The 64,139-nt window shown below is 35.6% G+C and overlaps 4 protein-coding genes and 1 long non-coding RNA gene across 6 annotated transcripts in view; 3 read left to right on the forward strand and 2 right to left on the reverse strand.

The window, feature by feature from the left end:
• Positions 1–496: 496 nt before the first annotated feature.
• On the reverse strand, positions 497–23,117 carry LOC128210719 (uncharacterized). Its single transcript, XM_052915073.1, has 13 exons — positions 22,919–23,117; positions 20,572–20,993; positions 18,592–18,720; positions 18,227–18,271; positions 17,416–17,764; positions 16,274–16,419; positions 14,751–14,913; positions 13,126–13,262; positions 10,135–10,270; positions 7,604–7,783; positions 6,962–7,075; positions 5,556–5,728; positions 497–3,712 (listed from the first exon to the last, which is right to left on the reverse strand). The coding sequence occupies exons 2-13, from the start codon at positions 20,789–20,791 to the stop codon at positions 3,678–3,680; spliced, it is 1,827 nt and encodes a 608-aa protein (XP_052771033.1). The 5' UTR covers positions 20,792–20,993; positions 22,919–23,117; the 3' UTR covers positions 497–3,677.
• Positions 23,118–25,350: 2,233 nt separating this feature from the next.
• On the forward strand, positions 25,351–30,678 carry LOC128212317 (uncharacterized). The gene is made up of 4 exons (XR_008257431.1): positions 25,351–25,596; positions 27,241–27,443; positions 28,602–28,808; positions 30,146–30,678. It is a non-coding gene; the product is annotated as an uncharacterized LOC128212317 (long non-coding RNA).
• Positions 30,679–38,907: 8,229 nt separating this feature from the next.
• Positions 38,908–39,555, forward strand: LOC128210720 (uncharacterized). The gene has a single exon (XM_052915074.1). It carries the CDS (start codon positions 38,908–38,910, stop codon positions 39,553–39,555), a length of 648 nt encoding a protein of 215 aa, XP_052771034.1.
• Positions 39,556–49,387: 9,832 nt separating this feature from the next.
• Positions 49,388–50,389, forward strand: LOC128210721 (uncharacterized). The gene has a single exon (XM_052915075.1). It carries the CDS (start codon positions 49,388–49,390, stop codon positions 50,099–50,101), a length of 714 nt encoding a protein of 237 aa, XP_052771035.1. The 3' UTR covers positions 50,102–50,389.
• An 8,936-nt stretch (positions 50,390–59,325) lies between these two features.
• The window catches only part of LOC128210177 (uncharacterized), a 15,028-nt gene continuing 10,214 nt past the window's right edge, over positions 59,326–64,139 (reverse strand). For both annotated transcript variants that reach the window (XM_052914354.1, XM_052914355.1), the window contains exon 2: positions 59,326–61,550. In XM_052914354.1, the coding sequence (XP_052770314.1) occupies positions 60,149–61,550 (1,402 nt within the window). In that variant the 3' untranslated portion in view covers positions 59,326–60,148. The remainder of the gene's footprint in view (positions 61,551–64,139) is intronic.

Genomic DNA, 64,139 nt, shown 5'->3' on the forward strand with positions numbered 1-64,139 from the left:
TGGTTTAAGATGGATTAACCATGCTTTGATTCACTGTCATATGTTTATTAACGGAAACAAGGTATGTATCAATGAGGTGGCACTTCCGAATCGGTGTAATTTGCCCTATACATACGAGGATGTTCTCGATGGAAAATGGCCGAGGAGTTCCGATAGTTGAATGTGTTGACTTTGCCAGAGTTTACGCCATCTTCTGACGGCACTCAATCACAATCACTGTCAGAGATCAGTCAAATTTCACTTAAATGGTAAGATGTGTTTATCTTATAATAAATAAGAATGTATTCTGAAGTTTTTAAATAAATTTTGACAAAACGTTGCTGTTTCGAGAGTGACTTATTCAGTTTTTGAATTAAGGGAAGTAACTACAATTACTTTTAAAAGTAGTCCATATTCTCACTGGTTTGTTAACATGAAAATATCACTGTTGTTATTTCACTGATTCAACTTGATATTAAACCGAAAAGCAGGAAAGAAAAACAGTTTCGAGCAGGGTTTTTTTATTAAAATCCATACATGTTGACGAATCTTTTATGCGTAATAAATCATCAATGATGTTTATTTCAGCCTCATGTTTAATGAGGGAATAGATAGTATTTAATTTACAATAATTTATTTATAACAATAAAAATACTGTAAATAATTGTAAATCTGTATATAGAAAATAATATAAAATACGAGAGTCATAATACAATGTATAACAATACAATACAATACAATAAGAGAAATGTACTAGCAGAACAAAGAAACTCTTAACACGAAATTTGACTAAAATAACGTTAAGTTTTTCGATGCATGATGTTTACCTGAATGTTTTGAGACATAAATTAATATGTAATACAGAGAGGTTCTACCTCAAAGCTTATAACAATTTCCAGAATTATGTTATCTGCAATTGCTGTTGCTGGGGTCATTTCAGAACAGGTACATTTTGGCATACTCAGTTTTTTGTATTCAATTAGAAATATATGTTACATGGTTTGTAGGTTTATAGACTTGTATGAGCATTCCATTCAACACTTAAAGGGGCACATTATAGGTTGATGCAACACCAGTAATATGTTTAGTTGAATGTAACCTATGCAATTATCTGATGATACGTAACCTGATATAATTTCTCGCTGTTATTTAAGCTTTGTCAATAAAGTTACTTTGTTGAATTTCTCTTGTTTAATCAATCAGTGGCGCAAAACAATTTTTTTTTTAATTTTTATGCATTTAATATGTTTAAAGCTGCAGTTTCACAGATCTACCGTTTTGCACTCTCACAGACTGACCGTTCTGATATAATATTCTTGGAATGAGCCAATAATTGCGTAAAGGTCAGGAAACCAGTGATATAAGACTGCTCACAAAAGATCAGATAGCAGTTTTCATATTTACCATCGAAACCTAATGTTTTATGGCTTTTAGCTTTGCTAACGTTTAAGAAAAAATGAAATATTTAGCATTTACCAAACAATGTGATATGTTTTATTGTAAGTTATCTTATATGACTGAATTGAATGGATTGCTGCCCAAATCAGCTGATTCTGAGACACAAAAAAGTCGAATCGGTCAATTTGTGAGACTGCATCTATAACTCATTTAACCTAAACAATCAAAACAACAACATACGAGTTGTGTACAGATTAAAAGTACAAGTCTTTAAAAAAAAAATAACAATTAATAGCTACGTGGTCACTAGACAATGAAACGCCAAAATATCGCTAATATTTTGATATTTGTACACTTATCACACACTTTGTTTTATTTTAATCATTAAAGTTAAAGGAGATAAACAATATAATACATTAAAACTGAAAAAGTGCACCAACCTATAGTGTGCCCCTGTAAATCTTAGTGTACAACGAACATATTGTTGTGTCGACACGGTAAACAGTACGGCATGCAAACTTTAAAAGAAGACAACTTGTATTTAGCTACAAGCTTACATGAGTTTCATATGGTTTAAATATGTACATTTTCAAAAATACAATTCGGTAAGACAATTTGCAAGAATGGTTATTATGAGAACATGTATACGAAAAACACACATTCGAATCCGTTTAAGTATGAAGCATAATTTAAACATTCTAGACATAAATATATTACAAATGCAACGATACTATGAACAATATTATTATATAGTATACAGTCAGTATACAACTAAGGCGTAAAGAAATAATATGTTTGTTTCCGGTTTCCCGACCTACCCTATTTTTGCCCCGACCCTGGACGTTTTTATTAGTTTGTCAATGAGAAGTCTTTTTTTCATTTGGTTGATTTTAATCAATTACAATTTAATAATGAAGTATTTTCGGGGTTTAATAATACCAGCGATGCCAATACTGAATGATCTATCGCATCTATATCTTTAGTTTTGGTAACAGAAAAACATCCCGAAAAAAAATGGCTTATAAAAAAATGTTCAAAAAAGAAAAGATTTTCCGACTTATATAATAATCCTTTTTGGGGGATTGAAACCGGAAACAAACATATTATTTTAGGCCAAACGGTTTTTAAAAAAGTTTTAACTTTATAGCACTTAATGAGTATTCCATATAGAGAGACGGAGACAATTAATTATTATATACCGATACAGGCACACTGTGAGAATTAAACTCCCTCCTTTTGCTACGCGGCTTTCTAAAGAGAACTCGGCACTTAAAGAGGGCGGTATGGAATATGTAAATACACAAATGCAGGTCAGTATAATGTGTTTATACGTCAATTAAAGAAGTATTTGTTAAGCATGGTGGAGTAAGATCCTCACAATAACACGAGAGAATAACAATCACCATCTAGTCCGTGTCCTGTGTTGGATGAAACAAATGGTGACTATTTCGGGAGGATATGAAAATGAAGTGTTTGAGCCCATGACCGATTGCCACGAGTAAAATTCGGACATCTTTAACGCTTATGTACGAACCGCCTGGACGTACACTTCATACATTTAAATACTCATGCGTTTCGTTTAAGCTAAATGCTACACCATGCTTATAACGAATCGTAAATTACGAATAACCAATGCCTATAATAAGTTAATTGGGTGGTGTTTTATAGTTAAATATTTATACATAATCCCCCTTATCGGAACGGTAACCAAGTAGGCGGAGCTTAACCGTGCAATAACTAACGTGCGGAAAACCCCAACGCTATTCACTTATACGCACACTACTTACTAAATGCTGTCCATAAACATATGGAACAAAATAATTACAACTCCATCAACAACCCTCGTGATTAAGAGTTCACCTTCCCGCTTCGCGCTCGTGTATCATTTGAATAACACGAGCAGTGTTTGCGGTAACTATTTCTTATAACATGCTATATATAGGACATTACGACAAGGATAAATAACATTGATATGGTCTAATGCTGATACACTTCCAACAGTGTCACAGAGGTACATCTCAATACAGTCGAACACCGTTGGCTCGAACTCGCTTGGCTCGAATTCCTTGTTGGCTCGAACTTTATGTAAAGGACCGATTTCTTTATACTAAATGTAAGCATTCCCGCTTGGCACGATTTTTCCGAGGCTCGAAGTATTATCGCCGATCCCTGGGAGTTCGAGCCAACGGGGTTTGAATGTAGTTATAGTATGAACACGTCGATACATGGAGTAGATGGGCACTATTTTTGAGCAAATGTAAATGCTTCATGCTTCTAGCAAGTCACAGTATGTCATCCGTTCACAACGTTCCTGCCTGCTGCAATCGTGATTTATCTGAAAATGAATTAAAGCTGGCGTCAATATACTGTAAGAGTTGGTATTAAATGTTTTAAATACGTACGTAGTTCAAGGGTCAAACATGTTTGTATAACGTCAAAAGTAGTGAATTAAAGCTGGCGTCAATATACCGTAAAAGTATGTTTTAAATGTTTTAAATACGTACGTAGTTCAAGGGTCAAACATGTTTGTACAACGTCAAAAGTAGTGAATTAAAGCTGGCGTCAATATACCGTAAAAGTTTATTTTAAATGTTTTAAATACGTACGTAGTTCAAGGGTCAAACATGTTTGTTCAACGTCAAAAGTAGTGAATTAAAGCTGGCGTCAATATACCGTAAAAGTTTATTTTAAATGTTTTAAATACGTACGTAGTTCAAGGGTCAAACATGTTTGTACAACGTCAAAAGTAGTGAATTAAAGCTGGCGTCAATATACCGTAAAAGTATGTTTTAAATGTTTTAAATACGTACGTAGTTCAAGGGTCAAACATGTTGTTCAACGTCAAAAGTAGTGAATTAAAGCTGGCGTCAATATACCGTCAAAGTATGTTTTGAATGTTTTAAATACGTACGTAGTTCAAGGGTCAAACATGTTTGTACAACGTCAAAAGTAGTGAATTAAAGCTGGCGTCAATATACCGTAAAAGTATGTTTTAAATGTTTTAAATACGTACGTAGTTCAAGGGTCAAACATGTTTGTACAACGTCAAAAGTAGTGAATTAAAGCTGGCGTCAATATACCGTAAAAGTATGTTTTAAATGTTTTAAATACGTACGTAATTCAAGGGTCAAACATGTTTGTACAACGTCAAAAGTAGTGAATTAAAGCTGGCGTTAATATGCTGTAAAAGTATGTTTTAAATGTTTTAAATACGTACGTAGTTCAAGGGTCAAACATGTTTGTATAACGTCAAAAGTAGTGAATTAAAGCTGGCGTCAATATACCGTAAAAGTATGTTTTAAATGTTTTAAATACGTACGTAATTCAAGAGTCAAACATGTTGTACAACGTCAAAAGTAGTGAATTAAAGCTGGCGTCAATATACCGTAAAAGTATGTTTTAAATGTTTTAAATACGTACGTAGTTCAAGGGTCAAACATGTTTGTACAACGTCAAAAGTAGTGAATTAAAGCTGGCGTCAATATACCGTAAAAGTATGTTTTTAAATGTTTTAAATACGTACGTAGTTCAAGAGTCAAACATGTTGTACAACGTCATAAGTAGTGAATTAAAGCTGGCGTCAATACCGTAAAAGTTTATTTTAAATGTTTTAAATACGTACGTAGTTCAAGGGTCAAACATGTGTGTATAACGTCAAAAAACCATCATTACTCCTAAACCAACCAAATGTCAATTATCAGCTTAAATGTAATCAAATATATATCAGGTTTCATTTCTTTTTCGAAAAACACTTGCAAACATAAAAGTTAGAAATAAATGAAATTTAATACATAAAATTCAGAAAGAAATATAATAATAAGGAAGAATTTAATAAGATCGAAAGCAGGATCCGATTCCGGGCCCTCTGGATTGTTGGACGAGGTCTTAACAGTTGGACCATTGAGGCGTCGATATGTTACCGGTGTTATAAAAATTAATTATTACATCGGTTTTTGTTCAACTCTACAACGCATAGTTTGAATGTTTGTTAATGTTCACAGGTGCTGATATGAATTTGTTTTTAAACAAAGTAATGCACCAGTCAATTGTAACAACGGCCCCCAAAGGTCCGGGTAATAGCGGGGACTTTGACTTTCGGTCCAGCCAAGCCCGGGTAAAATCCCCGCCCTGCGGGGACGAACTGCTGGTAAAATCCCCGCCAAAGTCAGTTTTATTACCTATACATTTCCCTTCGTTCTCTGCTTGCAACTTTCCAACATCCAAGTAGTATGCTTGTTTGATGACGTCAGAGAGCGTTGTCAGTGCGTGCATAACACTGTCGTCTGCGCATGTAATTCCTAGCTGGCCGAGAACCAACGGACTGCACTCGTATACAAACTCACTGAGAATTCTGCAGAAAAAAATATGTATATAATTATAAATTTGACACTCAGAAGTAATCATCACCTTGTTTGTTTTTTTTCAAACTTCGTACGTTTTGACGTCGACGTCGAGATACGCAGTAACGTTAGAAACAAATGCGATAATATTCGGCATTCTACTAGAAGTGCTCCAGCTCGGCCTATATAGCAGAGGGAGCACACTGCTTCCCTTTTCCGGCATCCTGCTGCCTTTTTACTATGCCCTGCTGTGCCCTTTTGTTTGACAGAGCCCTCTTTGATTATTATTAACTATATTTGATATTAATTCGACATATTGTCAAGTCAATTTTACAGAAATAAGTATAAAAATAAATATATACATAATTTTGACACTTAGGTAAAGATAACAGCTCAGGTATTTATACAAACTATTAGTATTTAAAGTAATTACAACACATACACACTACGTATGAAATGAACATTGGCCCTTGCAAGTGCCCCATTATGGCTCATTCAATGCGCATCAAAAGTGCCCTTTCTGACCTAGTACCCTGCCCTTTTCAAATCCCGTCTAGAGCACTAGACTAGTACATGTGTACATATTTAAAATGATCGTAAAAACATCACAGCGCAGGCTTCCAGTAACTTACTACTTCTCAAAGACCATTCGGAACACCTCGGCCATTTTCTATCGATATCAACCTCGGATGTTTATAGACGGTTTTTAATGTCAGAAATCTTTATATTTAAGTACGCTGCAAGTAGATGGCGTAGTAATTTCAATTTAGCAGTTAAAACTTCATGATTTTACTCTTGGGAATCTTAATTATTTATTGAACTACTACACTGCACTGGCAATCGTTTAAAACTAAGTAGTATAAAACTCACTTTAACACACAATAATTATTAATAATTATATTTAAAATTTTACGAACTTCTTCTACTGATGTACCGGCATAAATCATCGGTTGTTTTCGATGGGAAATGGCCGAGGTAATCCAAATGCTCACACACACCCATTCTCGTTCACCAGAGTGATGGTGCTATCCGTGACACATATTTATCATAATCAAACCTCTGATGAATGGGAATGACACACGCCATGGTGCATCGTAGGGTAAAAATATTAAATTGACCAAATATGAAAATAAACCTTATATAAAGCTTTGATAGTAGATGAAATACTATTGTGGATGTAATATGTCCCATATAAACCTCTAAGGATGAGCCAACGTTGGAATCCCCTATGCGAGACTACTTACTGACAGACGTTGGAATCAGTAAGGAGACGGAACTTCCGGTAGCAGCGCGTGTCCACGATAGCCAGCAGCTTATCGGGGCTGTTACAAACGTCACCAGGAGTCACACCGGCCGATCTAAACATACACAAAGCCAAATAAGTTTTGGTGGACCGAATCGCGAATACACAATCTATTCACTGTTTTGGTTATTGGTGGCAATCAACAATTTGATTTAAACATTTACAGATATATATTTGTAAAATACTTTTTTTATAATCAAACATCATTTTCAGCGTCATCTTGCAGATTCATTCTTAAAATCAACAAACTTGTATATTTAAAACTTAGCAAGAGCACCGCTAACGAATAAAACACTCGCCCATTATTCAAGCTGGTCAAGACCGAGGCATAGCAACGACACTTCTTAAAGTCAGGTTTATTGGCTGTGTTGTACATATGTTGAAATACACTAGTACTAAGAACACTATGCCGATTTTACGATTTTAGTTACGATCAATGTCTTGCTGTTTGCATCACCGACGATGACGTCATATGACAAACCTCGAAAATTAAACAAAACAACAACAACAGGCGATCTAAAATCATGGCAAAACCCCCAGATACAGATATCTTCTTATTTCTACAAATTAAAGAATGAAAAACTCCTTACCCACGCAGTCTGTGAAGTCTGACAGTAAGGGGACGTTGTTGACGTTGCTCGCCACGTTCGCGACGTTATTGTACGCTACTTTACGTAATTCCGTGTGTTGACGTTCACACTCAGTATACCGCAAACTTGATGGTATATAGTTATAGCTGCACTGGTAAAACACTTCAAACATGCTGAAAAAAACATATTATAGCAGGTGTCAAATGACCGTAAAAGTTTTATTGATATGTTATGGGTTAACAAAACTGTGTCTCTTAATTTCATTTCCTTCTATACGAATACGAAACAAATGTTTATTTGTAATGAAAGGCCGCCAGCCAAAAATACAGACAGATTTGTGTTAAAAATACATAATAATAACATGTTTATCCATGATAATAACAAATCACATCACAAAGAAAATTACACTTACAATGTAATTTCAAGAGTAAAATATATGAAATTATTGAAGCGTTTAAACTATTATCATGAGATTAATATTTTACATGGCATTAACAATAATTGATCAAACGTATGTGAAAAGTGGTAAATATAATACAATGGCAAATAATACACAAAAATATGATATTGTATAAATCTTATGGTATATACAACAGTTATAGAACACAAACTGGAAGTACAATTTTAGGAAATCAACCCCTTCATGAACTCTTCTCGTACTTTGCTGCATTCATATACAAATTTTGCTACAATGAAAATCTCTCTATCATTTTCAGTAGCCATAATTCTGGTGAATAAATGTACAGTTTCTGAATGATTTAGCCAATAAGGAAGGAGGAAACATATTTATTCTTATTGTATCATACAAAGGACATATCAAAAACATGTGGAACTCATCTTCTACTGAATAAACATGTCGCATGTTTAAACAAAATTGACAATATCTATATTCACGGCTAATATCCATATGACGCCCTTTTTCAATCATAAGTTGATGCCAGAACAGCGAAAATTAGAGAAACATCGTTTATACATACTTGGCATATCAAAAACAAATAACGTTCGCCATTTAAAAGCGTTTTTAATTCACGGTAGTAAAATACCTTTGGCGAATTGTTTATTTGTGCTTGAAGTTTTTGTAACGCACAGTCTTTAATCCGGGTTTTGAATGTTTGCAAGAACAACTTTGTATTCCCAATGTCATTTGCCAGCCATGCATATCCAAAACCATTTTCAAACAACAGTCTTTTTACGTGGGAGTCCAAATTTGTTCTGCCGTTCGAGTCTTGACTTCGTAACAGAAGGTACATCTGTCTTGGATATCTGTTTGGAAGCATTTGAACAAGTTTTTCCCAATACGATATGCATCTAAGGTTATAAGTAATTGAAATGGGTAATCGTCCACTTTCGCTCAGTGCAAAGAAGTTTGACACATTTTTATTAAGCCCACATACATCTTTACAAAACTTAAAATGAACACGTTCGATGTTCTCTGCGTATTGGAATCCCCAAATTTCTGCAGAATAACACAAGATTGGCAATATCATGCTATTAAAGAGCTTAAATGCCTGTTTTGGCATAAAAAAAATCCGAAGTGCTTCTGACATGAAAAGATGCTCATTAAAGCTTTTGTTGCCTGCTTCGCCATCGTGTCCTTTGTCATCGACCACGATATCTTCGGTGTAAATATGCCCCAAGGTATTTGTAAAGGAGACCACTTTTATTCTATCACCTTTGTATGTCCAATGTTCATACTGCCTTAAAGGCCCACCATTTCTAAAAAACCATAATTTTAGATTTTTCAAGGTTCACTTTCATACCAACATATCACAAAAAGACTCAATATTATTTATCAACCCCTATATCCATTTGTATATACCTGATAAAAAAATCACTTGCTGTTTACAGGATGGTAAATATGGTAACTAGAGCTATAAAAGAATGGTTACTACCCCATAAGAGGCTTTGACACGGGATAAAGGTATTTAAAGTTTCAATTTACAATCGCAAAAAATAAACAATAGCGTCCCATTTGGGTAAACAAACGGGGCACTGTGAGCAAGTGTATTGGAGTCCAAAGTTTAATCTCTTGAATATCTTGATCGTTTTTAAGGTATACCCAAATTAAAGGTTCTGCTCGACACCAACAAGGACACCAAGGCTTTTACAATAGCTCAATAGTTTTCTCTAAAAAAACAACAACAGACGAATTAACAAGTATTAGAGCAATCCCTCTTGAACATGCACACAAAGTGTATCATAGCCGTACATACAAACATAATACATACACGCACGGTAACTCTTTGAAACGATGACAATCGATCAGGAAAAAAATGGCTAAGTTCTAATTCAATTTATAGTCATATGTACCTCGCACCAAAGCAATGTGGAAGTAGTTTGCTCCACGACCGACTGACCAACTGCCCGACCCATCAACCAACCAACCAACCCGAAGACCGACTCATCAACCAATCTTATAATGACTCCAATATACCCCATTCTAACTTCGTTTGAAAATTAATTCGAGATACAACTTGTTATACATATACTGAATAAAAATAACAAATCCGAAAGATTAACGTACGTGCACTTATTTCCGGTTAAATTGGCAAGGGTGCCGGGAGACTCGAGGACCACCGAGCACTGGTTGCTGATGGAGAACAACTTCCGGTCGAGCGCCGCTGCGCACGGTGATGTCTCCTGTCGCTCCTTCCACAGGGCTACATGAGTACACAAATGAAATAAAACTTTTGACAGGGACCATAAGACGTTGGCTTGAAGCGCAATTACATGCAAAAGTCAACTGGGCACCAGAATGATCACGTAACACCTAGTATCGACATTTTGTGTGTCCACTAAACGGCTGCATACCACTCACACGATGCGGGGGTTAGTCCAGGATTTGACGTGAGAGAAAACAAAGTAGGTGAGTATCCTTTCGACTTGCACCCCTCCCTCAGAACCAAATTTATATGGTTTAAAAGGTTGGCAAGAGGGTTTGGGGGTACTCCCCTAAGAAATTATTAGCCATTTCAAACTCGAAATGGTGGGGGGAGGCTAGATCCGCAAATGCGATAGGATGTCTTCGAGAAAAACAAGTTAGTGTTATGACAGAAACATGTGATTGATTACATGAGAATTCATGAACATAAGGGTAACTGCGACCTTCTGCATCAAACTGTTCTAAAGTTACTGTTTGAATAAAATTGTGAAAAGCAACAGTGGCTTTGACTTTGACCTTTAACCCTCTGACATTGGAAATGATAGATGCCATCTACTGATCCATTTCATCAAACATATGAAGTGAAAATATATTATACAAGCAGAGTTTTCAAAGCATTATTGGCTGTGATCTACTGATCCAGACAAAATACCTGTGAAGTTTCAAGGTCCTAGTTCAAGTGGTTATCTAATGATTGTACAATCAAAGTTGTCAAAACAGCATTGACTGTGGCCTTGACCTATAATAATTTGACAGTGAAAAATATGTGTCATCTACTGATCCAGTATAACATACTTGTGAAGTTTCAAGGTCCTAGTTCAAGGAATTATAATGTTATTATAGTAGCAAAGTTGTCAAAATAGCAATGGTTACTGATACCTATATGGGTCATGGCAACCTACTATTCAAGTGTCAAGGTCCTACGTCAGCCGTTCTTAAGTTGTTGTGCGGGCAAATAGTTCATAACACTGTTGACTGTGAGCTTGAACTTTGACCTACTGACCCAAAAACCAAAAATAGGGCAAATAGCAAACTATCACTGAAGTTTCATAGTTTTAAGTCAAATTTTTCTCGAGTTATTGTGCGGAAAAGACCGACAGAACGACCTGCCGATATTTGCAAACCTATTTGCCCATTTTTCTTCGCATGTGGCATGAAAGGACTGAAATATGCATCTCCTAAATATAATTGTCGCCAATAATCGTGCAAGTCATTGGCATGAAACATGATTTTAGCAAAACAAACAATCAAATAAATAAATAAAAATCCTTCCTGAGTTCAGTATGTATGTATAAAATAGTAAAATAAATTAGTAAACACGTTTAACGACATTATTTGAACATTTGGGTGCCCACTTCACGTTTCAATATAATAATAATTAAGTGTTTTTTAAAGAGATTATACAATAACTCCATGCTAAGTAAAAAGATAACAAGAGCTGTCACAGAGACAGCGCGCTCGACTATTCCGCCGCTTTTCAGTGTAAGAATTGAAAAGTTTTGGGGAAACATGGATCACTGTAAAATTAGGTTTCAATGCAATACATGATGTATTATTAAGATATTAACATAAATGATGTTACATGCAAAATTTTAACCAGAAATAAAGGGCCATTATTTGCAAAATACAGTTATCTAACTTGGTTATTCAAGTAGGTTGGATGGTTGAGTACCATTGTATCAAATCTCAATGCAATACATCACGTAGTTGCTGAGATATTAACCTATGTGTGCTTACATGCAAAACCTTAACCAGAACTTCCAAGTCAAATAATAAAGGCCCCTAATTTGCATTATATTCACAAAGGGTTATGTTACTTCATTAATTTAGTAGGTTAGATAGTTGGGAATACATATCTAAAGTTTCAATGCAATACGTGATGTATTTGCTGGGATATTGACTTAAATGTGGTTACATGCAAAACCTTAACCAGAATGTTGAATAATAAAGGGCAATTGTTTGCATTAAATGCAAACTATCGTTATCTTACTTCGTTAATTAAGTAAATTGGATGGTTGAGTACCATTGTATAAAGTCTTAATGCAATACATCAACTAGTTGCTGAGATATTAACCTATGTGTGCTTACATTCAAAACCTAAACAAGAATTTCTAAGTAAAAAAAGGCCCATTATTTGCATTAAGGTACATGATCACGTTCCTCCGAAAATATGAATGTTGGCCGATTTTAATGAAACTTGGAACAAACAATCGTCAATGATTCTACTTTAACGAGGTGTATTTATTTATTTTTAAATTCCGTTGTTTGTTGATTTACAGCGCCACCTAGCGGACACGTGCTATTTGGCGCAAACGTTCCTGAAACCGTAAAAAATATAATTTTTCGGCTTTTTTTATAAAAAAAAATAATCGGAATATACTTTATTGTATGCTGAATAAATAATCCTATAATTTTAGTACTAGTATTTAAGAAGAAAATTACTTTATGACGAGATGTCTTTTATAAGTAATCGCCAAAAATAGATACCCATCGGTGAATGTGACGTATTTATTTCGAAAACGAACTCGGGTAGGGTATGTTTTTAATATTTCATAGGAAATGGAATTGAATAATGAATATAATTATGTAAAAACAAAACAAAAATGACGGTGAGGTAAATTGCTGAAAGATATAAGTATTATAAGAAAATCGATAGAGTTAGCGTGATTTCTACGCCACCGTCAACGTCAATATAAAACACGTCAAGTAATAATTTTCTTAACCAAGGTATGACGCCGACGCCGACGACGACGCCGCCGCCGACGCCGACGCTTGGGTGAGTAGTATGGCTCTCCTTATACTTCAAATACTCGAGCTAAAAATTGCGTACACCAAGCTCCATCAGGTACCAACCTTGACATTTGGTGTGGTCTGCAGTGAGGTGGAGCTTGGGATTGATGACGTCACTGTACATGGCAGCTGTCGCCTCCACTTCAGCCAGCTCGCAGAGCAGCAGGTCCGCCACACAACCAAGAACACCCCAACGTATCCTGAAATATCGAACAGTATGTATCATCATAATCATCGTCATCGTCGTCGTCATCGTCGTCATCATCATCATCATCATCATCATCGTCATCGTCGTCGTCATCATCGTCATCATCATCATCGTTATCATCATCATCGTTATCATCATCATCATCATCATCATCATCATCATCATCATCATCATCATCATCATCATCATCATCATCATCATCATTAATCAATCAATCAATCAATCAATCAATCAATCAATCAATCAATAAGTCAATAAGTCATCATAATCATCATCATCATCATCATCATCATAATCATCATCATCATCATCATCATCATCATCATCATCATCATCATCATCATCATCATCATCATCATCATCATCAATCGAACAATCAATCAATCAATCAATCAATCAATCAATCAATCAATCAATCAATCAATCAATCACTCATTCAATCATCACCATCATCAGAAAGCCTAAGTCAATAGTGTTTTTTATGAATTTATAACTCCTTTAGATTACGCTCAAGTGATCGATTCACCTTTACTAGATTTACCTTGGTTCAAAGTGAAAGCAGACAAGTTTTCATTATCGTTATAATGATATGTTATACCATAAGTTTGGTTTGCCAATCCATAAGCATATGACTGTACAATAGTGTTGAAACATAAAAACAATAACTTATATTAAGAGAAAAGGCAAAAAAGAACGCAAGAAAACAAGAAAGTCTAAAAACAGTTCCATAAAAAAGCCATGTTAGAAAAATATAAAACCCTTTCTACCTAATTATTGTCTCATATACCATTTCGCAAACTTTCAAGGAAAGATTCATGGAAAAGAGTTTGGATTCGAGTCTGTACAAAACACTGATTTCAGTGTATTTAAGTGCAAAAAAACAGGCAGTAAATATACTTTTTTTCCTTAAATACTATTCGTTTGCAGATTTTAACATACCTAAAGACCCTTCTACCTCTGTGGTGGGCTGTACTCTCGTTAAAAAAAACCTGAGGTAAACGCTGTTAAATCTTTTAAGATAAGCCCTTTTTGAGGTCAAAACCTTCTGTTTACACAAATTACAAAAATAAAAATGTAAAAAATAACAAGCCAACTAATTGTGCCGATTATATGGATTTTTTAGTGTAATTCTGTAATTCAAAACCCAATATTAGTTAAAAATAGTTAAGTAAACAGTTTCTTTTAATTTGAATTTATTATTTAGTTTAACTCATTCCAGTTTAATGTGTACAGATAAAAAATAGCGATAATTTTGGCACTGTTATAACATGGGAGTTTGTGGCCACGTAGCTATTAATGGTAAAACGCCATATATAATGATTAGTATTTTTACCTATTCACAAATCATATGCTTTCTATTGTTTTTATCGTTAAAGTCCAATGAGTTAAAAATAAAAATGCATAAAAAATATATAAAAAATATGTTTTTGCATCAACCTATTTTGTGCTCCTTTAAAACATCAGACTGATGAACTCTTACATGCAATTGTTCTCCTCTGTAAGACGTTTAAGCCTTTCGGGGTAGTACACAATCTTGCACTTTCTGGAACCGGTTTCCAAGATCGCATCCCCACTTGTGCATACTTCATCCATTGTGGTTGGCAACACACTGATGTTGCGTAGGTTCAAGCTACCGTCTTTTTCTATATTAAATATGCAAGAAATTATATTTCGGGCGCATATTTAAAATGCCATCTTCTTCTGTATATAAGACGCAATAAAATAAATTAAATTTCGGGCACATATTTAAAATACTCTTTTACTGTGTATAAGGCGCAAGAAAATAAATGTCAGGTGCATATATAAGTTACCATCTGTTCCTTTATATAATAAGTAAGAATATAAAATGGCATATTCAAAAATTCGGGTAACCGTTGTTTAGTTTATCATAAGCAATTGAATTATATGATATACAACTTGTTTTAAAAGTTATATTATTAGTTTATACATTTCGAAAGAGTATACTATCTTCCTACAGTTCTATATAATTCTAGACGCGGCATCTTTAACGCTGCATTCTCACAGATTGAACGTTTTGACAACTTTTTTATTGTTTGTCTTGGAACGAGCCAATTTTTGCGAAAATCCATGGAAACCAGTGATATAAGACTGCTGACAAAACATTAGATCGAAAAAATTATATTTAAGTTCAAAAATTGATTTTTTTATGCATTTTTCTTAAACCGTTAGCAACATTTAAGCCATAAACATTAAATTTCAAACGGAAAATGAAAATCTGCGATCCGTTTTATGTCAGCAATCATTTATCATTGGTTTGCAGTTATTTACGCAAATATTTGCCCTTTCCAAGACAAACAGTCAATCTGTGAGAGTGCAGCTTTAAAGGCGCTGTCTCACGTATGATAAAATAGCGGGAAAAAAAAAATTGTCGAAAACTGACATAAATTTGGCATCGATGTGTACAATGCATTGAAACTTACTAACTGAAGTACCACATAGATTACAATTTATTTAAGTTTAGCAGTTATTTCGTATTTTTCCATTAAAAAAGATTACAGGGTATGTCTACCAGGTAGAATTCATTCCTTATGCGTGATAAGGTAGTCGGTGTTATCACGTGATATTACCGAGGTAGGTGTATAGCTTAATTATGTCACCCGATTAGTATAAGCCTTTATAGCTCAGAGAGTTGGACGCTGGATTTCAATTTTGGCGACGCGGGTTCGAACCCGGTCTCCGACAAAAAACTTCTTTACATTTTGGTACTTTTTTTTACAATTATGATATCAAAGCGTAACACATTCTATTAGATAATTGTCCTGAGATTCGTTACAGAAACTTTTTTGGGTGCCAATCTGTGACACAGTCCCTTTAATATCACGAGTCAAAACTTGTTTCGGGAACGATTATATTTATCGAAAAAACTATTTCGACAAGCGTGATGTACGCGATGAAATTTCTACCATCTTAAAGCAAAATCAAAATCGCGAAATTAAACCAATCTACAATTAACATTCATTACACTTAAAGAAGAGAATTTACCTCTGCAGCTGGATGCGTCTATTGTGTCCCATGGAAACACGTCCCGCGCATGCGCGTCAACCACCTCCCCGAGCACATGCACCGGCACGTGCAGCTCCTGACGTATGTTTTCCAGATACGTGCAGCGAAGCGTGTCTAAGTACAATCTGTGATATGGAATAAGGTGATTACTTATGCACCAGTCAATTCTAACCACAACCCCCCTCGCCCCCACCCCCTCCCCAGGTCCAAAGATATACCGTGGATCGCGGGGGAGATGGGCCGTGTTTGCCTCGCAGTGCAGGGTGAATGCGGTGGTTTTGTTTTCGCGCCGAAAATAGCGGAGAATGGGACTTATCTAGGATGTCCCCGAGGTGCGGGGGTATTACCAGCAGTTTGTCCCCGCAGGGCGGGGATTTTACCCTGGATCTGCTGGATTCAAAGATAGATAGATAGATAGATGGATGGATGGATGGATGGATGGATGGATGGATGGATGGATGGATGGATGGATGGATGGATGGATGGATGGATGGATGGATGGATGGATGGATGGATGGATGGATGGATGGATGGATATGGATGGATGGATGGATGGATGGATGGATGGATGGATGGATGGATGGATGGATGGATGGATGGATGGGATGGGATGGATGGATGGATGGATGGATGGATGGATGGATGGATGGATGGATGGATGGATGGATGGATGGATGGATGGATGGATGGACGGACGGATGGATGGATGGATGGATTGCAAAAAATATTGAAAATGATTCATGGTAGCTGTGATATCACTTTGTAACCAAAACATCACATTGGGTGGAATGTTTAGAACTTTGACAAATATACCAACGCTGTTAACTTCATCGTTGTTAACAATCAAATCATTACTGCTCTGGATCTGATGTATTTCTAACAAGATCTGAAACAACTTGTTCAGCTATACGTCTTCATATTTAAATATGTGAGCACTTCATCAAATAGTTCAAGTTTTAAAATTATCAACGATTTCGTTAATCCCGTTGTTAACTTTAACAAAGTTCTAACAATCGACCCAATGTGTTATTCATAATTGTTTAATAACAGATGTTATACAACGCTTATCAATAAGAGCTTGGAAAATACCTTAAACAGGTTATACAGTAAATCAGTCGTACGTGCACATATCCGCGGTGACCATCGGCGACCGGCAGTCGACCGCCCGCTGTGTTACCACCTCAACCTCCTCATCACTTCCGGTGAACGGTATCACCGGTGGCTTCGTCGGCAACGGGGTCGTTGTCGTCGTCGTAGTTGCGGTTGTCGTTGAAGTTGTGGTGGTGGTAGTGGTGGTGGTGGTGGTGGTGGTTGATGTGGTTGTTGTAGTTTTGGCGGGGCTAGGAGAAGTTTTTGCTCGGGTGGTGGTTGGTGGCCGAGGGGGTGAGGTTATTGGGACAATAATGATTGGTGGTCGTGACGTCAACACGGCTGGAGATTCAGTGGACGGCGAGTGTGTTGAAACTTGAACTGGAATAAACGTGCAGCGAATTGCAAGTATGAAATATGCAGAAACATATTCGTATACTCAGAGAAATAATAACTAACCGAATAAGTAACTTTTTTCATTATTATTATCAACTGTGAATGTTATGCAATTTTTTATGACCCAAAAATCTTAAGTAATATTTCTTTCGTTATAATTTCTTGACATATTATTTCTCTACTTATAAAAACCGTTGAAATGATACGAAAATAGAAGCAGATATGTACTACATCCATATTAACAGTCGAACCCCGTTGGCTCGAACTCCCAGGGACCGGCGAAATAACCTCGAGCCTCGGTGACTTCGAGCCAAGCGAGAATGCTTACCTTCAGTATAAAGAAATCGGTCGTTTACATTCGGTTCGAGCCAACGAGGAAATCGAGCCAAGCGAATTCGAGCCAACGGAGTTCGACTGTAAAACTGTTTATTAAAGTTAAATTCTTACCTGCTTTATCTGTATGTGGTCCTTCATTTGAAGACGGCTTCACAACTGGAAGATAATCCCGTGACATTGTGTTTTTTGACAATGAAATGTTTTACAAATACAATATCATACTGGCGTGCCAGACATCGTGCGCACTTAAAAATAAAGTATTAGTTGTCACAAACGTTTTAAATGTGACAGAGAATGCTTCAATTTGCTGAAATGCGGTAGCAATGCAATTAAAAATTAGAATAGGTTGATCATCATCAAAACAACTACAACAACGACGACGACGACAATAACAAAAAAAAACACCAACATCAATGACGACGATCACAACAACATCAACAACAACAATAACAAAACATATAATGATTTATGCTTACCGCCAAAATATACGCCTAAGCCTATGGAAATTGAAACTATGATGACTATACAGGTGACTAGAACGGATATGACGACACATCGCTTTCGGTCACGGAAACAAGACGATTTGTTCCTGTTTACGTCTGATTCTAAAAGAAAGGAACAATGGTAATCAAAATACATTTATTGAAAATAAGTAACAGCAAGGGACGAAAAGAGTAAAAATATTCTATAAACAAACGCAAATACTTATAATATTAAAATTAAGCAAAGGATGTTTTCCTTATTTTTATGCAAATATAAATTCATGTATATCACATTCATTTTCGCGTTTCGTTAACGCCATCCACTTTAACAATTACCCATGTCTGTTTATTCTTCTTTCGGGTACAATTGTGAATTATGTAAAATGAATCAAAAATGACATGTCAACTCTGGTATTTCACCCTAAATGTCAATTTTTCTAATGATTATACAGAATAGAGACTTGCATTTACGCTTACTTCTCAATTCTGTAATTGAGTTCTTTAATTGCTAGTAGAACAACTGGCACCGGATTTTCACACTCAATCCTTTTTTTAAATAAAAATTCTTATAATTCCAAACTTCTCTTAAAAGTGAATATTGAAAAAATATTTTTATATGAATATGCGCTTTGAACTGTATATATTTTTTCACATTTTCGGTATTATATTTTTTAATTTGGAATTATAAGACTTTATTTGATTTTTTTTTTAAATGATTAAGTTTTAAAATCCGGTGACAGTGAGTAGAACTAATTCTTGATATCTCATTCTTACAAATATTGACTATCATGATCAATCTGTGTTTACCTGTCTGATTGTTAGTATATGTGATTTGAACTTACTATATTATCAAAATTAAGCCTGGTTTAACCGAAGGATGTGTAGTTCTGTAAGTTTTGAATACAAATATGCCGACAGCCAATATTTAAAAAATAATGTGGTCCAAAAGAGTATACCATACAAGTTGAACATCTGCAATCAAATGCAGCTTTCATATTGCGCCAAATTATTAATATATCCATTTAATAAACAAGATTAGACTGGTGTGGATGCAAGGAATAGACTGCAGTCTAATCGTTGATAATTTCGAGAATTTTTTATTGAATTTCCTCAATCGCCAATCGTATCCACGAGCCTTACATCGGCTATTTCCGTATCAATCGTAACATCTCAGCCATCTCCGACAAGCTTCGTAAATTATGTTGGATACTGGCGGATGTGTTCGGATTTTATCCGTATGTACGAAATCTGGACGGTTCGGAAATAGTTCAATTATGCTACACACTAATAATTAGTAATTACCTTCCTTATTCAATGTAAATTGGCAAACTTCAGACGGAAAAAATGACATTTCTAGATTTTCACGTATGTGACAGACACACATTTCCTTAAATTTCAGTTCAAATCGAATTGATCTAAGCAGAAAAAGATATGTCATGTTCCTCTGAAGAAAATAAGTTGACGTTGAAATTAAGCACCGTGTATTGTTCATGTAGTCCATTTGGATTTTGCCGAAAGTTAGCAAAATTCCAATTGAACCGAAAACATATTAATCGCTGAGCTATTCATGCATTTTTTTCTTTCTGACTGCAGTTTTTTTTTGACTGAATTCAAAGCATTACAACTACTTAAAATTTAAATTTCTCACACAAAATATTAACCTAAATAACCATCTTAAATATGACACTAAATCTTAGTACCCTGTCCGGGCAATGAGCATTTAGTTATAAATCTTTTAACGTACCTATAAGGAGCAGTTAAAGACTTTATCGAGGATGGAAGTCCTCAGTTTGCATTCGTATTTTCAGAAATGATGTTCAGTGTAAAACTGTAGCCTAACCTAGTATAGCTGAGTGGATATTAACACAGTCTTGCACAGTCTTGCAGTGAATGAAAAGAAAAAAGGCATTCGGAGCACCTCTGCCATTTTCCATTGAAAACAACCCCGGATGAATATGGAAATAATTCACTTACCCGATATAAGACGCAAGGTTTTACTCTTTTTCTTTGGTTTTCTCTTTTTATTCTTGATATTATGCTTTTCTGTGGCTGGGGTAAAGTCTGTAAATATACTGTCCCGGTGTTCAGTCGGTGAATAGCTCATTTCGGCCTCACCATTGCCGAAAGTCGGCCACTCTAAATCGTCTATAACTATTTCATCGTTAGCCTTATTCATTGTGACACCGAACGACATGACGCCCTTGTCAAAAAGACGTCTCGAATGGCGTCTGTGTGATCTCAAAGACTTAAGTGTGTGCTTCTTACAACAAGGTTGGATTTATCTTTTGCAATATGATGAGTATGGCGTTCCATTAGCGCCATCGTGCATCCGGGTTTAATTGTTCGCATGAAGGATGGGCAGTTTTTGTATCAACACAATACGGCTTTGTGAAGAGCTGAAGAGGAAAATACGATACAATTATCAAGAATCAACTGAATTAAAAAGCAGTTAACAGAAAGCAGTGAATGTAACAAGTTTGCAGTATGCCACTGATATTTAACATGAATGGACCTAATAGTTAGCAGTTTGCAGTTAGCAGTGGATAGTAAACCTTTGACAGTGAGCAGTAAATGGTAAGTAGTTGACAGTAAACATTAGATAGTAAGCAGTTTACAGCACGCGGCGGATAGTAAGCAGTTACAGTAAATAGCGGATAGTAAGCAGTTGACAGTAAATAGCGGATAGTAAGCAGTTGACAGCACGCGGTGGATAGTAAGCAGTTGACAATAAGCAGTGGATAGTAAGCAGTTGACGGTAAATAGTGGATAGTAAGCAGTTTACAGTAAGCGGTGGATAGTAAGCAGTTGACACCACGCGGCGGATAGTAAGCAGTTGACAATAAAAGCGGCGAAAAGTTGGAAGTCGACGGTAAAAAGCGGATAGAAAGCAACAGAAAGTAAGCAGTTGGCAGTAAGCGGTGGATAGTAAGCAGTCGACGGTATAAGCGGCGAAAAATAAGCAGATGACGGTAAAAAAGCGGATAGAAAGCAACGGAAAGTAAGCAGTTGACAGTATTCGGCGGATAGTAAGCCTTTGACGGTAAATAGTGAATAGTAAGCCTTTGACTGTAAATAGTGGATAGTAAGCCTTTGACGGTAAATAGTGGATAGTAAGCCTTTGACGGTTAATAGTGGATATCAAGCAGTTGGCAGTTAGCGAGGATAGTAAGCCTTTGACGGTAGATAGTGGATAGTAAGCCTTTGACGGTTAATAGTGGATATCAAGCAGTTGGCAGTTAGCGAGGATAGTAAGCAGTTGTTGGTTAATAGTGGATATCAAGCAGTTGGCAGTAAGCGGCGGAAAGTAAGCCTTTGATGGTAAATAGTGGATAGTAAGCCTTTGACGGTAGATAGTGGATAGTACGCCTTTGACGGTTAACAGTGGATATCAAGCAGTTGGCAGTTAGCGAGGATAGTAAGCAGTTGTTGGTTAATAGTGGATATCAAGCAGTTGGCAGTAAGCGGCGGAAAGTAAGCCTTTGACGGTAAATAGTGGATAGTAAGCAGCTGGCAGTTAGCGAGGATAGTAAGCAGTAGTTGGTTAATAGTGGATATCAAGCAGTTGGCAGTAAGCGGTGGATAGTAAGCCTTTGACGGTAAATTGTGGATAGTAAGCAGTTGATGGTTAATAGTGGATATCAAGCATTTGGCAGTAAGCAACGGATAGAAAGCAATTGACGGTAAAAAGGCGGATAGTAAGCAACGGATAGTAAGCAGTTGACAGTAAACGACGGATAGTAATAAATATAAATACATCGTTGAACGTGGGAAATGGGCACTTTTTATTATGGGAAACAGGAAGTAAAACGCAGTAAATTTCACCCCAATAGATCACTATTATGGAATATATTATAATCATTTTTGCTCGAAAATCGACATCCGACAATATCAGCAAGAAAAAACATGCCTTTTGCAAAAAACAAACATCGAATTACAAGGTATATACAAAGATGGCCACACAAAATAAAAGTTAAACAATAACAGATTGCCCTTCGTATTTCAATCCGTATTTACATTTCCAAAAAGTGCAATGTTATCAGTGAGCGTGCATAGTAAAACAAATGTCCATATCTGTAGGCTGATTTCAGATATAAAATATTTAACAATCCTGAATTTTGTAACATACGTGTTTTTTCTACAAAGATATCACCAACTCGAGTCACTGTCTTGTATTCATGAAACAAACGTTTAAATATGAATAAGTAAATGATGAGTTTATTACTGCATTATAAACCTTGTGTTTACCTTAAGTAAATTCACCGTTTTTACCAATTCAACAGGTATCAAAATAAACGGAAGTTTACCGAAAATCATGGCTTACCTTCAAAGTATTATTCCAACACAAAATGAAACCACAAATATTCAACCTATATTTTAATATCAAATGATAATTTAAATGTTAAATGTCAAAACTTAAACAGCGTTTGAATATACTGTATGGTATATATTTAGATGTATATCAATGAATGTTTCAAGGTGTGTAAATCCAATTTAGGTCATACACCAAGGAAAACGAAATATCTGATACAAGTATAAAACCTATTTATAAATATTACGATGGCTAATTTAAGGTTTCCGCTTCAGTGAATAGATTAAAGAGCATTTAAGGTTGCCGAACCTTATATAAACTACAGTAATTTAAAGGTACAATGTCTATTTAGATGCCCAATAGGAACGTTAATTTTAATGCATAATTATATCTAACTTATTTTGCTAAAATGATAAAAAGCATATAATTTGTGTACAGAAATGTTTGCGCGTTTTTTTAACTACGGTTTTTGGTCGCTTAGCTTATAATTAAAAACGCCATTTATAAAGGCTTATTTGCACAAGTCATTTGTAAACACAGCCCCCAGGTCCGAGGGTATACCGGGGATAGCCGGGGAATGGGCCGTGTTTAAGCTTTCCCGATGGCCCCATAGTGCCGGGTGAACGCGGTGGTTTTATCTTCGCGCCGTATGTAGCGGGAAATGGACCTTACCTACCGTCCCTGGGGTGCGGGGGCATTTGGCGGGGATTTTACCATCAGTTTGTCCACGCAGGGCGAGGATTTACCCGTGCTTGGCTGGACGGAAAGTTAAAGTCCCCGCTATTCCCCGAACTTGGGGGCCGTGGTTACAATAGACTGGTGCATAAGCTTATAATAAAAAAGCCATTTATAAAAGCGTATATGTTTTTATGCACAAGTCAATTGTAACGACAAACCACATCCTTCTTGTTTTGTTCTGTTCATTAAAGTAAAATGATATATATAGAAATATAATAATGTATTAAAATTAGCAAATATTGTGCAAATTTCAAGTGTAAATTAGTTTATATTGTGTCCCTTTAAAATATTTAACCGCGAATATAAACTACGGATAGTACTTTAATGGGAGAGGGGGGGGGGTCATTCCATTTCAAATAAAAACAGTTAAAAAAACACTGATTTACAAACTTAGACTATGCATATACCTGCATGTTATGAGAATACACCTATCACTAAAAAAATTGAGCCACTAAAGTTACGAAGTCCAAATTTCTCGAACAATCGTTTTTACATGATAACAGGATCAAGTAAAAATCGTTATTAAAGCTGCACTCTCACAGATTTACCATAATGACAACTTTTTTATTTATTTTTTTGTCTTGGAATGAGCCAATTTTTGCATATTAATATCTTTAAAATAGTGATAGTCTTATATCACTGGTTTCCATGTATTTTCTTATTAATTGGCTCGTTTAAAGACAAAAAAATAAAAAATAAAGTTGTCAAAACGTTCAATCTGTGAGAGTGCAGCTTTAATGTTTATTTATGAATTGTGTAATTTTACCCTTTTAAGGAGTTTTTAACTGTACTTTTAAAGATTATTTTTTGTAAATAATCATGAAATTTAAGCCTTTGTTATTGTCTCGGTATGAATTATGGAATGTTATCATTTTAAAGAGTTTTTATACAGTTCTTTTAAAGAATAATATTTAACCGCGAATACAAACTACGGATAGTACTTTAATGGGAGGGGAGGGGAGGGGGGGGGTCATTCCATTTCAAATAAAAACAGTTAAATAAACACTGATTTACAAACTTAGACTATGCATATACCTGCATGTTATGATAATACACCTATCACTAAAAAAATGAGCCACTAAAGTTACGAAGTCCAAATTTCTCGAACAATCGTTTTTAGACTGTCGGCTGCAAGCCGACAGTCTTTAGAGAGCGGTATTTCAGAAACGCGACTAGTCGCCTGACACGACATATTGAACATGAATATATTAATACACACCACCTGCGTAGCAACAGAACTACTTACGTGAATGTGGGGCGTCAAGTACCTGCTTATGTGTATTTAAGGCGTTATTGCCTTTTTTATGACAAACATTGCATGTTACTCTTAGTATAGTTGTACCGTTGCAATTTGGTGAGTTTTATTGAACAAAATAATGAAAAATAATGAAAGTATAGCATTTACATACGAAGTCATTTTACCCTACATCCAATAGTAAGCTACACCACATGTTTGCACCCCGTGTGACGTCACACATATCCCGGCATTCAAGACTGACCCGGCAAACCCCGGCAAAGAACTTATTTTATGAATGAAAGCTATTAAGAAATAAATCATACGCGGTTAAAGAGTTCATGTCATGTAATATTTTGTGAAATAGCTTTTATGTTTCAAATGATTTTTTTCAGCAGCAATCGAACTATTGTATTTGTCTGAGTAAATTATTTGGATTATACCTATCACAGTGTGTCAACGTTATGCCTATTGTTATTTTGGACTATAGGGTGTAGTTTTTAAAGTCATACACAATATGGCGGCGATTATGCGGAAATGAAATTGAATGTTACTTCGAACACGTTCTTCTACAAAATAACCGACCTGTATTTAGTGCTATTGCTTTAACATCAATCGGAGCAATAATGGCATCAATGTATGCGTCTAAAAATGTTAAATTTAGATGGAGACAATCCAGAAATGAGCTGCCAGGAAGTGATCGATTTCGGACACGAAGGTAATGTACATTAGTCTGAAATAATAGACGTGTTAAACGGGATTCTTCCAATCCCTAACGTCTAAACGGTTTTGTGCAAAAAGCGGGGGTGTTTGAAAAATATTGAAATTGTATTAAGTGAAGTATTTTATGGTTGAAATGGATAATAAAGTAAAGATTTATATTCATATTTTACCATGGAAGTGCAAAGCTATTTTGCAAAAAAACAAGCATTTAATGCATTAAAACACATTATTCACCTTTCATTAAAAGGAAAGTTGACTGACACAGACAACAATTATGCCAAGTGGAACAACTTGACCCAATCGTAATAATTCGGCCACCTCCGACGAGCTTCGAGATAATACAATCGTAACAACTCGGCCTTGGCCGAACAATCTGAACATCTCAGCCAGTATCCAACAGGGATTGACTATCTCGAAGCTTACCGAAGATGGCGAGTTGTTACAATTGATGGCCGAAATGTTCCGATTGTTGTAAAATTGTGAACTGCAGCCTTGCAGGTGCCCTTCATGTATATATTGTTATGTTTTGACAGAATGAAATGAAGAAAAAATCATCAAAATCATAATTATTTGCTTGATATTACTTTTTGGTTACGGAATTTATAGAAAATAACATTATCTGGTAATATTTCTTGTTTTTATGATATGTTATAGATGCAATATGCTTTAACCCGGAATCCTGATCGGAATAACTACCCACTTTTCGTACAAAACAATTTGTACGTGAAGGATTTGCTGTATCAAAAATCGTAAAAACATCTGTCAACGTACAATTATTTGGACTAGAAGGTACATCTAGCTGATCTACATCTCTTAGTCTAAATATTTGTACGTTGACGGACTCTTTTTACGATTAAAAAAATGTATTATAAATGTGTTATATGGGATTCTTCCAATCCCTTACGTCTAATCGGGTTTGTGCAAAACAGGGTGGGGGTTGAAAGATATTGAAATCGTAGTTAGATAAGTATTATATGTTTGAAATAGATATTAAAGGTTTATAGTCGTATTTTAGTTATCACCATGTAAGTGCAAAGATTTTTTTCACAAAACAAGCATTTAATGCATTTAAACACAACCATTTTACATCTATGTAAATCTATGCACCGCAGCCTTGCAGGTGATCTTCATGTATAACAGTTTATATCATTATGTTTTGACAGTATGAAATGAAGAAAAACACTCATCAAACTCATAATAATTCGTCAGCTTTTATTTTTTGTGTACATAACTAATATTTTAGATATATATAATTATCTGACCCGGAATCCCAATCGGAAAAGCTACCCACTTTTGGTACAAAAAAATTGTATGTGAGGATATGCCATTTCAAAATTTGTAAAAAGATCAGTTAAGTTACTATTATTTGGACTAGTGCTTCAAGTGTTTGATTTATTGTCTCTATAATGTATAATGCACCTGTCAATTGTAGAGCCAAGCTGGGAGCTGCCTAAAAATCAGTTACCCAGTTAGCTCAGTTTGACAGATCTCCATGCAAGTGTTCACATGGTCGTGGGTTCAAGCACCATACCAGTAGCATCTTTTCTCAAAGGTTTACTTTAGAACCCATCATCCAGGAGTAAACAATTATGATTTTTTTATTAAATATTACAGGCCATGTTCTTTTGTAAACTTTCAGATTGAGAAGTGCCTGGATACAAGGCTAGTATTGTTAACATCATCTGATACAATCAACTGGAACAAAGCTGAAATGGCTGCCTGACCTGACTTAAAAATTGGATGGCAGTACATCAGACTAGAAGATTACAAGTATTGAGGTGGACAAAATGAAACCTGAGCCTACCAAAGCTGACAGATTGCACAAGAAACACATAAATGCAGGTATTTACTGAGATGTTGTAATTATTTTTTGAAACTTCTCATCAGCTGAAACAGAGTTGGCCAAAAAAATGAACAAAGGTATATACATTTTGAATTCTAATTCAAATGAGAACTTTACTGGCCAGCACAGAATGGTAAAATGCTAGTCTACCAATATGAATGTGCCTGGTTCGAATCAGTAAAGCTGATGAATGTACTGGTTGTGTAGCCAGGATGTGAGTAGGTCTGCACTTGGCTGATAATGCATATCATATGTTTAAGCTGCACTCTCACAGATTGTCTGTTTTACCAACTCTTTTTTATTTCTTGGTCTTGTAATGAATTATTTTATGCGAATTTCTGAACACTGACATAACAGACAACTGTAAAAAGGGGATCGCTGCTTTCTTATATTAATTCAGTCAAAAAAGACAACTGAAAATATTGGAACGCTGTTTTCTTATTTTAATACGGTCAAAAGATGATGGTCTGTGCCAAAAATCTCATTATTAGTAAAGCGTTAGTAATGCTTTTAACCATAAAACCAATAGTTACAAATGTAAATATAAAAAACATGATCTTATCTTTTGTCAGCAGTCTTATTTCATCAGTTTTCATACTGCTTTTCAATAGCTTATTCCAAGCCAAAAAGTAAAAGAAGTTGTCAAAACCTTCAATCTGTGACTGAGAGTGCAGCACTCTTACAGATTGAATGTTTGGACTACTTCTTTTACTTTTTGGCTTGGAACGGGCCAATTTATGTGAAAATGCATGTTAACCATTCATATAAGATTGCTGACAATAAATTTGTCAGAAAATGTTTATATTTAAGTTCAAAATGTTTTATGCATTTTTCTTAAACCGTTAGTAACGCTTTAAGCCATAAAACCTTTGTTTTCGACCTGAAATATGGAAGTCTGCAATCTAATATTTTGTCAGTAGTCTTATAAAATATCACTGGTTTGCATATATTTTAGCAAAAAATAGGTCATTCCAAGACAAAAAATACAAAAGTTGTAAAAACAGTAAATCTGTGAGAGTGCAGCTTTAAATGACTAAATGTTTTGATTTGGCTCAATTTTCACCTAAAATCTTATAGTTTTGTGGCATCTAAATGGTTTGTTTTTAACAACATTACATGTGCATATGTATATATTTGTTCTTAAATTTGTAATTTAGATTGGAAGATTCATTCTCTGGAAAGTAGAAAAGGGCATGTTACATACTGTTATCACTGCCATGACAGAAACCATATTGAGGAGCTGGTCCACCTGTAGGAAGAATTGCGCTATTAGTTGGAGCAGCACTATATCCCAGCCATACACCAGCACTTAGTTTGTCATAGGAAGCATTTCTGAGCAGTTATGGAGACCACTAACTATGCAGGTATGTCATAATCAAAATCTGGTTTATATATTTTTTTATAATTTAGCATCTGTTGAGAAGAAATTTATTTCTAGATTGAAGGCACACACTATAGATTGATGCCCAAAAATATATTTCTTAGGCCAACCTTAAAAAATTTCTTGTTTGGAGTAACCCTACCCAGATTTTTTAAGGTGGGTAGGTAGGTAGGTTTTTTTTTTTTTTTTTTTTTCTCCAACGACAACTGGATCTTGTGTACAGTACATTCACTACATAACACTAGTTATTCAAGGCATTGTAATAAACTTTTGAACAACAAACATCTTAACTTCTGATCCTTTATTTTTTTTAATTTCAAAGAATTTCAATCTACTTAAGACTGACACAGAGATGAACTCAACAAAACAAACTTATGACACTCAAGATAAGCAAACGAAAATGTGAAACAAATTGGCAATTGTTACATATTTTAAAGTTTTATCAAAGTCAATTAAGACTGAAATCCTGTCATATGAATGTGGACTAAATTTTTCTGTTGCAGTCTCTGAGGGCTTTGACGAGACCGTTATTTTTGACATTTTTTCGAAGTTGTCGTAGTAGCTCTCCGGGATTGTTTCATCGTTCTCCATTAAAATATCAAATACATCGTACCATGTGTAGTCGACATTGAATTTTCTTACAAAGTTGTTTTTAATTTTTTTATTTAAGTAATTTATTGTCACACAAAACTTCGTTCGGTTCACGTTCGACAAACTTGCAGTCAGCCATGTTTTCGAAACGCTCATTGCGATCAGCGATAAAAACCGAAGCTCTACGAGTGTGTCTACAAATCGAAAAGATCCGAAACAGAAGAAAAGAGCAGAAACAGAAAATAGTAGCGGAAAGGCGTTGAAAAAAAAATTCGCGGATCAAAATGCCAAAAAAAAAATTGAGTCGGCAACGATTTTTATGGGTCGGTCGCGTTACTCCAAACAAGAATTTTTTTTTATTTTAGGCCTTATTTTAATGCATTATCATGTCTAACTCATTTGACTTAAATGATCAAAGCAAAAGAAATGCAAATGATTAATCTGCAGATATACAAATGTAAGCTTTTTTAACTGGGGAAATTGTTGCCACTTGTCTATTAATTAAAGAACACATTTATAATTAATAATGTTTAATCTGTACACAAATCATATGCCTTCTTTGTTTTAACCATCAATGTCAAAGAGTCCAGCATGATAATGCACTAAATTGAAAAAAATGCATTAATTTATATGAACCCTTTAAAACAAAGACATTTCCTAAATCCAATAAAAAAATAATTGAATATTGATGCAGAGTTCAGTTAGAATATTATATAACTTTTTTTGCAGTTGTTGCAATGAAACTTGCACCAGTGTGTTTTCTGTGGAGATAAAGAGATAGTGTCCAGCAATGAAGACCCAACTCAAGATCTGACCTTGTAAGGCCAATATGAAATAACTGTGTGGGAAAATGGGAAAAACCTGCAGTCAGGAATGCACGGAAATCATCAAAAGATCAGTGTTAAATTAATCTTGAATAACTTGACATTTATTTTGTTTGACATATTTATTCATGGTGCAGTGAAAACATTCTTTTTTTCTCATGGTTATTTAAATTTAGAATTGATAGGAGGGAACATCACTATGTAGTTTCATGTTCATAGTCAGATCAAAACCCATGTACATGCCCAAATGAGCATTTGAAAATATCAAAATGGTACTTGTTGTATGTAGTGTAAGTTAATTAACATAATAAACAAAAATATTTAATCAATTTCAATTTATTATGCCCCTTTGAAAGAAGAGGAGTATATTGCTTTGCACATGTTGGCCGCTACGTCCGTCTGTCTGACAGTAGACCAAAGCTTTTCCGGGTGATAACTCTACAATTCCTAGACCTATTGTCAAACTTGACATGAAAGTTTGGTTTAACCAGTAGATGATCCCTTTTGATTTTAAGGGTAATATGGTCAAAGGTCACAGTGACCTTGAACAGGAAGGTGTCAAACCATACATCTGACTGATAAGTTGACAATGCCTGCACCTATGGCCCAAAACCTAACATGGAGGCTAAGTCTGACTATTAGAAGATCCTATTGATTTAAGGGGTCATTGGGTCAAAAGTCAAGGTCACAGTGACCTTGAATGCTAAAAGGTTGTACTAATAATGACTGGACAAAGCCTGCACCCATGGCCCTTGAACAACTTGACTTTGGGGTTGGGCCTGACCAGTAGGTGAGCCCTATTGATTTGTCACAGACCATTGAACGCAAAAAGCTTGCCTGTGTGACAACTCGACAAAGTCTGCACCCATGGCCTTTAAACTTGAAATTTAGGTTTGGGGTGACCAGCAGATGACCCCTTTGGATTTGGAGGTCAAGGTCACATCTCCAATATTGGTCATTAAAACTATGTCATTTACTTATTCCCTGCTGCTAAGAGGATACATGTTTATCAGCAAATATCAGCCATCATCTGAATATGAGTGAAAACTGTACCAACTACCCTCATACTTTGAATAGCATAATCTTTAAACTGCCTCAAAGGCATCTTTTGTCAATGAAAAACCAGCTGTCATTTCGGTCAATGCATATTTCATTCAATTGTCCAGATATTCTTGACAACATGGCGCTAATTAATGCTGCAGGTTTGAAATTTAAGACATTAGTTTTTTTTCTTCAGTACCATGCAGATTTATTAACACTTTTATAATAAAAACAAACTAGAAAACAAGTTTTAAAGATATTAGTTTTTTTCATGGTATGATGCCACAGCACCATGCAGATTTGTTTTCACTTTTATATCAAAGAAAGTAACTCGAGCACAAATTTTGTAGATATGTGGACTCTGTTGATAGAAGTTCTGGGAGGCATTTTTAGGCTTGAAAGAGCATCATTTTAAAGTTATATTTTTATTATGTCCCTTGAATCTTGGGTATAGTTTGTATTGTATTTGCATTTTAAAGACATTGGCTTCAACAGACCCTAATGAAATGAAGGAATGTAATTGCTTACTGAAACTGTTATAAGCGACGTCATAAATTGAAGCAATTTTAACATAATGAATATGCATTTAACTAATTTAAAGCGGTTCAAAATTAGGAAATTTGAATTAAGAATCTTGTAGGCCATTGGATACATGATTAAGTAGGGCCAATATATTTGTGCTTATTATAATCACATTTATCCTTCTTCATCTACCTTAAAGAGTGTTCATCATTTGTATGAAATCATTTGATCACGTTTCATTTGAAAGAACTTTGCGGTAGTGTTTGCTTGCTTCAGTTACGTCACCGACAGTCTTGCAGCGCTTTCAGCGCTTTGATTACATGATAACAGGATCAAGTAAAAATCGTTATTAAAGCTGCACTCTCACAGATTTACCATAATGACAACTTTTTTATTTATTTTTTTTGTCTTGGAATGAGCCAATTTTTGCATATTTATACCTTTAAAATAGTGATAAAAGACTGCTGACAAAAGATCAGATCCCAGATTTTCATTTTTCCGTCGAAAATTGATGTTTTATGGCTAAAAGCGTTACTAACGGTTTAAGAAAAATGCATAAAACATAAAAAAAATAACTAAACTATGAAAATCTACGGTGTGATTTTTTTGTCAGCAGTCTTATATCACTGGTTTCCATGTATTTTCTTATTAATTGGCTCGTTTAAAGACAAACAATTAAATAAAAGTTGTCAAAACGTTCAATCTGTGGGAGTGCAGATTTAATGTTTATTCATGAATTGTGTAATTTTACTCTTTTAAGGAGTTTTTAACTGTACTTTAAAGATTATTTTTTGTAAATAATCATGAAATTTAAGCCTTTGTTATTGTCTCGGTATGAATTATGGAATGTTATCATTTTAAAGAGTTTTTATATAGTTCTTTTAAAGAATAATATTTAACCGCGAATACAAACTACGGATAGAACTTTAATGGGAGGGGGGGGGGGGGGGGTCATTCCATTTCAAATAAAAACAGTTAAATAAACACTGATTTACAAACTTAGACTATGCATATACCTGCATGTTATGATAATACACCTATCACTAAAAAAATTGAGCCACTTAAGTTACGAAGTCCAAATTTCTCGAACAATCGTTTTTACATGATAACAGGATCAAGTAAAAATCGTTATTAAAGCTGCACTCTCACAGATATACCATTATGGCAACTTTTTTGCTTAAATATCTTCCAACTAGTGATATAAGACTGCTGACCAAAGATCAGATCGCAGATTTTCATATTTCCGTCGAAAATTGATTTTTTTTGGCTAAAAGCGTTACTAACGGTTTACGGAAAATGCACAAAACATCATTTTTTTAACTAAGCTATGAAAATCTGCGCTCTGTGTGTTTTTTGTCAGCAGTCCTATATCACTGGTTTCCATGCATTTTCATATAAATTGGCTCGATCAAAGAAAAAAAGAAAAATAGTTGTCAAAACGTTCAATCTGTGAGAGTGCAGCTTTAATGTTTATTTATGAATTGTGTAATTTTACACTTTTTAAGAGTTTTTATAATGTACTTTTAGAGAAAAATATTTTGTAAATAATCATGAAATTTAAGCCACTGTTATTGTCTTGGTATGAATTATGGAATTTTATCCTTTTAAAGAGGTTTCATACAGTAGCTGTGATTTTAAAGAATAATATTTGAAAATATCCATAATAAATAAGCCACATTGACATGCCACGTGGCTATACTCCAACACCCAACTTCAATTAAAGCTACACTCTCACAAATTAAACGTTTGTCAACATTTTATTTTTTGTCTTTGAGCGAGCCAATTTATGCATGGAAACCAGTGAAAAACAACTGCTGACAAAAAATCAGATCGCTGATTTTCATATTTAAGCAAATTTCTTAAACCGTTAGTACCGGTAATGCTTTTAGCCATAAAACATTCAATTTGGAACGGACATATGAAAATCTGCGATCTGAACTTTTGTCAGCAGTCTTAAAGCACTTGTTTGCAGATATTAACGACAAAATTGGCTCATTCCAGGACAAAAAATTAACGTTGCCTAAAGATCCAATATATGAGAGTACAGGACAATTATTTTACATTATACAAAAGGCAAATATGTTCCCAGGTTTATGAAAAATCATGGATGAATTGTTGCTACAGTTCAACCATGATTTTCTATTAACCTTGGAAAATATTGCGTCTTTTTGTAATTAATTAATGGGAGAGGGGGAGTGGAGGCTCTATTGGCATAACCACTACCCCTGCCCATGTGGTTAAATCATGTAATCGTATGTCTGTTATATGATATCTCTTTGGCAAATAGAATATAAATATTTTACTAAACATTTGTTTGACAAACCTTCATGTTAATATAAAACAATATTTAATACAATTTAATGATTAAAATACTGATTATTTATAGTGATTATATAATATTATATCGTTTTTTGTAAGTTCAATGCATGTTCATGTTTAACCCTCTTGACTGTAATAAAAAAGAAGCAAATGATTTCGGTATAGATAAAAATATTAATCTTTATAAATGTTTTTTTGTTTAAACTAATAGCTACGCGGCCACAACACCCCCCCCCCCCCCCCCCAGTTAAAATAGCGAACTTTTTGTTATCTGTACCCAAATCATATTGGGTTTTGATCATTAAAGTCAATGAGTTCAACACGATAAGGCATTTAATTTAAAAAAAAAAAGGTTTTGCATTAGCGTATATTGTGCCCCTTAAAGCTGCACTTTCACAGATTTAATGTTTTGACGTCTTTTTTATTTTTTGTCTTGGAACGAGCCCATTTTTTGCGAAAATCCATGGAAACCAGTTGTATAAGACTGCTGACAATAATAAGATCGCAGAATTTCATATTTAAGTTAAAAAATAATGTTTTATGCATTTTTCTTAAACCGTTAGTAAAGGTTTAAGCCATAAAACATTTTTTTAACGGAAATATGAAAATCTGCGCTCCGATCTTTTTTCAGTATTCATTTATCATTAGTTTGCAGATATTTACGCAAAAATTTCCTCTTTCCAAGACAAAAAATAAAAAAAGTAAAAACCGTAAATTTGTGAGAGTGCAGCTTTAAAGCCACATGAGTGAAGTCAAATATTACATTCAAATTTAAACACTTCTTTTGTGTATGTATCAAGTGTTACAGTATATATAAATAATTCGACCGCGTATATAAACTATGTACAGTACTTTAATGAAGGGTTATTCCAGTTCAATGAAACAGTTAAATATACACTGATTTGTGTTGCAGACGACAAACTCAATAAAGTTACATGTGTAAGTAAGTAAGTAAGTAAGTAAGTAAGTAAGTAAGTAAGTAAGTATTTTTTTTTATTATTGTGACATGTGCAATTCAAACAGAGAAGTAATAACATATATACATAAACAAATATTTGCACCTACCTGTTCGGTCGATAGGTTAAAGTTTAATATAAGTAACATAAGGTTTAATTATAACATTAGTTGACTAGTATCATAACACAATTGATATTACAGATGCAATGTGAGTTCCAAGAGCGATAGAAAATGATCAAACATCACATTAAGAGTACATAATAGTTCGTCTTTTCAGGTAGGCATTTACAATATATTTAGACAGTTCCCTAGGTTTGAGGACGTTATAATGGATAATTTACTGTCTACATCATGGTCGACCGATTGACGTGGAATCATTTCGTTCAGGTGTAACAAACGTAAATATGTGTATATATACCTGCATTTTTATGATAATACTCCTATCACTAAAAAAAATGATTCACTGAAGTTATGAAGCCTCAATATCTCGAACAATCGTCCGTCCATTAGAACAGATTAAAGTTAAGATCATGGTTATTGTTTTGTTAAGAATTGTGTAATTTTATCCTTTTAAAGCGTTTTTATAATGTACTTTTAAAAGATAATATTTGAAAATTATCATGCAATTTAAGCCATTGTCATTGTCTTGGTATGAATTGTGGAATTTTATCCTTTGAGAGAGTTTTTATAATGTACTTTTGAAGGACAAGATATGAAAAGAATCATGAAGATTAAGCATAAAACTGTTGCCAGGTCACCCATGATTTTTCATAAACCTTGGAACATTTTCATCTTTTTTTTATAACTAATACAAGGGTGGGAGCGGTTTATAGGCGTTTGGCATAGCCACTAACCCTGCCCCTGTGGTTAAATATTGTTATGCACCAGTCAATTGTAACCACGCCCCCCCCCCCAGGTCCGGGGAATAGCGGGGACTTTGACTTTCGGTCCAGCCAAGCCCGGGCAAAGTCCGAACTGCTCGTGAAATCCCCGCCAAATGCCCCCGCACCCAAGGGACTCTAGGTAAGTCCCATTCCCCGCTATATTTGGCAGGAAGACAAAACCACCACATTCACCCGGCACTGCGGGGCAACCTGGAAGGTAAAAACACGGCCCATTTCCCCGGCTATCCCCGGTATACCCCCGGACCTGGGGGGGGGGGGGGGGGGGCGAGGTTACAATTGACTGGTGCATTATTGTTCGAGTATCGAATACCTACGGTAAGAGCAGAATATAAATCGGAGTGCCGAATGCACAGACATGCCGTAACCATTAATTTGGCATATTATTTGGGTACCGTAAATATGACGTACCATGTGTGTACAGTAGATATGACGTACCATTTTGGTACCGTAAATATGACGTACCATTTGTGTACTGTAGATATGACGTACCATTTGTGTACTGTTAATATGACGTACCATTTGGGTACCGTAAATATGACGTACCATGTGTGTACAGTAGATATGACGTACCATTTTGGTACCGTAAATATGACGTACCATTTGTGTACTGTAGATATGACGTACCATTTGTGTACTGTTAATATGACGTACCATTTGGGTACCGTAAATATGACGTACCATTTGGGTACCGTAAAAATGACGTACCATTTGTGTACCGTCACGGAAATATGACGTACCATTTGTGTACTGTGGATATGACGTACCATTTGTGTACCGTGAATATGACGTACTATTTTGTGTACCGGGAATATGACGCACCATTTGGGTACCGTGGATATGACGTACCATTCGTGTACCGCGGATATGACGTACGACGTAGCATTAGGGTACAAGCCTTCTACAAGTTGTTAATCAAAGCGCTTGAAGCGCTACGTTTCGTAAGTATTTGTATGTAATTGTTAAACAAATTAACATAAACATCTAAAGATAGTATATGTTTGCTCATGAATTCCTTCGCAAATAGATTTTTACGCTAATACACAATTAAATCAAATCCACGAAGGAGAAGTCACTTTATACTCATTTGATAATTATGTGGTATACCCAAATAATTACTAAGATATGGAGTAATGCTCAATTGCATATGAAACCTTATCTGGAACTTTGGTTTAATAAACAATGCACTGCAACGGATAAAGCAGTTAGACCTTTAGTAAAATCTACCCTTCATTTCAAACATGACTTGAGTCGTATTAAATTTACTACCAGGCTAAACGCTAAACGAAATGCATGAAACAAAATGAATTGGACATGTTAGTTAAGTTTATGTAAAAGGTTTCTTTTTTACAATGACAGGATCCTCGCGCAAAATTCCTCTGGATCGAATCATCCACAAACTATTTATTCCCTGTATGTATTGATGTATCTTAATATTGCTCTCAATCCATGTCACTCATGGACAAAATGAATAGATTTATACAAGCTGTTTATAAATGTGCATATGCAACTTGTTCAAGACTCTGGGCTGAAATTACCGAGACAAGCTGCGAAATTTTCACAAACTTCCGTTCGATTCGGCATAACATGACTATACTAACAAATTGTAGCAGGTGGAAAACCCGTCAACGCTTTACGCGCTTTACTTTTTATTGTAAAAGTATATCATAATGTGCATTTAGTAATGGTTAAAAGGTTGTACTTAAACAAGTTAATGATTTGATGCGACACAGTCGCATAACCATTTATTTTGTGTAAGTACATACTAAAAATCTTAATAAAAAATACAATAACCACAAAGACTGATTATAAAATAAAATGAAACTTTATTATTTCATTTAAATTATTATGAATTGATATCTTTCGCCAAATGTGAATTAATTGCATCTTCAATACGATCCATGTTTTTTCCGGGTTTTAAGGAAGTTATCTGGGTTAATTTCTGGGAAATAAACCAGTCCGAATAATAATGATAAAGCGTCGATATCAAAACAATTGCCTTTTCTATGATTTCAAGTGCGTGATTACGCGAAAACGCAGCTTATTCGCAGTATATTACCTTACTAGGTAATTTAGACGTAAAACATAATGTAAATTAGGTCGTTGATCAACGCAGTTCTTACAGCGCTGGGGTGGATACGCCCGTGCGCGCATTAATTCGTCAAAAGTTTAAAATGTTATGTCGATCTTCCGATCTGTATTTGCCAATTGGTGTCTGTTATCATCAATCAGATCACAGAATATTGATCAGTTCAAGCATACTCTGACCATAGCCCTAAATGGCAATAAGTAAATAACCAATACCACGTACATTTAATCATGTCCATGACAATACACAGAGAATTTGGCATTCTGTTCAGGCAAAGGGGTACAACAAACCAGATATAACGACATTCGGTGACGTGTCTAGCCAGTACGACAGTCGGTGACGTGTGTCTAGCCAGTACGACTTTGTTGACGTGTGTCTAGCCAGTACGACTTTGTTGAAGTGTGTCTAGCCAGTACGACTTTGTTGACGTGTGTCTAGCCAGTACGTCATTCAGTGACGTGTGTCTAGCCAGTGCGACATTCGGTGATGTGTGTCTAGCCAGTGCGACATTCGGTGACGTATGTCAAGCCAGCTCGACATTCTGTGGCATGTGTGTATTCAGTGCGACATTTGGTGAAGTGCGTGAAGCAAGTTCGACAGTCGACGATGACGTCCGTCAAGCCAGTGCGGCATTCGGTGACGTGTGTCAATCCAATTCTAGTAGTGGCTAGACACACGTCACCGAATGTCGTACTGGCTAGACACACGTCACCGAATGTCGTACTGGCTAGACACACGTCACTGAATGTCGTACTGGCTAGACCGCACGTCACTGAATGTCGTACCGGCTAGACACACGTCACTGAATGTCGTACTGGCTAGACCGCACGTCACCGAATGTCGTACTGGCTAGACACACGTCACCGAATGGCTTACTGGCTAGACACACGTCACCGAATGTCGTACTGGCTAGACCGCACGTCACCGAAAGTCGTACTGGCTAGACACACGTCATCGAATGTCTTACTGGCTAGACACACGTCACCGAATGTCGTACTGGCTAGACACACGTCACCGAATGTCGTACTGGCTAGACACACGTCACCGAATGTCGTACTGGCTAGACACACTTCACCGAATGTCGTACTTGCTAGACACACGTCAACGAATGGCGTACTGGCTAGACGCACGTCACCGAATGTCGTACATGCTAGACACACTTCACCGAATGTCGTACATGCTAGACACACTTCACCGAATGTGGTACTGGCTAGACGCACGTCACCGAATGTCGTACTGGCTAGACACACGTCACCGAATGTGGCACTGGCTAGACACACTTCACCGAATGTCGCACTGGCTAGGCACACTTCACCGAATGGCGTACTGGCTAGACACACGTCACCGAATGTCGTACTGGCTAGACACACGTCATCGAATGTCGTACTGGCTAGACACACGTCACCGAATGTCGTACTGGCTAGACACACGTCACCGAATGTCGCACTGGCTAGACACACGTCACCAAATGGCGTGTTGGCTTGACACAATCAACACATTGCGTGTTGGATTGACATACGTCACCGAATGGCATGCTGGCTTGACATAAGTCGATGAAACCTTTTATTTTTGAAGCACTACTTTAATAGTTTTATCCTCTTTTTGTAGGAGGGTCGAAAAGCTAATGCATCGAGCCCTGAACCCGAAATAGCAAACATAAAACAATAAATCATTTCGGAATAGTCATCTGATGGCAACCCGTTTATTTTGTCATAAAACAACAACAATACATACAATATTATATAAAGAGCTTTCACAGCTACAGTTCAACTACTGTGATAATCAGTAATTTCTTTTTGAAAAAAATCTTAAACAATAATAGGTTATATCGCATTCCAACCATGTGTCAAAATTAAACATTTAACAAGAAAATGTTCATATTTTCCTACTTCATTTATATGACAATCCTCCAACATTTCAGAGAAATGGATTAAATTTACTGCTTCAAGATTATAAGTATCTTCCATGGCCGAGAGTGAAAGATAGGTTCATTCCGACCCGAGCGTAGAGTGTTTTGCGAAAACGAGGTTTACCGAGTTTCCGCAAAACACCCTGCGCGAGGGTCGGGATGAACCTATCTTACACGAGCGGCTATGGTAGATGCTTTTTCTCCCACCTCAGTTAAACAAAAATAAGTAAAAATGTATTTTTTGCTGGAACTCTTTTTTGCTTAGTGAAAACAATTGCGTAAGGATATGCGATATCACGTGGTTGTCATGGCTATGCGCGCAGTGATCGAGTTAATGTTAATAGTCAAATCGGTCTTTTTAAATAGTTCTAAGGAGAATGAAGCATTATTTCTTGAATGGTGCGTGAAAACTGTTTGATGGTGACATTTGAAGCGAGAAATTATTAATTAGCGTTCTAAATATTACCATAAGACAAGATTACCTTGATGCTACTGAGGACAGTCTTCAACAAGGGAGGTAATTACAATGTGGTGACCATTAAAAAGGAGTTCCATACGGGCATTTTATCTTCGCCCGTGGGCAAGATAAGAATACCTAGCATGGTTTAATTATTGGATCAACTTATCTGAGGTGGGACAAAATGCAATTATGTTTGACTGTATATGCCATAAAGGATTTATGAACAATGTTTAACCAAGCAAATTGGTCATGTGTCTGTATATGGATGAGACGATAATATATATTTTTATTAGGGATGGCAACGAGTACCCGAGTACTCGAGTACTCGATCGAACGTCCGAGTACTCGAGTACCAAATCACTTCTCGAGTACTCGGATTTTTTTTTATAAAAATCACCAAATACTGAACACGATTTTCAGACAAAATATCAGATCTGGTTAGTTGCCAAGAGGACAATTTACGGTCCCTCTAATCCCCGCTGTGTACACAATTGACCTCAATCAATTAGTTGACAGTTGTTGTGATAGTTGCAAACTGTCAACAAAGGACCCCTATTTCAAATTAGCACTGATGTCAATTAGCGAAGGTCTGTTATAACCTTACAATTTTATGTGTATATAATAAAAAAAAATATTATATACACATAAAATTGTAAGGTTATAACAGACCTTTACAAATAATGGAAGGGAAGTAATAAAAAGAAAAAAGGATTTGCTCTATTCAGCAGTTATCTGTCCTTACAATAAGTATTAAACGGGTTCGGTTTAGGTCTAAATAAACTGCTATAAACTCGACTGGCGATTTTAGGGGGCGGATTTAAGGGGACGGATCCGGCGCGTGATCCGAAATCCATATCTAGACAATTGTCCGAAGTAATTGTTTTTATGTCTATAGTTTTAAAATAGCCCAAAATATTAATTCTACATCGGTTCTTAGGTAAGGTGCGCATTCAAAAGATACACAAACACACAGACACTTTCTTGCCACACCATGCACCAACCCCTGGGATATTAGTACAGTAAAACCCCTCCATTCAGATCATCTATGGGACTTTCAGAAAATGATCTTAAAGCTACACTTTCACAGATTTACCGTTTTCCTTTAACTTTTTTATTTTTTGTCTTGGAATGAGCAATTTTTTGCGTAAATACCTGTGCAAACCAGTTATAAAAGACTGTTGACAACAATCAGATGGCAGATTTTCCTATGACCAGTCCAAAATAAATATTTTATGGCTTAAACCGTAACTAACTGTTTATGAAAAATGCATAAAATATCAATTTTGGAACTGAAATATGAAAATCTGCGATATGATTTTGTCAGCAGTTTTATATCACTGGTTTCCATGCATGCTCGCATACATTGGGTCGTTCTAAGACACAAATTAAAAAAAGTTGTCACAGTATTCAATCTGTGAGAGTGCAGCTTTCACAGCGGGGAGGTCTTATTACTGAGTTTGTGCTGATAAGCTTTGTGAACGGTCAAGGGGCGAAATTCTTTAGTTGTTACTATGTACGCGTACCGTGATGCATTCCTGATTATTGGTAATATGGGGTAATAGGAAAATATAATCAAGCAGAGAAAATAAATAAAAAGTTATGTCATTTATTCATTACATCATAAATTGTTCAAATAATAATAATCAGCTCGGCCTTTCTCTTGATTATGGAGTGAACCTTGAATAAGTAAGCAAGTTTTCATTAAGATTTCAGTTAAAACATAAGTCATTCATGTTTTATGAGTTTGTAGTATACCACAATGATTTAAATAATTTCAATTCATACAAACTTGGCTTCTACAAAGGCTTTTTTGCAGTCATGTGGCATTCATCGAAGAAAGATGCCAGACACAGTGGGCGGCAATCTTCAAAGGGAGTCAGTGCGCAAAGATCCTTCGGAATAACACAATACAAAGCGTAACAGTTTGACTGAGATAGTTCATTGACAGTACTGAAGTACTGAAATATTAGCAGTGTAGTGTAGCACTGACAAATGCCTCGGATCCCATGGAGTTTTTTTTTTTTGGGGGGGGATGAAGTCGGGAATAGCTGTGTAATATTTCTGCATCATCAAAGTAATATTAAATTATTAATTAAATGGAAAAAAGTAATATCACCAATAAAATGGGGGTGGGGGAGGGGGTGGGGGAAGTAATATTTCTGCATAAATGAAGTGGGGAATAGGGGTGTAATATTTCTTTATCATCAAAGTAATATTAAATAAAATGGGACCAAGTCATATCACCAATCAAATGGGGACGGGGAAGGGGGGGGGGGGTAATATTTCTGCATAAATAAAATGGGAAATAGGGGGTGTAATATTTCTGCATCAATAATATTGAATATAGATAAAATTGGGACTGGTTGATGGTGAGGGGGGGGGGGGGGTATTTTTTTTTTTTGAATTAATAAGATGGGGAGGGGTTGCTTTTCTGACAATAATGGGCGGGGGGGTTCTTGTAGAAATAAAATGGGGGTGGAAGAAGGAGGGTAATATTCCTGCACACATTTACAATTATTCATTATTTGCTTGTTTAATTGTTGCGTTTATATTTTCATCTGAATATCCCAATTTTATGAGCACCCGTTTCCAATGGCAAGAAAACGCACGAAAAAAATCATAAATGCCGTTTCAAACATCAACTCATCAATCAAGCCTGCATTATTTTGATAAGCCCGTGATCCGTTGTGCGAAAACAAATTTATAATAGAAAAGCTAACTTTTAGAAGTAGACTAAACGCATTGTAAATGTCATGTGATTATTAATTAACAATGGAAAAATGACGCCTTTAAATGTCAGGTTCTAGACGTGGGCGCCAGTTCCAACATTTTAATCATGTCAATAACTGTGTTTAATAAATTTATAAAAGTATGAATAAAAGATGAAAGAGAAAATGCTCAGATTTTAAATTTGCAATCGAGTTCAACTTTTTGCACGTAAATGTATGGGTCCATAATTGTATGGTCCGTGGATGTCAGAATGTCACAATCCTAAGTAAATTAATGTATGATTAGTAAATGTTTGGTTAGTAAATGTATGCAGTGGCGCCGGAGGTTGAGGACGAGGGGAAACATTGGAGTCGCCCCCCCCCCCGCTTCTATTTTGGCTGATTATGACGCAAAAATATATGTACTGGGTGAGTACCTAAATCGGAACACTTCCGGCACTATTTTTGAAATATTTTTAGTTAGTCGTTTACCACAACTACAAAATTTACCATCAGCATACTAGGATTCAAGACCAATTGGTTGATATAAATGGTACTTTTCAAAATACTCACAATCTGCATGAAAAGTACTTTATTAACCGCACGTTTGCGTCAATAAAACATACATCTTAACGACACGTTTAACAATATTGAAGCCATCAGAGAAAGTGTAACAATGACAGCTCGTGCAAACTGCAGACGGCAAATAAACTTATAAGATGTAGTTTACTAAACTAATCGCACTTGATCAACAAATAATATGAAAACTCATAAGTAGCAGCAGAAGAAGTCTCATAATTAAATTATCTAAGTTATCAATGTATGCTTAACAGGTCAACATATCCAACACTTTTGTGTCCCGGTAGCAGTGTGGACTAGCCGACTGTTTTCCCATTTTTTCTTGACTTTACCGGCATTGGTTCAAACCTCACTAAAACCAAAATACTATTAATGCCATAAAAAATTCCCCTGCAATTACGATATCATGTAGTAATAAAATGATATTAATAGTGTTTTCAGATGCATTATCGGGAAAAGTATAGCTTGGTCCAAAACCATAAGCGAGTCACTTTAATAAACATGTCAGAGCAAAATCAACCCCTAAATTATTATTTTCAAAACGATCTGAAAGTTTTGGAATTGATATTCATATCTTTGATAATTATGTATGCATGTCATGATTTTAATTAAGGCTGCACTCTCACAGATTGAACGTTTTGACAACTTTTTTATTTTTTTGTCTTGGAACGAGCCTATTTTTGCGAAAATCCATGGACACTAGTGATATAAGACTGCTGACAAAAAAAAAATTAATTTATAATTAAGTTCAAAAATTGATGTTTTATACATTTTTCTCAAACCGTTTAAGCCATACAGCATTTATTTTAGAACGGAAATATGAAAATCTACGATCTGATTTTTTGTCAGCAATCTTATATCATTGGTGTACAGATATTTACGCAAAGGTCTGCTCTTTTCAAGACAAAAAAAAACTTGTTAAAATGGTCAATCTGTAAGAGTGCAGCTTTAACATTTTTTCAAGCGCTGATGTTAACATCGGTTAATGTACCGTACATAATTAACGTTAAATTTATATGCATAATTTTGTATTTTAATGTAGTCAAAATAAAAATATTCGAAGTAGTTGAAATAAATGGTGGAGGTCCGTTATATAATCTACAGTTTTCGTTATTTAAAGCTGCTCTCTAACGAGTCGATTGATGTCCGCGAAAATGCGTTTAAAGCTGCACTCTCACAGATTTACCGTTTTTTTTCATTTTTTTTTTTTTTTGTCTTGGAATGTGCAAATTTTTGCGTAAATATCTGCAATACAGTGAAAAAAGACTGCTGACAAAGGATCAGATAGCAATTTTGTATATTTCCATTCGAAAATTTTTATTGCTTAAATCGTTATTTACATTTTACAAAAATTGCATAAAACATCATTTTTTTAACTTAAAGTGGCACTCTTATTCAAAAGCAATACATAATCATGTATAACAAACATCAATTTTGACTGATAAACCTTTAACCACATAGTTAATAATGCATTTATGGAAATTATTAATTACTGATAATACTATTGTAACCGTGTATTAAATAGCAGAAAGCGCAAAAATATTAAATGATTGGTGAATGCAAAAATATTTACTGTGGTTTACTATAGTCTCATAAGGTAGATATACCGTATTTAATGCTCATTTCTTTCAAATTTAACTCGGTTTCCTTCATAAGAACAATTGTTATGACATTTATTCATCCTTTTTGGAATATTAAAACAATATTATTTATTATGGTAAATCTTATCTGTGAGGAAGAGTGCATCTTTAAATAAAAAAAAATATCTGGCTATTTTTGGTTTGCGCAACCGGAAGGGTTGTTATTAAGGATAATGTCAGTAAATACCATCAAAAACAATACACATGTCGCGCGTGTTTTTGTTCCTAATTATATCTTTTTTCATGACAGTGTTTCGGAGTAAACTTTCTTCTTATCTACCCTCTATCTATCTAATAATCTGCAGAAAGATCATGCTCAATGAAATCATAATTTTTACCCGAGGACAAGTGTCAAATGTGACTTTCCCCGCAGTGAACCGCGTCTCCATAGTGACATGTTTAGCAAAATAGCCAATACACCAGCAGGTGAGCATCGGCACTCGCCCGCTCGCAGGCTTATCAGCTAAACGCTGTCATATTTGCAAATTGTCCATTTATTTCCTGAATGGCTTATCAGTATATGAAATAGTGCGGCTGATATGCCATTTTGGCTCTAAATGGGCGAAATTTGGTAATTGAGTTTTGTACAGCGACCATGGGAAAGATTTATGAAATCTGGAGCAATGTTTGAAGATATTTCGACAATAAACACTGGCTATGGTTTGTGATAAGGAAAATTACACCTCTCTAATTGTCTGTTAATTTCCGCTCACGAGATGATGTGAAGACCATGGGTCGTTGCTTTCACTAGCTTGTCACCCCCTGTGACTGCAGGACACCCAGAACTAAGAACTTATTGAAATAGCAATCATTAAAATGTCTTTTGATGTTTAAACAATAGGCATGTTAATACTTGTATACATGGCGTTTTAAAGTCGAAGTGCGATGTTGTCACAGGAAACGAGGAAGTCCTCGTGGATTAGCTGCAATTTTTCATTCACGGACTTTACACCTGACCCAAATATCACAAAAATACTCAAGTCAAATCTCAAATTCAACTCAATTTACCACATAGTTTGATATAAAGCTGCACTCTCACAGATTGAACGTTTTGACAACTTTTATTTTTATTTTTTGTCTTTGAAAGAGCATTTTTTTGCGTAAATATCTGCAAACCAGTGATGTAAGACTCCTTACAAGATATCAGATCGTAGATTTTGATATTTCCGCTCCAAAATTGATGTTTTATGCATTTTCCTTAAACCGTTAGTTTAAGCCATAAAGCATTAATTTTGTAACGGAAATATGAAAATCTGCAATCTGATTTTTTGTGAGCAATCTTTAATTATTGGTTCGCAGATATTGATGCAAAAAATTCCCCGTTCCAAGACAAAAAATAAAAAAAGTTGTCAAAACGTTCAATCTGTGAGAGTGCAGCTTTAAAATCTTACATGTTTTTATACCTCTTGAAAACGTATTTTCTCATAGATTGTGTTGATAAAAAGATTTTGTCAATATTTTAAAGAAACTTTCTAAGGCAAAAACATACTTGAGTATTTGTTAAAAAAACAAGAAATTGTACTCAAATACATTTTTGGTTGTAGAATATTTTTACCCCTTGGAATCTTGACCAAAAGCGTAAATCAACATATCATATGACATAATGCCTTTTTAAATGTGGTAAATCATATGCTATTTTTAACAACTTATTTATGTTATGTGGTAAAAAGAGTTGAGACTGAGATTAAGATTTGACTTTAAAGCTGCACTCTCACAGATTGAACGTTTTGACAACAATTTTTCTTTTTTGTTTTGGAACGCGCCAATTTTTGCGAAAATCCATGGAAACTTTGCGTTAATATGTGCCAACCAATGATATAAGACTGCTGTCAAAAAATTAGATCGCAGATTTTTATATTTAAGTTCAAAAATTGATGTTTTATGCATTTACCTTTAACCGTTAAGCCATAAAACATTATTTTGCGAACGGAAATATGAAAATCTACGATCTGATTTTTTGTCAGCAATCTTATCTCATTGGTTTGCACATATGTTCGCAAAGTTTGCTCTTTCGAAGACAAAAATAAAAATATAAAAAAAAGTTGTAAAAATGGTATATCTGTGAGAGTGCAGCTTTAAGTTTGTTCATGATTGGGCCAGATGTTCCCAGATACGGCAAACATCGTATCCGTTCAAACCAAGTACGGTCTTGTACGAGGCCGAAAATACATCATTTTACATGATTAAAAGAATAAACGCAACAATCATGTTTCTTTCTCATCTGACTTTCTCCGTTCAGAAATAACGCATACTGGTTTCTCAGTTTAAATCATATCTGTTTATAAGTACAGTAAAATATACCGACACTATTTTAAACTTACTTGTATTTACGTGGTAAATTTCGATTTGGAAAAATGCGCCAAAACTGCGAACGATGCATATGTTGTTAGCGGTGTGATTCACCAGTAACTAAGATTTAATGACTTTTACGCACCGATGCCAATTTTATAAAAATGATTGACAAGTTTCTTCTTTTCTGTCAATTTTATCATCTGGTGTCTACTCCGTTTTAGATATATAAGTTTCAAGTTTCTAAGTTTTATTTATAATAACCTAGGAAATCGTAGACCCAAGAGGCATAAAATGCACAATGATGACAAATACAAATAATATGTACTTTTGTGGGAACATATTAACTAATAAATTTTATGACAATGGCTATAATACTAGACTGTTACAAAATGTCTATTTGACATAATGTGAAAAGCTTTGTAAAATAAAATAAAATTAAATACACTCAAATTCTTCAATTTCCTTCATTTTTAGTGTTAATTAATTCTATAAATTTGTGCATACTAGAATGTAGTAAATAGTAGGATGGCAATAAAGAGTTTCGAATATCATTATACAATGGACATTCAATAACAAAATGGTATTCATCTTCTAAAAAATATTACATTCGATACATTTTCTCTCATGGACGGGTATCGATACAGGTCTCGCCCATCTTCCAGTCTCTATACATAGTCTATGTGAGGAAACTCGTAATTTTGCTACAGCTATTCTAAATTTACTAATATTATTACATCTTAAAATAAAATGGCTGAGGCTTAAAACAAGTTATATATCTATAAAAAATAACTCTGGTAGAATCCTATAATCTTCCATTCCAGCCCTGAATAAACTGACCTTTAAAGCGTGTCGTACATTTGCGAGAAATGTTATCATTGCCAAAAAACTAAGAAAAGCCAAACTTCATAAAAACCAAGAGACCACAAAAATCCTTGAACAATGAGCACCAAGATTTACGATGTGGATAGGATTTTAAGTCCCTTTTTTAACATGGTGTAAACGTGTGTCACATATTTATTTTCTTTGGATTTTAAAAACTTTAACCAGAACCTGACTATGTTATAATACCTTTTCACTTGAAAGTCAGTTTGCCCCAATTCATCATATATAAAATCATTTTGGCTTCTTAAAAGTATGTGATTAAAATTTACACAAAGTTTAATGTTTCTAAAACTATTCTTATCTTTATTTTTTGTTATTGTCTGCCTTGAATTTAAGCCATGTAACCTAAATTGTTTTAATTAATATTTTGAAATAATAAGTTAATGCCTCATTTATTTTATTGTAAGGGTGTTTTTAATTCATATACCACTTTACGGCTAATTCAAAATAAACAGATTCGAGGGGGGGGGGGAATAATAACAGGTGTCATATGCTGACCTACTTTTTAATTAGTTGTTTGTTTCTATTATACGCACGTGCATAAATATCAAAGCAAAACAATGAGTGTCGGTGACATGAAAGGGTCTTTTGATACTCAGTGCCGAAAATGGGCGGAGACTAATCCGCTTGGTATTATCCAACCAGAGTCGATTTCACGCAAGGTGCTGAATGCGTAATAGCCAATCAAATCAAAGGCCCGTACTGCTATAGTTAATTACCTTACGGTATATTTTCACAAGTGTTGCAGATACGAGACTATTGGTTTTATGTTTATTTTAATGTAGGTGTGTTTTATATACATTTTATGAACGTAAACTTTTACTGGATTTTATCCAACTTCTCAACTATGGCGTACAACATGTTTGAGGATTATTTAGGGCTACAAGAGGTAGCACATTGCCTCAAGAACTACCGCCAGTATCGGTATGGTACCCATAACATTGACAACCACCTGGAATTGGAAAGCTTGATGGATTGTTTACCAGCCAGCTCGAGCATTGACGATCGCGATGAAGACTTGCACCTAGGTCTGGGGACTGGATCGTTCTACAGCCAATTCCCGCCGACAGCCTGGAAGAACGCCGACACGCTTGATGTTGTTAGGTCGGACGCTCACAACGATTTCCACCGTAACGGCGTGGAACTTGACATAGACGAAGTGGACAAACTACAATTGAAGATCCGGTCAACGCCTTTCAGGTTAACGCCATCGTATCGCCCGGCACCGGCGACGGCTACCGACGAAAATGTGGCGAATCGTAAGCGCCGACCAGGCAAAGCACGGAAGGGCTCAAGGTCGACTGAATGCGTGTTTTGTAAAAACAACGGAGAGCGCACGGACATGTACACATCACACAGCGTCAAGGACGAAAGTGGGCGGGTATTGTGCCCAGTTTTAAGGAAGTACACGTGCCCCCTGTGCGGGGTCAATGGCGACAACGCCCACACGTTGAGGTACTGCCCCAAGAATATGGAGACGGCCTGCAACACCCTGGATCTCATGCGGACGAGGAGGCTCAGCACTGGCAAGTTGAACCCGAGGGCAATTCAGAAAGTTTGACTTGGATCTAGGTGAAATTTGTTTTTGATAGTGCTTAAGGAAGATTGAAGTAATGTACTTATTTGTGAACTGACTTTTGTATAAACAAGACAGTGTTACTCGCATGAAGAATGTGCTATTACGAAATTTACAGATGTGCTACTTCCGGACCAAGAACTGATTACAGTTCGAGTGTTTTAGATCGGTCAATGATAGTGGATGGTTGTTGTCCAAAGTGATAGTGCTTATTTGTTAAACATTTCAGTATTACTAGTATGTATAATTACGTTGATAATATATTTTATAGCACTGGCTTTGTTAATATGTATAAAGTAAAACAAACATTCTTTCATTGATAAGATTAACAACATAGGTGTTCGTCACATTGCCTGGATACAGTAAAATATATTTTGTTATTTTTAATATTTTTTGTTATTATTTTTTTTTGGGTCAAGATAGTGAATTTATATTTTTTTAAATGACATATATTAACTATTTTGACCCCAAAAAATAACAAAAAGATAACAAATTAAAATATATATATATATTACTCCAGGCAATGTGATTAACAATCGGGATTGTTTGTGTATTATCGTGTATGTTAAAGTTCACACAAATGTACATATTATGATTATATAGTTTTATTCATTTGAAAATGTTGATACATTTTAGAAGTACATATTTAAAAATGGTATAAACAAAATCTATTAACAATATTTATGAGATATATGCCCTCAAACTCTTAAGGAGTGCTATTTTTATATACTTCTTCAAAAATTGTTCTATATCCAGGAGTTTAAAAATTGAGTTATAAAACATTTGACAGTTTTAAAGATTTTATTGGAAAACAATTCTATTTTAGTATATACTATTTATGGTTGCCGGTTTATAGAATTGTACAAAACTATTGACAAAGGATAAATTATTAAAAATGAAAGAAGTTATTTTTTGTACATTATATTAATTTTAAATTAAAAACAGAATGTTATCCGCTGAAAATGTTGGATGTTTTTATCTTGTTATTTTAACTCCAGTATTATTCAGACGAACAATTATTAAATATGTATGTATATGAGAATTAAAAAAAATAAACCTCCAATGGATGATATTGAATATTATAATTGGTTGAATTTATCCTTTTCAGTTGTTACTGGGAAAATCATTATGGAATGATCTGGTTGAACTAACTGTTCTTGAAATTTAGCCCAGTTTGATGTGTAAAAATGAAAGCTAAACCAGTGCTTGTAAGAATATTAAATTACATCATTTCCAGTTGACTTTTCTTTGCTTAAATATTGCTCAATTTTTCCAAATTGAAAATCTTGAATAAAGATTTTTTGGTAAATTCTAAGCATGACGTGAAATAAAAAGAACAGCACATCAAACAGATGTTGATATTAAATTCAATTAGTCTCTCCTTAAATAAAGCTTTCAACTTGGCTCCAAAATACATTGCTATCTTTTGCTGAATATAATGTATCATGTATATAATAAATTGGGGATATTTTACAATGTTTTATTTCTCTTACTGTGAAAGTTTTATCCTCGAATATTTACTGATTGGAATTTTAATTGTTTTAATATTATTTTGTTTTATTTCTTTTTATTTTCATTTAAGACGTTTGGTTAAATAACAATCCATGAATAAATAATCATTAACTAATTATGTGTGTCCACCAGTTTTCACTAAATCAATATGCATGTTAATGTTTGCACCCTTAATTTTTGTTCATAATAATTTAAATGACAATTTTGCAATCAAAATATAAAGACCCCTGGTATATATTTTTATTTTAATAAAATTGAAATGCCAAAGCATGAAATGTTAACAAAATATTTATTTTTTTAGGAAGAAGATCATTCCGTTACGTTTATGGCACACTGACACACTTGCCATTATAAGTTTGTTTGATTTCATATTTTGCTTCTAATTTAACATCAAATTTTGATAATTTATTTGCCATTACTGCAGCTTGAATGAAATATGCTTGGGAGTCCCTTAATTTATTTGTTGATAATGATATTAAGTTATGAGGGGAAGTGATTACGAACAGTCGGAGGTCAGTCTCGAGACTATAAAATTGCAATACTACAATTTATCGTACCTTTTCATCCAGCTTAGTATTGATGGCGAACTCTGCTAAATTATCTTACTATTTTAATGTTTAACTATTATTATCCGGTATTTTATTGACCATTGGGCAAAATTTAGCACAATCCCGTAAGCCCAACAGGGGTAAAATGCTCCGGGGCTTGCTCAAATTCATGATTTTATAAAATAGGGCTTTTTTAAAAATTGATGCCAAGCAATAACATAAGAATTCGGACTTCGTTCATAAAAAAAGACTTATTTTGATGACTGTAAAGAAATGAAATAAAAATTATATTTTGTTCCCTAATAATTTTTTTAGACCTAGACTTTGACTTGACACTGTTCCTTATCATATGTCTATGGATAAAGATCTGGTATTGCCCTGATTTGTCTTTGATATTTATGAGTTTACTGTATGCATGTGCTGTTATATCATAATACTTTTAGTGCTGTTAATTAAAATAGACTAGTTTTTGTTTGCCCATACAATTATCTTGTCTTTGGTTGAAGTTGTTTTTATGCATGTTTGGTATTTTCCAAATATGTTTGTGGGAACTTATGAGCTTACTGTATGCATGTGCTGTTGAAGTTACTTTAGAATAGTGCTGTTAATTAAATTAAAAAACTTACACAAGTTAAAATTGTTTTATTTTTGTACTCCCAAGAATACATGGTCCAGAGTTTACACTGATATTATGTCCCAGTTTGACCGTCTTTCAAGAAAATAAGTTATGGGCCGTTTAATGATATTCAGAAAACATTTTAATTCATAAATGATTACCAACTTAAGTCGCAAAGACATTTTCTGAAGTATCTCAATGGTCATATGTTATTATCCCCCGCCGAATCGAAGATTTCGAGAGGGGGATATTGTTTTGGCGTTGTCCGTCCGTCATTCCGTCCGTCCGTCCGTCCGGTACCATATCTTAGTAGGCATTGACCAGAAAATGTTCAAACTTTATCAGAATGTTTTCCTTGATGAACTCTTGGTCGTAAATAAAACTGGGTCACATATGATCAAAAATGAGGTCACTAGGTCAAACCTTAGAAAAATCTTTTCCAAAACCATATCATGGAAATAATTTGTCAAGTTATGTTCAAAATTGGTCATGATGTACCCCTTGTTATACCTTATGACCAGTGAGATATCTATCTTGGGAATATTTATAATAACCTATTTCAAAATGCTTTTATTTTCATAAATTATATTTAATAAAAACATACTAGAATGCTAAATTTAAGTTAAAAACACTTATCGTTAAATTTGACTATCGAAATTTTATGAAACAACTCCAGTTTAAAACTTACTTGACATATAAATACCAGCCCAGCCTATCGTCACTATCTCGATGTCGTCGTCGCTGTCGGCAGCGTCGATGTGCAGAAAGTTGAACCTTCGGCATTATACGAAATCTGTACAAAGAGCTTGAAATGGAACTAAGTACATTAAAACATGTGTTGTGGGAGACCATATCCACATGGAAAAAGTCAACCTTTGTCTACAAAATTTGTTAAGTTACACTGGGGGATGTGTCGGGTTCATGCCAGAATGCAGTCACTTTATATAAGGCATGGGTACCCCAAAATAAGAATAACCACATACACATCCAGGTCCATAACTCTGGATACAATAACTATTGAGGTATGCCATTTTGTTAACAGACTAGGGGTTGGAGTATGCCCCGCGGCGCTCTTGCTATGCACCAATCAATTGTAACCACGGTCCCGAAGGTCCAGGGATAGCCGGGGAAATGGGCCGTGTTTTAACCTCCCCGGTGGCCCCGCAGTGCCGGGTGAATGCATTGGTTTTGTACTCGCGCCAATTATAGCGGGGAATGTGCCTTACTTAGGGTCCCTGGGGTGCGGGGACATTTGGTGGGGATTTTACCCGGGCTTGGCTGGACCGAAAGTCGTTAACTTGTCTTTCCTTGTATATTTGCTAGGTTTCACTGCAGGAAGCGGCGGTGCTGCGTCCACGTGTGCTTGAACTTGTTTTTCCTTGTAAAATTACACAATCTCACTACAGGTAGCAGTGGTGTATGTGTCCATAAAACAGTTTACATTTGTTTTTATTACCAACTGCTTTGATTTTGTATTTGCGGAATATGAATTAGCCTGACTGGTTTAGAAATACTTTAGTTATTTAAGCAGGATAAACAGTTTGAGATGTAAACATACTGTAAGACCATTGCATTTGATTTAGTTTTTGTGTTGTAACTGCTGTAAAGCAAACAATGTTTTTCTGATCTCAGTTATTTGTCTATTCCTTGGTTGAATAATTTGATAAACATTTAGAACAAAGTTGCAAAATAACTCGTAATCTTTCCTCGAATATCATCGTTGTCACCAAAATAGACAATGTGGTATACCTCCAGGTAGTACGTAAATATACCACAATAAGTGCTAAGGCTTAGCGTGAAAGTACGACCATATTTCAATAAGCACTATTTAAAAGCATTTGGCTTAAACTTCACACGAGATGAGCTACTTAGTGGGTTAGATGAGCATCTTATTGGGTTAGAAAGCTCCAGTCTCCCTGTTGTAAATGAAAGCACTGATGGTGCTGAACGGCTTAAGCCGCGGTTCCTTCTATTGGATACTCACTCGGCATCCGGTTTTAAAGTAATTGTAACCCTAAAATGCACGCTAATTCTATAAATAAGATATTACAAGGGAGATAATTCAGATATACAATACATAATTAATTCAGTGCGGTTTTCTCCCTTCGCCTAGTGTAGCTCTAGCAGTGAAAAGGGCTAAATGGTCTTAAAGCTGCATTCTCACAGATTGAACGTTTTGACAACTTATTTATTTTTTGTCTTAGAACGAGCCAATTTTTGCGAAAATCCATGGAAACCAGTTATATAAGACTGTTGACAAAACATTAGATCGCAGATTTTTATATTTAAGTTTAAAAAATGATGTTTTATGGACTGGTGAGCAATGACTTCGATCTTGGTGACAACATATTATTGTCAATAATAACATTTTTATTTCCAAAAAATCAAGCGACTGTGTCGGCATATTCACCAATTCATTCCCTGTTGCTTCATGAATATCAATCATCGTACTAATTCGCTGGTTAGCAGTGATTTTGCCTAACACAAAATTCTTCAACCCGGTCAAGAAATTCCTTTGATCCAGTCCGAGAAATGACTGCAGAAAGCTTTTGTGCAAATTGTCCGTTCCGCGGTCTGGCCGATTCTGGGAACGAAACCATTACTATAGCAACTGCGTTAAAGTGAACTTTTGCTATAATCAACAGGCCCGAATTTCTCGAAACTTCTTAAGCTTAACAGGCTTAATTAGCTTATTTCAATCAGCCAAAATACACACTTAAATGAAAAATGATTTATTGTGATTATCACATAGGTAATGCCTTTGTAACACCTACAAACTCAAAAAGAAATAGATATAACGCAGGTTATAGAAAAACAAAAATATTCGTCTTAGAAGATCTATGTTCTTCCATCTAACATGCAATGCTACTGGGTATATTAAAGCTGCACTCTCACAGATATACCATTTTTACAACTTTTTTTATTTTTTGTCTTGGAAAGTGCAAATGTTTGCGTAAATATCTGCAAACCAATGATATAAGATTGCTGACAAAAAATCAGATCGTAGATTTTCATATTTCCGTACGAAAATTAATGTTTTATGGCTTAAACTGTTACTATAAACGGTTTAAGAAAAATGCAACTAGTACCTCAGATTTTGCGAACATATACTTGGCGTTCATACTCCAACTTCTTGGTAAGCTGGGTCATTTTCCTCTGTATTGCTGAGTTTGTTTTGAGTGGTGAGTGGGTGTGTGGCTGCGGGTGTGTCGGCAGGTTGGGTGTGCGGACGCGCAGGCATGAGAGCGAGCGAGCGAGTGCCATGCTATCATTCATTTGATCTGTTTTGAATATCACATAGTAGGAATCATCGCTCAAGCCGTTCAGCACAATCAGTGCTTTGAATTCCTGTGCTCGTACATTGTTCAAGTTCCAATCAGCAGCAGTGCCAAGTGCGTTCAAGTTCTGCTTGTCGTAGTTCGGTTACACAGATACGCAAGCATTCCATATGAACAGGGTTCAACGCATCGACTCAACTTTTTAAGTGTGTTTATCTACAAAAGCACGACTTTTTTGCGAATAAAATGTTATTAGCTTATTATTGACAATCACTATTTTGTAAAGCTACTTGTACCAGGAACACATTTTTATATTGCTTAATTAACGATTAATTTGTGGATTTAATCCTGTTATAAGGGACTTAATAATTTCAAGAAATTGGGACCGGATTATTATTAGAAGAACCAACTTCTTACTACATATTTCTTCCACTATACCCGTCAATTATACCGTGTATTAAATCACAAACTAAAATGAAATGGTATTACAACGTAATTTGTCATAACTATCAATATGCCAGTGATAATTACGTCCTGGGACAAGATATATATATATATTCTGCTTTACAGCTTATGGGCTGTTCTTATTTGGACATGTTCCGGATCCAGTCCTTTAAGCAACCTCATGGCATAATTTCTTTTCACTTTTAAAAGAAAATCATATATAGAAACATTGCTACATGTTTTGATGACCCGGTGAATTGGAATTCTTGTCGTATTACATCTTTCACAATGCTTGGTGGAATAAATGTTTCTCGGCGACGCCTTTAAGTTGTTACTTGTCTTTGATAGATTGGGTATAGAATAACCTTCAATCTTGGTTGTGAATTACCTTCAACAATCGGTTGAGATTGACCTTGGTTTCAATAGCGGATTTAGCCGTGGTCGCATCTCACCCTTGAATCATCCGAATTTACTTTTTAGAAAAAAAATAGAAACAACATACGCTCAAAATTCACCATTTTTTCTTGGGGGAGTACCCTACCCCAATGCCAATATTTTAAAACGTTTAAGTTCGGTTCGGAAGGGGCGAATGTAAAAGATTTGTGCCCATAAGTTACTCCACCTCTAACTTTAATTCCTTGATACGCCCTGGGTTTAGAATGATCTCGACCTCTATCTCTTTGTGATAAACAATCTAAGTATATCCTTCGATTGCCGAACACTCAAACATATTTTTTGCCGACAAAGGAGGTGTAAAACAACTTCCATGTCCTTGAAACCCGCATTGAAATATAGCCTATGATAACCATTCTCGTTCACCAGAGTGAAGATGCTATGCGTACCACATCGTCAATGCGTATAAGATTTATCACGATCGAACCTCTGATGAATGAGAATGATGATAACAATGGTTTCCGTTATTCGATGGTAGCGACAATGGTACCACTGCTGACACGAGATCACGGGCGCATCTAGGATTCAACGTGCGAGGGGGCGTAACTTGGAGACGAACCCTTTTCATTTGTGCTCCTACCACAGAAACGAAAGTTATTTGGTATAAAGCTTGGCAAGACGGGGGGAGTGGGGTGGGGGAGTGCCCCAGGAATAAATAAAAACAATTTCTATTCCGAGAACGAGCAGAAGCATCCACCATCCCAAAAAGATATCCCTTTAGCAACCAACAATAATAGTGTATGCATTTGATATATGAATATAAAAAATCTAAATGCATGTTCATAAAAAATAGTTCTCACGACGTTTACATTCATATTTATTGAATGTTGCATAAGAAAATTGTTTTTTGAAAATATTACTGTCAGATACTGCTCCATACGTGACAATAAAAGTGAATAAAAGTGATGACTAAATTGTTGACCGTCAGTTAGCACACGTTTGCGTGTATTCACGAGCAGTTTAGCGGCCAGATTTTATACCAAGACTTCATTTGGTCAAATTATTTTTCAGTGTAGTCTAAGTCAATTTCGGTATTGGCACACTAGTACAAAATGAAAGTCACTGGGTCAAATGTTCATATACAATTTTCATGGTGTTTTCATCAAAAACTAAATGACACATTTCTACATTACCTATATAAGCCTGATCTGACAGAATACACACGTTAGAATATGCTTACAGTTTGGTCGGGTCGACAAATTGGTCAAATGTCAAAACAACCCTCAACGCTCTTGAAACTAGATCTTCAATCCAAACTTGATGGAACTTCGTGTGTATCTGTGAAATCTAGGTCAAGTTGGATCAAGTGTCGTGCTGTGTCCATAAATATAAGCCCTTAGTTAGACTACTATCATCGGTAAACCTCGTTTCCGCAAAACACCCTACGCTCGGGTCGGAATGACCCTATCTTACACTCTCGGCCATGGAAGATACTGATAATCTTGCACACGGGTAAAGATAAAACAAGTACCCGTATAGAACTCCTTTTATATGGTCATCACACAATAACCTCCCTTGTTGAAGATCGTCGTCTGTAGCATCATGGAAACTTTGTCTCGTGGCAATATTTAAAATCCTAATTAACTATTTATCGCTTCAAATGTCCCCATAAAAGTAATCACACTCCATTCAAGAAATAATGCTGCACTCTCCTCAGAACTATTTAAAGAACGATTTGACTATTTACGTACTCTGAATCACTGCGCGCATATCCATGACAACCACGAATTATTACATATCTATACGCATATTATTTTCACAACACATACAAGAGTTCCAGAGAAAATATACATTTTTACTTTATTTTGTTTAACTGAGGTGGGAGAAAAAGCATCTACCATAGCCGCTCGTGTAAGATAGGTTCATCCAAACCCTCGCGCAGGGTGCTCTGGGGAAACTCTTTAAACCTCGTTTCCGCAAAACACCGTACGCTCAGGTTGGGATCAACCTATCTGACACTCTCGGCCACGGAAGATACTTGTAATTTCAAATCTTCGTTAAACTTGATCAGAATGTTTGTTTCTATGAAATGTACGCCAAGTATGATTATTGTTCTGTTAGGCCAAAAACTAGGTCACAAGGTCAAATGATTAAACACGTTAAAATGCTTTTTTCACATAGATTGATAAAACTCGACCATAACGTTTAATTTTATAAAATCTAGATGAAGTTCGTTTTGGGGTAATATCGGGTCAAAATAAGGTCATTAGTCTAACACATTCTTTCAGAACTTTATGTAGACGATGATGTCCAATCAGTGGACACAAAATTTAATGCAAGCTTGAAAAAATAAAAATAAAATAAAACACAATAACAACAATTTTATTTTTGTTGTATATTTGGTATAATTGTATGAGGTTTAATATCTGTTCTCAGCAATATAGCACTGTTAATCCTGTTCGCTGTCTTTTTCATAAATCATCATTTCTTAGGGTAACATTTTGCGCCTGTAGGGGTAAAATACACCAATACCCAGCTAGATCGCATTATTCACAATGAAGCTAATGTCATAGAGCCGATTGTTCAGATCATTGTTAAAATTAACAACGCTGTTAATAACATCATTGTTAACTTTCAAATCTGTATTGCTCTGGAAGTTTCATGGGAACACTTATTATCTGCACTTTCACTAATGCACCAGTCAATTGTAACCACGCCCCCCCCCCCAGGTCCGGGGAATAGCGGGGACTTTGACTTTCGGTCCAGCCAACCCCGGGTAAAATCCCCGCCCTGCGGGAACGAACTAATGGTAAAATCCCCGCCAAATGCCCCCGCATCCCAGGGACCCAAGGTTAGGCCCATTCCCCGCTATATTTTACGCGAAGACAAAACTACGGCATTCACCCGGCACTGCGGGGCCACCTGAAAGGGAAAAAACACGGCCCTTTTCCCCGGCTGTCCCCGGTATACCCCCGGACCTGGGGGGTGGGGGGGCCTGGTTACAATTGACTGATGCATAACATGATTTGAGATAACTGCTTAGACTTTACATGTTTTATCTGAATTTATGAGCACATCATAAGCACCGTCACGTTAAAAGTTAAAAACAATGACGTTAATCACATTGACACCTTTAGCAACGTTCTGAACAATCGGGCTAATGATTAAAAAATGATGATCAGATATATATTCTTAAAGTTATCATGAAGTAAAATGACTTCTATGACGCTTATAAATAAGGTCATGTCTTAGTGGCCACTCGCCTTTTAACGGACGGTGTGATGCATGGCTCTAACGTATCGTCCGTCAATAAACTCGCACTCTTGCTTAACGACCGAGAATTACTGAGCGAGTCTTCAAGCCAGTCGACAAACCGGGGGTCAAAGTTCACCTCCCCCTCCCCCACCCTCATCTTGTGACCATTGACACGAGTGATTGAATTATGCACACTGAGATTATGAATATTTAGAGTCACCGCGTTCTGGATATTATTTTTCTTAAACTTGGTATGCGGGTTCATCCTGTCTTCCTGTAAAACATACGTTTTAACATTAGGGATTGAATCGTCCTTCATGTCCTTAAATGAGACTTCTTTACTCCAGTTCGGGTTTTCTGGGAGTCTATATGAGCATTTTATGTTTTTGTACATTTCACTATTGTCAAATAAATCCGTTTCCTTGGCTTTAATGATTTCGTTGCCGCCATGGTGGCGGTTATGGAGCGCCGACTTCAGTATCCGCACGTGCTCGTCGCTGGAGAGCGGACGGCCGGCCAGCGGCTCCCCGCGCTCATCAACCGCCGGCCCCGGGGGCAAAGGCGTCAAAGGTGACACTGTGTCACCGAAAGTCGGACGCGCAGTATGTATGACGTAATCGTCTGCCGTAGACTCATTCGGCTGTATAAACTTATCTTGTTTTAGTTTTATTCTGCGTCGGAATATTTTCAGAGACGCCTGCAACGAGTTTTGGCGTTTCTCACTTTCAGTGCATAAATCTCTGTATTCAACGAGCCCTTTTAATCCCTCCTTTTTGAGAGCTATTGCATTGCCCCTAACCTCATAGGAACTACTGACGTCAGTTTTGACGGTGTGTTTGAAACCGTTCGTAGGCCCGGGACTGACCGCGCGAATATTCACAAGCGGAATTTTAGTGTCTCCGATCGTGTGTTCATCCATTCGGAATCTCACAAGTTTCGGTTTTGCCAAAGGAGGTTTTGTATCGACGCTTTTATCCATGGTGGTTTTAGTCCGTCGAATTGAGTTCTGTAGCACTTCCTGTTTATTTGCACGAATCATCGTGCTTTCCTCGTGGGCTTTTAACTCTAAAGGATCGGCCTTGACCTTCCTTGGCGTTCGACGTAGGGGCCGCTCGATTTGGCTACTTAAATGCAACGCAGTGTCAAAGGTCACGCTCGAACTCTTCACACACTTTGGGATATCACGGTAAGTAATATTATGGTCAGTGCTATCGCGGAAAAAGATTTCCCGCGGGCTCCTTTTGTCGTCTGGTTTAAAGTCGTTTTTAACCGCGAGACCGACTATTTGTCGTCTGAGAGTTTCCTTGTCGATTGGTGACGTCACACCGGAAGTAGATACGGACCCAGTACATGCGGTGGATGCATTGGGCATCTTACCCGGAGCCGCCCTGCAAATATAAAACAGGGTTGTTAAAACAAGTTTCATGCTGAACTTATCAGGGGTAAACACATAGATTGACGATAGAGGCACAATATTTTGATATTCGCCCTTTCCTTAGAACCGATATTTGAACGGTTTAAACTGTTCAAGGGGGTGGGGGTGGGAGGGGTACTCCCCCAAAAAAGTTCAACAAACTCACTTTAGTCCGAAATAGTGCATTTTGAGCGTAGAGTTTTTTCTCCGATAATATCGGCGATATTGACATATAAAGTAAACTTGGAAGATTGTAGGGAATGGAGGGCGTGTTGCTACCCCCCCCCCCCCTTCCCCGTCGGCTAGTACTAAACTTGCATTTCATCGACTGGTAAATGCGTGAACAATCGTTTGAAGGGATGAACTCCTGCTTTGGGGTCAGAGGACCTGTAAAATAGGCCTTTCTAGCATTCGGAACTCCTCGGCCATTTGTCATCGAAAACAACCTCGGAGGATTTCATATTTTATAATAGTCTCGTCAATCTCGGGGTATTGAACAATCAAAGACACGTTTATCGATATTGAAACCATCTGCGGTCATCAAAGATTAGTGGAGCAACGTATAACAATGACAGTACGTGCTAACTGCAGACGACTAATATTTTTTTTTATTACATTTGTCTTTAAGAAAATATCGATAGTTGTTAACTTAAAAGTTGCAAAAAAAAGTATTACAAGGTACGCTAGGCCACACACAATAAATCATTTGTTTATCGTTTCCCTACCCATATGTTCAGCAGTTGATTGGTATGTATTTTATTATGTTTTTTTTTTACTTCATAAAGAAAACAAAACAAGAAATGAAACAATATAATAGTTGACCACAGGTGAGGCTTATAAAAACATTAAGGTCTCGTGTACTTTTTTTCGGAACACCTCAATCATTTTTCATCGAAAACAACCTCGGGTGAATGCCGGTTTATCAGAAGAAGTAGTTCGTTTAAATTTTAAATAATAATATTTAATAAATATACTGTTTTAACGTGTATTTTCTATGTCTAAATTTGAATTGATTGTCGGTGAAGTGTGTTATTGCACAAAATATAAGATTCTCAAGAGTAAAGTCAATAAGTTTAACTGCTAAATTGAAAATAGTACGCGATCTACTTACAGCGTAGTTATATGTTACGATTTCTGATTTTGTAAATCGTCCATATACATCCGAGATTAAGCATTTTATTGCATATTTCAATCGTTTGAGTAAAACGTTGCTTTAAAGGCCTAGTTTAAGGAATGTTTGGCATGATAATCTCCTGCTGTGCATCTCCTGCTAATTGCACTGGTGTCACAGTAGTGGCCAATTTCCTGTGTATTCGTTTATTGCCTCAGGGCCATTTAGGGTCCATTTCTATAATAAAACCTCTATAACTGCACAGCAGGAATCAAGGCAAGTAGATTAAGATCAATACACAGAGGTTATGTACTGTAGACAAATTTGGGAGGGGGTGTCACTTGTAGAAGGCTTAAACCAGGCCTTAAAGATTGGCAGAGATAGAAGTATAATACTTCGCAAAAGTTTAATGTTAATTGTAGTACCGTTCTCTAGTTGTTGTCCGTCGGTTTGTTTTAAAGAATCCCTAGTCATAAACCTTATGGAAGGGAATATCCGCCAGGACATGCATGCTGCTAAATGACAATTGCATATTGCCTTGTGTTATTTGATGTATGTGAATCACATATTCTTGCGTGTAAATGGCAAATGCATCCATTCTGTGCCATCTTAAAATGTTAATGCGAACAAGTTCTTATTGCTTTGTACGTTTTACTTTGTGAAATTGATTAAATCGTTCCTCCATTATTCAATACTGACACATGCATGTTAACATTTAGTTGTTGCCCGTTGTTGTTGTTGTTTTGTATATAGGTCCCTGTTGTAGGTTTCATTCATAAATCTGTCAAATGGATTCTTACTTTTGCTATCTATACTTGCTCTCTGTGCTCTTTGATATGCTGGATGTATATTTATTAGATATCAAGTAATAGTAGTTTAGGCATTAAACGATTGAAAGTTATGCAAGGCGAAAACAATACTAAGTAAGCACTAAGCAACATGAAGTTAATCAAATGAGCCTTTACCATTTGTAATATGTAATTCATATAACGCTGGGAACCAGAATTTCCGGCAGTTTCCGTAAAATCGATGAACCATGCACGGTGTCTTAGAAAAAAAATACCAGACGGATTCGACCACAACCAAACAACAAACCGAAAACACCAAACCGAAAACAATCAAAAATCAGTATTTAGGTAAGCGCATTTGGCAAAATTCATGCAATTTAATTGTGCCAATAATGTTAAAACCTAGTCAGGAAGAGAAATATGTTCAGTATCAATAACACTATCATAAAACACTGTGAACATTTCGGAATAGGACCCCAATTCGGACAGTTGAGAGTTTTCGTAAATAACTAGAGACAGTGTGGATTTAAGTAAACGACAGAGTGTATTTTGGCAGATGCTTGTTTACATAATTAGGTCAAAGATTTCTGTGTACCACACATGTGATGAGGGTAGAAAATACAGAAGTTGGAAATTCAAGACATTGTTCTGTTTGTGCCCGAGT

Source organism: Mya arenaria, chromosome 12 (assembly GCF_026914265.1).
Source record: "Mya arenaria isolate MELC-2E11 chromosome 12, ASM2691426v1".
Taxonomy (NCBI): domain Eukaryota; kingdom Metazoa; phylum Mollusca; class Bivalvia; order Myida; family Myidae; genus Mya; species Mya arenaria.

Bases quoted from the DNA above. Each gene is read 5' to 3' on its own strand.
- LOC128210719 (XM_052915073.1), bottom strand. From the start codon at position 20,791: ATGTCGTTCGGTGTCACAATGAATAAGGCTAACGATGAAATAGTTATA. The intron at 7,076-7,603 runs GTTTTTCATTCT...GTGTATGTTTAG, and splicing joins ACAGACTGCGTGGGTAAGGA to ATCGGCCGGTGTGACTCCTG. The intron at 3,713-5,555 runs GTAATAAAACTG...ATTCATTTTCAG, and splicing joins GAACGAAGGGAAATGTATAG to ATAAATCACGATTGCAGCAG.
- LOC128210720 (XM_052915074.1), top strand. From the start codon at position 38,908: ATGTCGTACTGGCTAGACACACGTCACCGAATGGCTTACTGGCTAGAC.
- LOC128210721 (XM_052915075.1), top strand. From the start codon at position 49,388: ATGGCGTACAACATGTTTGAGGATTATTTAGGGCTACAAGAGGTAGCA.